At 36.1% G+C, this 72,089-nt stretch overlaps 1 protein-coding gene across 3 annotated transcripts; it reads right to left on the bottom strand.

Moving 5' to 3' along the window:
- Positions 1-14,501: 14,501 nt before the first annotated feature.
- Positions 14,502-48,027, bottom strand: LOC131048527 (glycosyltransferase BC10). Of its 3 annotated transcripts, none has more exons than XM_057982499.2 (11): positions 47,590-48,019; positions 46,726-47,187; positions 44,511-44,618; positions 41,801-41,901; positions 41,586-41,657; positions 41,208-41,298; positions 40,433-40,513; positions 32,970-33,029; positions 32,726-32,848; positions 32,497-32,535; positions 14,502-15,081 (listed from the first exon to the last, which is right to left on the bottom strand). In XM_057982499.2, the coding sequence occupies exons 2-11, from the start codon at positions 47,152-47,154 to the stop codon at positions 14,953-14,955; spliced, it is 1,233 nt and encodes a 410-aa protein (XP_057838482.2). In that variant the 5' UTR covers positions 47,155-47,187; positions 47,590-48,019; the 3' UTR covers positions 14,502-14,952. The 3 variants fall into 3 exon arrangements, with proteins under 3 accessions (XP_057838482.2, XP_057838481.2, XP_057838483.2); XM_057982498.2 differs by having other exon boundaries at positions 46,726-47,157; positions 47,590-48,015; XM_057982500.2 differs by lacking the exon at positions 32,497-32,535 and having other exon boundaries at positions 46,726-47,157; positions 47,590-48,027.
- Between the last annotated feature and the right edge of the window lie 24,062 nt (positions 48,028-72,089).

Here is a 72,089-nt window from a genome sequence, read left to right as displayed (position 1 = left end):
TGGTATGGTGGCTCTCAGATATCGCGCTGGCAACCTACAAATGACACAAAGATTCAAAGTTCGTGATTGTTCAAAATAGAGATTAAATGCTCAATTTAGATAATTGGATGAGAATTGAATGAAAGGTTGAACAGATTGATCAAGAGGTGGAACTCGGGTGAGCTCACGTGTTGATTGATAGTTGAACTGTTGATTTGGAGGTGGAACATAATAGATTGAATATATTAAATGAGTTAACTGATTGAGAAAAAGTTGATTGAAAGATGAAAAAGAATGATTGGAGGAAATAAAGAGGAGGAGATAGTTAACTGATTGAAAGCTTATTGAGGGCTATATTTAGAAAAAGCTAACTAAAAGATAGAAATAGGAATTGAAAAGATAATTGAATTAATTAATTAATTGATTGAATTAATTAATTTAGCATGTGCTTGAACTTTGACTTAGATTTTCAATTTAATCTTTGTATGAGATTTAATTCAAATATTGAATTTATTTAAAATTCAATTTGGTATTTGAATATATTTAGAACTTGACTTTGATTTTCAATTTGATTTTTGAAATCATGCACATGTATTAGAAATTAGAAGAATATGAATTTGAATGAAATTAGAAGAAATGTGATATTAAAATTTGGGGAATTGGAATTAGAAATTAGAAGAATTAATTAGTTAATTAAATAATTTAAAGAAACTATTAAATTGTTTAGAAATCAAATTTAATTAAATAATAAAGATTATTTAAATTAAAAGATTAAAATCATAATTAATTAAATAATAATATTTAATTAATATTTAGAAAATGGTTAATGATTAAATGATTAGAGATAGAAATTGAAAATGGAATTTATTTAAATAATTAAGATTGTTTAAATTGAGGATTAAAAATCACAATTAATCGGAATTAATTAAATAATAAATATCTAATTAACATTAGAAAATGGTTTAAATGATTAAATGATGATACAATCGAAAATAGAATAATTAGTAAGATGGTGAGGAAATATGAAATTAGAAGAATAAGATTAATTAACTTAATTAAAGAATTAAAGAATTATTTAATCAATTAGAAGAATAATTAGTACATGATCAATGAGACATTTTTAGGTGTCTACACATACTATTTGGGAAGAGGAGCATCTAGAATCAACCCACGAGAAGGAGCCCATCCCACACCAACGATTAAAGAAAAAGAAGTTGGAAGAGAGACCTCAAGGTCCTCCACCTCAACAAGTAGCACCAATTTATGATGTGACTAGACAGCCGCAAAGTTGGATTCTCAAAAGGAAGCCTTCAGCTTTGCAGCAAGCTCAAGGCTGTTTGGGTTCCATAGGTGAAGGTTTCTCCTTGAGTGTTGCTCAACAACTAGAAAAGAAGAGAAGAATGCAGAGGTTGAAAAACCTACACGAGGAAGAAGAAGAATAGGTAACCATTGTCACGTAGCCTTCAATGGTCACCATGACACTAGTATGTTTTACTCCCTCCCTTCTTTCATCTCGATCTTTAGTTCTTCCTACTAGTTCTCTGCTCGTCGCATCTTAATCAACAATTTCCGTCATGACTGTTGTCACACAAGCAATTCCTCTTGCCTCGTAATCTGTGACTACCACTATCATTTCCACTACTACACAACCTCTTATTTTGAATATTGTGCTTGCATCAGCATCTAGGCCTACTATTACATTAGCCTTATCAAGAGTGTAGTCCTTCACACCTACATCCTCTACCATGATCACTTCATCAACTGCACAAGTTTCCTCACCACCGCATTAAATGATTCTTTTATTTTCATCTACCCCATTGGTTTCCAAGATCACTATGCACCCAACACAAGCTCTAACAAGAGTTTGGATGGGAATTTCCACAATCCCCATCCCTTTTGGCCTCCATGTCAACGTTCATTTTGCCAAGCAGTACATTCAATCACCAACAAAATATCACTTGAAGCCAGCCACCCCGAGGCTGGAATCTATTTATGATGGCGTACGTCAAACATTGATGGTTGTGTCCATAGTGTCCAATGTTGATAAGTTGCAAGGCCAAATGAAACTAGAGGATTACATAGTTCATGTTGTTGGTCTTAACCTAAGCCAAGTTCATCTGCAATATAAAGTGGGGCTCATGGGGGAGACTCGGAAAGACTAATTTCTTAAAGGTAAAACATCAAGGTCTTGTTGAGAGACAAAAGGTCAAGCTAAAGGGAAAAGATAGGAAAATTGTTCATTTAAACAAAGAGTTGCAAGACGAAGCTCCGATGACAGATCTTCAAGCGAAGCAAGCAACAAAAAAAATTAAGCTACAAATCAAGTTGCAAGATGCTCAAGCGAAAATTGACTTGAAGAAGAAAGAAAAGGAAAGCTTAGAATCTAAAATACAATCTAAGGACCAAAAATTGGCGCAAGCGCAAAAGAGGCTCTCTGACATCACAAACCTACAACAACAATTGTAACTAGACATTCAAATTGAAAAGAAAAAAGTGCAGAAAGAGTTGACTGAACCCCAAGCCCAAAGAAGCACCAAGAAGAAGGAAAAAGAAGTAACTGAAAGTCAATTGCATGAAAAGATATAAGAGTTGGCTAAATTGCAGCAAGACCTCTCTGATTCACTAGGCATGCAACTACAAATCCAATAGGAGATGCAAAAAAAAATTGTTGCACTTGTATCTCCCACAGCATAAAACTCCTAGACTCAGTTGTTCCTTAATTCCACGATTTTCAATCAAGAAGGCTGAGAGAAATTGAGGAAATCAACTTCTCTTATGGGACTGCCTTCGTGAACATATTTGCAAGATTGTCTCTTGTGTCAATCTTCTCAAGTCGTAACTAGTCATCCTCCAAAACAGCCCATATAAAGTAGTACCTGAACTGAATGTGTTTTGTCCTTGAACGAAAAGCAGAATTCTTTGCAAGATGAATGGCACTCTGGCTATTAGTATATAATGGGCTATCCTCCTACATCTGGGCCAATTTCTCCAGAAAATGTTGTAACCAAATCATCTCCTTGCTAGCTTCAGTAGCAACCACATACAGTCTTTTGCAGTCTAGAAATTCAACTAACTACAATTCCCCCTACAGTAAAAACATACCATGTAGTACTCCTCCTTGTATCAATATTACATGTCAAATCAAAGTCAACATATACTCGTAGAGCATCATTTGATCCTTTGAAACATAATGCCTTGCTATTAGTACATCTCAAATACCTGAGAATCCATTTAATAGCATTCCAATAATCCATTCTTGGATTGCTCGTATATTTGCTCACAACTCCCACTGCATGTGCAATATCTGGTCATGTGCATACCATCGCATACATCATACTGCCAACAGTTGTTGAATATGGGATAGACATTTTATTTACCTATTCTCCTCTCTTTGGACACATCTCCTTAGTCAATTTGAAATGACTAGCCAAAGGTATACCAACTGTTTTTGCATTATGCATGTTAAATCTTTTCAAAACCTTTATATACTCACTTTGGGACAAAGTTAATGTTCTATTTTTCCTGTCCCGTGAAATCCTCATACCAAGGATTTTCTTAGCTGCACCCAAATCCTTCATAGAAAATGACTTTGCAAATTTTTGTTTAAGTTCATTTATATGCTGCATGTTAGACCCAGCAACAAGCATGTCATTAACATAAAGTAATGGGATAATATAACTGCCATTATCCAATCTCTTAAAATAAACCAATGATCAGAATGACATCTGTGGTAACCTTATTCAACCATAAAACTATCAAATTTCAAATACCATTGTCGGGGTACTTTCTTTAAGCCATACAAACTCTTCTTCAACCTACACACTAATTCCTCCTTACCTTTGACCTCATATCCATGTGGTTGTTGCATGTAGATTTCCTCCTCCAAATCTCCATGGAGAAAAGTTGTTTTATCATCTAGTTGTTCAAGATGCAAGTCTTCTACAGCCACAAGACTTAGAATAGTTCTAACTGAAGTCATTTTTACAATTGAAAAAAATATTTCATCAAAATCTATACCCTTTTTCTATGCAAAACTTTTTACCACGAGTTTGGCCGTATATCTTCTATGTCCTCCTTCAGCCTATAAACCCATTTATTTGGCAAGGCTTTTTTTCCTCAACTCGTATATCTTCTATGTCCTCCTTCAGCCTATAAACCCATTTATTTGGCAAGGCTTTTTTTCCTCCAGGTAATGGGGCTAAGTCCCAAGTCTAATTCTTCATCAAGGAATCCATTTCCTCTTTCATGCCTAACTCCTACTGTTGTTTGGCATCCACCTGCCTTGCTTCGTCATATCCTTCTGGTTCACCAGAACCAGTTAATAAAATAGAATACAAAGAAGGAGAAAATCTTTTAGGAGGTCTACTTATTCTCGTAGAACGTCTAACACTTGCAGGAGTTTGTGGGATATTTTGTGGTTGTTGAGCATCAAGTACCAATGGCATTTTATTTTCAGGAATCTCATCCAACACCACATATTCCTTTTTGACTTATTCATGCTTCTTTTCTTGCATTTGTTCTTTATACATGACCTCATTGAATATAACATCTCTATTTCTAATTATTCTCTGAATTTCAAAATCTCATAACTGATAACCAAAGTCATCCATTCCATATCCAATGAAGGTACATTTTTTAGATTTAGCATCAAGCTTGGTTTTGTTTTCTTTATCAACATGGACAAAAGTTTCACAACCAAAGGTTTTCAAAAAATAATAATTTACCTTTTTACCAGTCCATGCCTCCTCTGGAATGCCACAATCCAAAGGATTTGAAGATCCTCTATTTATAAAATAAAGATCAGTATGTACAACGTCTGCACAAAAATGTAGGGGCAATCCAGCATGTAGTCTCATGCTCATTGCACGCTCCATGATGGTCCTATTCATTCTCTCAAACACACCATTTTCTTGTGGGGTTCCTGGAACCATCTTCTGCCTTTGAATTCCATTGAAAGAACAGTAATCTTCAAATGCTTTCCTGCAATACTCACCTCCATTGTCAGATTTGAGACACTTCAACTTTTTTCTTGTCTCATTCTCAACCAAAGCTTTCCATTTCTTAAAAGTTTCAAAAATATCTAATTCTGTTTTAGGAAATATACCCATGTTTTCCTGGTTGCATCATCTATAAAAATAACATATGTAATAACAAGAGCCACCAAGAGGTGATACTTGAGCCAGTCCCCATACACCTGAATGCACAAGCTCTAATTTCTCACTCTTCTTCTCTTTCCCAACCTTCAAAAATCTGACTCTTTTCGTTTACCATTAACACAATTTTCACATAGCTCTAAATCAATCTACTTCAATCCTGGTAACAAATTTTTAGAGTGAAGGATTTTCATCCCTTTCTCACTCAGGTGCCCAAGTCTATGGTGCCACAATTTTGAATCTGTCCTTGCAACATCTATTTTAGATGTCCCTGTAGCAACTTTTTTTGTAGCAGCTAACGTAGAATAAGTATTACCAGTATACAAATACAATGTGCCTACCTTTGCATATTTAGCTAGTACTAATGCACCTTTAGTGATCTTTCAAACATTGTCTGTAAAGGTAACTATGCAGCCTTCATTGCCCAGTTGTCCTCCAAAAATTAAATTTCTTCTTAAATTAGGAACATGTCTTACCTCCTGCAACAACCAATCATTTTCATTCTGCAACTTGATTTTATCTCGTCTTTTCCAACAATCTAACAGGGCTCATCATCACCCAAATATACATGTCCAAAATCACCTTGAACATAATCTAGAAAATATTTTCTATGGAAAGCATGAAGTGAAACCCCTTAATCTATTACCCAAGAATCATTAACATTATCTAAACACATAATCAAGGCATCTTGTAAAGCATTACTTGCAATATTAGCTTCCTTACTGTCATCTTCATTTTCGTCTCCTTGTTTGTTTTTCCGAGACTAGCAATCTTTCTTTAAATATCCTAGTTTTTTGCAGTACCAGCAATCATTCTTTAAATATCCTGGTTTTTTGCAGTACCAGCAATCATTTATTCATCTGGATTGAGGGTGTCATTTCTTTGACTTCCCTCGTGACTTCTCACGCCCAAGGCCTTTTCCTCGTTCCTTTGATCTTCCCCTGTTCTCTACATTCAAAATAGTACCCGATGATGTTGAAGTCTAACCTATTCTTTTTTGTCGCATTTTCTTGCTTAGGATAACACCAACAACATCATCAAATTTCAAAGTGTTTGTACCAGAGAGAGACTGAATGATTTCCAGTGCCTTTCTGTCCAGAATATCCCAATCCTCATTTGATATCGCGATCGGTTTCTTTGTCTTTCCTTCCAATGGCCGCCATAGATCCTTTTAATACAGGTAATCCTCCATATGCATTTTCCATAATTGATAATTTTGGTCATTGAACTTCTTGACCTTGATTATGGTTTCTTCCATTGCTCCCACTCAAATCTGAAAGTCCATGCCAATTTATGAAAATACATAGCTCTAATACCAATTGTTAGGATTTAGACAAATCCAGAGCAAGTACAAATTAACAATTATATGCAGATACAAAAACAAAAAATGAAAAAAAATACATAACACAGATAACACAAAGATTTAATGTGGCTCGCCCAAGATGGGCTACATCCACATAACATAGTCGTCAAATCTATTCTTATTATCCAGTAAATCAATACAACACCATTACAATGCCTTTTTTACATTCCAGCAACTTATAACATGCAATTTTTAGGGCAACATACAAAGTCGGCTATTTTTATGGTTCTTTTCAATGCTTTTTCTCAACAAAAGAAAGAAAAAAAAAATTCCTCAGGGGTTGTGCTCCCTAACCCCAACGAGGATACATAACGAGTGTACAATACTTGCATGATCAGTCACCATATATCAACAAAGATGATTGAGCTTGACCAAGCATTTGTGAAATTGCAACAAAACACAACCCTCGGACACTAATTGGGTCTCTCTATAGTTGGCATTGTCAAAATTGTAAATTTTACACTTATTCTTTCATTTTCCAATTTTGTTGAAATGAACTAAAAAATTTTAAGTTCACACCTTCACAAGCGAAGGTCCTCAAGGAGTCTCTAAAGCTATAGATTTTATCTACTCTAGCCTTTAGCCAGAGCTTGGGTTACCCGTTTTGAGGAGGCCTCATTTATTTTCTTTAAGCCTTATAGCCTTCATTCTTTATTTTGGCTCCATTTCAACAAGTATGTGGGCCTTATTTCCTCAAATGCAAAGATACTAGTAGAGTGTGCCACATGTCAAAGCTGCACAAGTTATACATAACTTGTGAGCTCTTTTTCACTACACGTTGCACGAAAGCACCACATGGCAGCTTCGTGTGCCATCACTATAAAGTGTTTGGTAGTTTATTTTTTTGAGTTTTTTTTTTAGTGCCATGTATTGATGTGGCACACTTTTCTTAAGACTGGAGAGCTAATGTATCAAGTGGTTTGTGTCGTGAAGCTACATGCTCGAGGCATAGACCATCGAAAGGAAAAAGCAAAGGGAATTCAAACTAGCCTCTAAGAGTGCCACAAGATGCAAGCCTAAGAGTATTTAGAGATCAGAAGAAACTAAACGATGCACTATTAGTTTGTTTCAAGGCAGAGTAGCCATGGGCAATAGCTAAAGATGCTACACGTTAAATTCAAAGATACAAAAGCATACTCAATTTTAAAGCTCCTTCCACTCAAGAAGTTGTAACAAAAGTAGTGAGATGGCCAAATGGTGGAGCCACCACACATGAAGGAAGCAAACATCATTAGTCAGTCTGGTTGTTGCAATGGTTGCCATGATGAGGATCTGAGTGTAGGGAATGTAGGAATCTTGGTAGTTACAACCACCTTCGCTAGAGGGGAAGATTTTCTATATAGATAGTTTTTGGCTTTGTAAAGAGAGTTCACCGTTCTTATAAAAACTGACACTTTGAAAGAATCGATAGTTACCATATTTTGAGACCTTAGCATGTTATGTTCTTATGATTAATAGAAATCAAACATATTAGATTGCGCCATGTTTGCCTTTGTTGTGTGTTTTGTTTCTAGTTAAGTGTTAGATGAAATGATCTTTGTCACTCCGAAAATGGATGTAGTTATCAACTGTTATGAGTTTCATCTTTTGTAATTTTTAGCATAAGCTTGCAAGATATTAAATACTATTGGCTACTCTTTCATTTTTTTCAATAACTTATGATTTGGAATTAGATTATGCTTCTTGGTGAATGAAATTCTCAAAACTCGGTGTATCACCTTACTTAGATATGCTTGTGTTTTGTTGTCTCTTTCCCTTTTGTTTCCCCCAAACCAAAATGAAGAGTCGTCTTCTTAAATCCTAGAGGTTGTTTTGCAAAGTGCATTTTGTCCCCCATTTGTAGAGCTTCCCATAAAGTTGTTCTTCTTAGTGTCAACTTTGCATATCAACACTTATAATATAGCTTTCACTTCCATATATTCTAAAATATTTGACTAATTTCGGTCTCCTTTCCACATTTCATATGTTGTTTTATTGTCATACACTCTTATTTATCCTTTGTTAAGAATGCAGATTGTGGTATGAGCAGCTCCTCTCCAATACAGATCAAGCAACTTAACTTGATTTAACATATTCCTTCCTATGTCCTGAACTATTTTATTCTTCCTTTCAACTACTCCATTTTGTTAAGGAGTCCTTGCAATAGAGTATTGTCTTCTAATTCATTGTTTCTCGTAGAATTATTCAAACTCAACAATGGTAAAATCGCTACCTCCAAACATACGACACTTGATTATGTGGTCAATCTCATTTTCTACCATAGCTTTATATATTATGAACTTTTAAAAGCTTTGGATTTTTATCTTAAGAAAGTAACGCATGACATTCTATAAAAATTATCAATGAGCATCATAAAGCATCTTTCACCTTGCAAGCTCTTTGTCCTCATTGGTCTACATAGGTCTATATGAACTAACTCTAATGGATTCTTAGTATAATAATCCTTTGTCAAAAGTATTTCTCTAGTAATTTTTCACTCCTAGCATTCCTTCCATAGAGTGCATGGAGGCTTCACAATTTTAGTCATACTCTTACTATGTACTTAGAGTTGATCTCCACAAGATCATCAAAATTTATGTGGTCCAACCTTTTGTGCCATAACCAACTTTCATCTTTTTGTCCCAAGGGGTTATACACATCATTCCTTGTCCTACATCCTTCCAAGATAAGCTTCTCAATGTTTGATTCTTTGATTTCGCATCCTTCTGCATTAAATGAGAGATTGTAACCTTTGTCACACATCTACCTTACACTTACTAAGTTATAACTAAGTTATATTTTAGACCTTCAACATACAATACATCATATGCCTTAGCTTTCCCACCAACAAGACTCAACGTGCCCTTTCTAGATATCTTAGCAATAGAGTTGTCACCATGTCTTATTTATATACCACTCCATTGTTACAAATAGATAGATTTTCTTCCATCTACGTTCATGTAGCTAGAACATTAACTATTAATGATACGTGAATTTTTCTCTCTGTGTATGAATTGTGGTCTATGCAATCAATATTTTTTTAGATCCCTATTCTTTTTATTTCCCTCCTAAAAGGAGTACAACTTTTGAGATCCATCACTTTTGATTGGGCACTCGATTGGGTCTTTTTTTTAATAAAGAGATCAAATAGCTTTGCAATGTCAAAAATATATAAATAGATTTATTCCAACTTTTGAGGCCTCAAAATTCAATTTGAAGAAACTTTATAAGACTTTTGGAAGTGTAAATATTTTATATTTGTGGAGGAAAATTAACTTTTAAAATTAAATATAAGATATTTTAGATTAAATGATAATAATTAGATTTTAACAGTTATATCTTAGGGAAGTTATTGTCATGGAAAATGTCATTTAATATTATAGTTTAAGAATGATAAAAAAAAATGGAGTGAGATTGTTATCTATTTGAAAAATATGAATAAGAGCTGTTATGTTGCACTGAGACATGTTCTCTTAGGTCAATCTTTATAAATATGTAAAAACTTAAAAGACGGTTAAGATCATAGAATGGTTTGTGTGTGTTTCTTATTTATGTTAGTGCTTGAATTCAAATATTTCATTATGGATTACTCATTTAATGTCTTGGGATGGGAGAAGATGCTTGAGAAATGAAAGATGTGAAATGAATGCAATTAAATGTCTTAAATTACTAGCACATAGCAACAAATTTTACAAAGAATGCACTTAATTAGCTTACTGCAGAAAAATGAAGTAAGCCACTTAATCAAGTTTGAATTTTGAAAAGAAGATAAATTAAGTGTTATAAAGTATGATAAATACATAATATGCACGATTGAATATAAATTAAGAGCTAAGTGTGTGAGAATATATGTATATAGAGATGGGTAAGCGCTAGGACAATGAGTCCAACTTCCCTCAAGATTGTGCCATTTGTTAATACGTTCACATCAAAACTTATGATAATATTGATCACTTTAGTGGTATAAAATCACATTTATTTCAAAAAAAAAATGTTTGCTTTACAAAGTAATGTATGTTCATATGCTTGAGGACATTGACGGTTAACATGTAGCTACTTAATGCATTTCTCTCTTTCTTCTTTCATTCAAGTAAAATGAGAATTTATGCCATCAATTGTGTAATGGTGAACTTTACACACCCTTGCCATTTCCCATTTGGGCTTATTTTGATAGAATGTCTTCATATAATTATATAGTAATGTGGTATACCTTTGCATTGAGTTTAGCTCTTTTCGATCCCTATTCATCCTCATTTACCCAAGAGGAACATGTACCAATCATGCAAAACACCCCCAACTATATGCTATTACCAAAGAAAAAGCAAGCACTTTCAATAGTTTCAAACAACAGTAATAATGTCTCAAACAAACCATTATACATGATCATTCAAGGAATAGCAAGTACATGGAAAGCATACCCAATCAATTGCATAAGGAAAATTCTTTAAGATAGAGCATCACAACAAAAGAACCAAATACTCAACAGCTCTCCCACTCCCAATGACTCTTTGACCCCCGCTAATTTAACTTTTCCCTTCCCTCCTCGCCCGAGCTTCCACCTCCTGTCTCGGCTACTATAGTGGGTGCTTCCCTCCCGTTTGGGGACCCCACTTTGGTAGCCTCTCGTGGTGCTACTACGGAACTTGTGAACCCCATGGGCTCGATGGGCTCGCCTCTAGCTCGTAGCGCAGCACTTCTAGTAAACACACTTCGAATACTGCTCCTCCTGCAGGGAAACGTAGCTTCGCTCATGTGGCTCGTTCTGTGGTTCCTTTCTCCACTAGAGTTTGTCCTCTCCCCTGTGCCAAGACATCTCTCGTGATTGTCTATGGGCAAGATGTGGTGGATAACATTGGATTTTATCAGCACTGCGCCCTGGTGTGCAGATTTTCTGGGTTTTGGCCATCCCTACCGGACCTTCACCGTTGGGTAAGTGACTCTTGGAAATCCTTGCTTGCTTATAACATTGAACTATTTTCTTGTGCCAAGGGATTCTTCATTGCCTCCTTTACTTCCTCGGAGGATAGGGACTTGATCCTAAGTAAGGAGTGGGCCTGGGGCGCTCACTCTCTCTCAATCAAACCCTGGACTACTGCTTTCAATCCTCTTACTGAACCACTTAATGTGCATCCAATTTGGGTCTGCCTTCTAAACCTCCTACTTCATTTTTGGGAGCAGTCGTGCTATGAGGCTATTGGTAACTCCATTGCTCGCTTCATGTTGGTGGACGAGGACGCCTCCTCTATAGGCCACTCCACTTTTGCCTGGATTTTAGTTGACATTGATGTTGCTTCACCACTCCCTGGTGATGTGGTTCTCATGGTTGGGGACCATCCATGGACACAACCGTTTGTTTTCAAGGGCCTCCCCTTGCACTGCCAAAAATGAATTGTCACTGCTCACCTGGCCTCAGACTGCTCGTTTTCTCGTCGACGAGGGCTTCCCACCTGGTGGAAGGATGCTACTCTGGACCATTTAACAGTCTATGCTTCGAATGGCTGACAACTTCGATGCTACTTAGCCTGATTTGCAATCCAACTTCCTGGACGCTACTGTTGTTACTGCTCTGGTCCAATCTTCTATGGCTCCCTTGCAGTCTACGAAGACCCCTTCTAATCCGCCTTCTATCAACCCCCTACTGAATGATCTACAATTTGTGGACCCTAATAATTTTATTGCTTGGACGACGGTTCATCGTCGGCGAAAGGGGAGATCCTCTCTCCCCCCCACCTCCTCTTCCCCCTTATTGGGGTTGGATGTCTCTGTTCCCCCTTGATTGGGGTTGAGTCTATTTTGTTTCTACAGGCTTTCTCTGCCTGCCTGGTTTGTTTGAAATTTTGTTTCTTTGATAATCTTTGGTTATGTAAAAGGTTGACACCCTAGTTAACGTCGTTTTTTAATCAAAAATAAAAGAACCAAATACTCACACTAGCTCCTTTTGGAATTGTTGCTTTTAACATTCACGCATCAACTATTCATTCGAAATTGTGAATCCCCATCAAAGAAATGTAATTACTACATGGCCAAACATAACAATGTTACAAGAAGAGATGAAGCGCATAAGATACATACTCATTGATGAAATGAGTTTTATAGGACCTAAACTACTATTGAAAATAGACAATCGACAACGTGAAGCTTTTCCCCACTGTTAACATGTATATTTTGGTGGCATATCCATAATTCTAATTGGTTATTTGACCAAGTTACCACCTGTAATGGACAAACCAATCTACACATCACACTCAAATACCATAACACTTTGGAACCAATTTACAACAATTATCACATTGCAAATGATGTTTCATCAACAAGGTGAATCTCCAACACAAGCACGATTCCGTCAAGCGTTACTGAACATACGAAATGTAGAACCAACACAAGAAGATTTGGCAAATGTTAATGAGACGAAGAAAGAAACAATTAACACCAAGTGAAAATGAGCAATTTGACAACTCAATCCACTCGTTTGCTACTAATGACATGGTAAGCTTACACAATAAGAGAATGTTAAAACAATTAAATCGTCTAATTGCATGGAGTATGGCAACAACCACTAGAAGCAAAACAAACATTGACGTTGATGATAAACAACTTGAAAAACAAGCGATACTATCTACGGGCCAACAAATCATGCTCTCAACCAACATATGGACACAAACGGGACTTGTCAATGGGGCTCTTGGTAAAATTATTGAAATAATTTATGGTCCTGGCTGCAAACCGCCTAACATTCCAATGTACATCATAGCAAGAATTGATAACTGTAGTGGGCCACCATGGAACCCACATGGCCCAAAAGTTGTACCAATATCACTAAGCAACCTTAAGCAAATGCCAATACCAATGGCATGGGCTATTACCATACACAAATCCCAAGGCTTAACACTTCAAAAGGCAACTATTAATATCGATGCAATAGAAAGACGGGCTGACATTCACATTGAACCAGCATTCTCATACGAGAGGTACCCTAAAATGCAGTTAATTCCATAAACTACTCTCTTTATAGTAAAAAGATTATTTCCAAACCTGTTCACTTACACCATTGCAATAAATTCCCTCACTATTAACTCTTTATGGATTTCTATATTGCAGGCAAGGCTCACCAAGATCAGTACCCCAACTTATTTTCGAAGGAACAACACCACACAAAGAAGAAATCTCCACACCACCTTCATATCAGAAGAGAACACAAAGACTCCTTGAATCAATTTATTACAACTCTGACAAAAAATGTTGACATATTTTGTATTTGTATAATATTTTCTCACATTTATAATTATATAAATTATTATCATCATTATCTATTGCACCTCACCTAGATGCAAGCACTAGTAATTACACTATGGATGGGTGCAAATAATCTCCCATAGGCAACGCCTGAACAATCCTACACTTCGCATATTGCTGACATCATTATTACATCATCTTGTGGAAGTTTGGCATCCATTCGAGCAAGATAGTTATAAATCGTTTAATAGTCCGGTCACTTGAAAATCATTGACAACATCATTATGTTATCTTGCGAAGGTTTCTTTGCTTACTAAATGGCACCTTTGGCCAACACACCTTCGGTTCAATTGCATTTGTCTATAACTACTATTCTTTCAATAACTGTCTTTATAACATTTTGTCAGAGGTTCCTAAATGTTTATTGAGCATCACTGGTCCAACTAATGTTTTCTTAACATACGTAATTTACCATCACTAATGTTTAGTATATGTTTTCCCTTGAATTTCCATAACCTGTGTAATGTCTATCATATGCCATACTGTGAGCTGGAATTGCTCTAGTTATGTATTCAACCATTCTGGGAGCTGGAATTGCTGTAGTTATGGATATAGAAATTGGACAAAGTTGGTTCTCTTGGCAAAGTACGTGCTTCTCTAATTACTTATTTATATTTTTCATATTTATGTTCACCTTGTCTCTCATAAATATATTTGATGATCCTTGAATACAAGGACATAATCACCATTTATTATATATCCAACGAACCACGATCAAAAAGTATGGCTAGAGAGATAAAAGCTATTTTCCACTATTCAAATGAACTTATAAATAGTTGGATTACTTTTTGCTTTCCGAAATATATATTAAGTTGGCAAAAAACAGGAGCGAAAAAGAATTGCTTAGGAGATGCCCACACTAGGAAATCAGTTGGATGTACACTGTTAACACTACCATATGGGACTGAACTACTAATTCCCTAGGAGCTGCCGGTCTTAGAAATCAGCGAATGTTCATTATCAATTTTGCTATTTGTTGTAGCTACAATACTACAAGATGCCGAACAGAGGAAGCCTATACAAAGAAACGCTTGCATAAAAAACAAAGAGAATTTACAATAAATCAAAAGCTCAAAAGAAAAGGCTTTATAGAAGGTGGGAGATTGATTCTCCCACCCATGCTTCAAAGACTGAGAATTCCTTCATATAAATATGAGGGGCACATTTTGGTACACACGAAGCATGTCAAGTATTTGTGATGTTAGGGAAAATTCCTAACAAGATATCCAGAGTATCTGGCATAAATTTTCTTGCAAATAAATAGCACGGTCTCAGCTCCCCATTCACCATGCAAGGACGCCTGCTGATTTGTTTCTGCAAAGGCAAAATAAAAGATCACATATAGATAAACTACAGAGAATGAGAACATCAGAAATCAAATTGAACCAAAAAATTGATATAAAAAAAGCTAATTTGGGCACAGGAATTGGATCAAAGTTGTAGTCAATAACATTTTGAGATGTCATAAAAAAACCCCATGGGGGTGAACAAAACAGACCTTTAAGAAATATTACTCCACTATGACTTCACATTAACCATAGACACGCATGGAAGCTTTCATGATATTCTCCACTGATCTAATTAAGCTATACCATGAGCAACAATCATTACTTGAGAGTCTTGAAGTACAATAGAAGCAAATGACAATAAAAACCTCAGAAGACAATTCCTCCAATTTCCAAGCTATTACGAATGGCAATCCAAGGGAATACCAAGAAGACAAAAACAATAGCTGGTAGTATATATTCACCGGATGATACACATGGTGCATGTTGCTTATTCAGCCACTATCAGTTTTGTGGTCTTCTATTATAGACAGAAAAGTCAATCCACTTAAGAAGCACATTAATTACAATGCTGACAGTTGCTATTGGTTTGCACCTAGTTTAAACTTAAGCTAAACTGCTCCAGAGTTCATTGAATCACGCAAGAGCTAATTTCTTTTAACAATACATGATGCATTGGCACGGATTACAGTATTCTACATTTATTTTCTACAATTAATCTGGAGGGCTAATCCTCGAGGTTTTAAAGAAATTTTACAAAGGTGCATTAATTGAAAAGAGACGACCAAACATACTTGTATGCTTTTTCATATGTAACAAAAAAAAAATTTACATTAAGGAAAAGGTCAAAAGTAAATTCCTAACGGAAGGTAAGAGATGCAAACTCTTACGCATGCTTCAAAGAATCAAAAATAAATCAACACAATGCATTCTCAAGTACAAGCATCGATCATTCATTAAATTGAGAAAGAAATAGTTATCAAAACAAATTAACACAAAACATCTGGCATAATGACAACCACATTCATTAAGTGTGGTGACCATTAAAGGATGATTCCCTCAGGTATTACCATCATTCGTCAAAAAGCTGTAGAAAAGTGATCCAAGTGGTATTCAGAACTATCTTTTGACAGAAAACCAGTAAACAAGTTGGTCTCATGTTAGGAACAGAAATTTGTGACCCTAAAACAGAGTGTTAGAAAGCTTAGGATGTGTAACACATGATGAAAGGAAGCAAAACTCCAACAAATTTGCCAACAATTGAAGGGACCTTCAAAAAACAATATCCAAGATTTCTGGGAGAAGCATTAAGTCTATTTATCCCTCAAAATACTATTTAAAAGGGGATCAAATCAGCAAAGGACAGTTTATCCTAAACAAGGTAGTGGAGTATATCTTATTCCTTTCTCTTGTGCCCAGTCCTTGATGCAGGAGTATCACAGGAAAGTCACCTGATACTGCATTTTGAAAAGCAGTTTTGAGAGCCTCTTGGACTCAAGCAGACAATTGAATTGTGGAAGTCGAATTGTGTGGTCTAGCATGCACTAGCTTTTGCAAAAATTGTATGTTGCTCATTTGGACTCTAATTAAGCATACCTTTTTATATTTCATAATAAGGCCCAAGTGCTGTGCCTTTATTCTTTGTTGCACAAATTTCCATTGGCTAAAGTATTTTATGTTTTGAGCTATTTTGATGATCACAGTGAATCTCAACATGAACATATGACTATTTGAGACATATGAGATCATTGTGTGATTAAGTTATGTAGAACTCTTCAGTTCATTGTTTCTATCATTACCATGTGATGTTATTTACTTTCTTTTAATGATTCAGCATTGCTAGTTGATGGTGTTTACGTGCGATTTGATCATATTGCCTATGTATAGTTTTGATTATGCTTAGGAATAATGAATTAGTATTGTAATATGATTATTATGTTGGTGCTTGTTGTCTTTATACTATCTATGTTAGATAGACTTAATGTGCTCCTAAGCGTGCAAGATTACAAGTGTAAACCAATTGTGGTCAATTTTGAAGACGTTTGCATGGATTTGTTTGAGCGTATCTGTTGTGCTCTATGATGGGAAATGACACATGACATGTTATACACCTGTAAAACCCATCTATCCCAATACTATGCAATTTAAGACCCATTTCTGATGAAACCAATAAAGAGGGTCTATTCTATATGCTTTACTAAATTACCCTGTATATGTAAAAGGTTTGCTATGTGTATAGGTTTATTTTAGTGTTTTTAGAAATGCTAAATCCTCTTGATAAATAAAAGGATCTGATGGATTTGGAATAGTAAATTTATAAATGTTAAAAAGTTTCCTTATGTTATTCCAAAATATATAGACATATCTATATATAGATAAAGTGTGTTTGACTTGTTAGAAAGGTATTTTAATGACTTGAAGAGCAAGCAAGGAGGTCATAATATTTGATTGGAAAGAAAATATATCTTATCTCATAAGATTGTTGAGTATGAAAAGAAAAATGAGGTTTGCTTGTATGTTGAAAAGGAATTCATTAATTTACTTATGCATATCTTGATTTGGAAAGCTTGAAAGGGTATTTTTTCTTGACACCCTTGAATGAATTCTTGAGCTTTGGAAAAGATTTGTGTGGATCTTCCTATTTGCAAAACATTTTGCATTGATTCCAACAAAATTGCTAAATGGAAATTAGGTAAACAATTACTTGTCCTATATTTCTTGATACATTGACAATTTAATCATATAAGACTTAAAACCTTCCTCTCAGATTTATGTTGAAATAAATAAATATATACAATAATACTTGCATGCAAATTATTTTCCTTGATATTATAGACTGCTGTTCTTAATTTCTAACTCAGATTTATTGCTGAATTCTTCTTCAATTCAAACTTGATTGATATTTATTCTTAATTTATCCTGAATTCATTCATTCCTTCATGCCTCCTCCTCAACTGAATTGATCTCCCTTTATACCTTCAACAGTGGAGGGGAAGGTTGCATCTTTTCCTAAAGTTCAAGAACCTTGCAAGAGATGCACCTCTTCCAAACTAAGCGCTGCCTTAATCACTGCCCTCAGTGCTTTTAAATGATTATTAGTCAGCCCTATTAAATAATTGTGCATCCCTTAAAATGGTCAGCCCTCTTCATTGAGTCTAGCCGACCTTCCATATGCCATCTTCCAAGTTTAATATGAATATGGGCTGCAGGCAGATTTACTACAGGCTGTGAAATGTTTGTAAGGGCAGAGTTCTTGTGGAGCATGACAGGATGTAGTCAAATTAGTTGATAAATAATAAAGTTATAGATAGGATATTGCTAGAGGCTTGTGTGTAGTCCCTAAATCCCCCTAAGAGACACTTTGAGAATCGAGCTATTTAGTCTGTGCTGGATGGATAATGAGTAGAAAGCTTGGATTGTTTAGCTTTTTTCACCTTGAATATTAGAGGTCAAGGTGTAGTGAATCTTCTTGCTCACTTCGACTATTAGAGGTCAAAGTGTAATGTATCCTCTTGCTCATTTTGAATATAAGAGGTCAAAGTGCAGCGTATCATTTTGGGTAACCACCCAATGCAAGCCTTAGACTACTGTTGTCCTCCTCCTTGGAATTGTATGTGATTCTTCATGTGTTAAAGAAAAACCATGACCAATGTATATTGCCACTTGGGTGCTTGTATTTTGTGTATGCTAGCCATGAGCTCATCTTTGTAGTCAAATGGGATGAACATCTGGATCCATTTGGTTGGGCGGTAGACTTACCATCATTGGCTTACAGAATGAAGCCATGATGATCCATTTGAGAGCTTGAGGCTCCCATTGGACCTATGGAGATCTCACAAGGAAATTGGAAGAGTCAAGAGCTTACATTTGTATATTTTGTTGCTGAGCAAAAGTGTAAGATGGTATTTATTGTTTTACTGGATTCAGATTATGTATTGGGAATTGATGTTCTGTGTTAGCAATCTCCATTGTTATAATTAGTTGAGCAGAATTGAATTGCAATTTGGATGTTTCGATTTTGCTTGAAAGGACATTATTGTTTAAAATTTGAAAGTTGTCATTTTACAATTCTAAGAATTGAATCTTAATGGTCATTCGAGGTGTGATGCAACAAGCTATAGTACAGACCAGTGGGACATCTTGTCATTTTTAAATCTTTGTTGCAGGTTTTGGGGCATTATTTAGTGAATTGAAGCCTTGTGAAACGTAGATGCATTAGTAGGTCCTAGCATTAAAGTGTTACTATTTTACCATAGATGACTCCTTTTTGCTATTTGCCAATTTAGGAAAGCTAGGTGATCATGTTACATACCGTATAACATTTTACCTTTTGAAATCTTTTTTTTCCAGCATTTTCAGCAGAATTGCAGAGACACACAGTCAGTTGTGAAAGTGTCCACACTACTTCAAGAGTGTCCTGTGTATTGACTTTTTCTGTTCAAACTCTCTATGTTTGTTTCCTGCAAAATTGGCTTCCCATTTCCATGGTTAATTTGCAAAATAGGTTTTCAGTGCACTTGGTAGTCAAAGTTTTGTGTAAAACTTCAATATGCAATTGCCTCCTCAATATGAGTATTGTAACAATTTTCTCTGCATCTTTGAAAGGTTCTGTGATGCCTTAACTCTCTATTAGGTGCTGGGAAGATTTTTGAGAATCTTTTTGTGCTGTTTAAAATGACTTTCCATTTGGCAATTTCTCCCTTTATATTTTATAAGCATTAAGCGTGTCGATAACGAAATGAATTGGATTAGTTAACATATTGAATAAAGGTATATTCATAATTCTACAATAAGATGTTCCAAAATGATGAAAATTGCTCCCATTTATTTACATCTACACTACTGGAATCAGAATTGAAGTGAATTAATGGATGTATCTTAATTCGTTTGCTTTTACTTCTATGTTTGAAGTAAGTTTTCAGATGCTTCCCTTTTTGTGATCAAACTAAGTAACTGAAGAACGAGGAGTGCAATCATAAATGTCTTGGTGGTAATTACGCATACCCAATCACTAGTATAGGCTAAATACTATCTCCCCTATTATGATGTTGTTGGTCCAGCATAACATATGCCACCATTCCTTTGTGAGCCTTGTGAGCTGTCTTGTAATGGATTATCTTCCGCTAGTGTATTGAGTTAGTTGGTCCGCTAGTGTATGGATTATCTCCCCTAATATGATGATGTTGGTCCAGCATAACATATGCCACCATCCAAGCAAGGGGAACCGCCCAAGGCAGCTGTCAGCATATGGAAGCAAATGAATATACAGAATTGCAAGTTATTGAAGATCGTCAAGAGCCAGAAATAAAGGACTTGGTTCAAAGTAGAGATGGTGTGAGAGATTTCCAAAGTTCATTCCTCCAAGGAGAAAAACATGAAGAAGAAAGTGGTTCCAGTGCCCTTCAAGAAGGAAAAGTCCTTGAGGAAGAAGTTCGTTCATGCACGCTCAAGATGGAAGAAATGATAAGTGGCTTGAGACAAGATGAAATGTTTGATGATCAATGGGCTAACAAGATGGAAGCAGAATATGAAATACATTTTGCATTGGCGCTTGATCCAATGTTCACATTCATGGAGGAATTGCTAGATGAAATCAAAACAAATGGAACGCTACCTGATGAACAAGTAATTGTGATTGAGACAGAAAATGAAGAACAATTCAGGTTGGGGCTTTATCCATTATTAGGGATTCAAAAGGGGCCAACACATGAAATGTTCCAAATTTCCTTTTGAATCCTATTCCCACCACACTCCACCCAGTTTGGCACATGACGTTGATCTGTATATTTCAGATGCAAGTGGTATGGTTCACCATCAACTTCAACCCCCTGATGAAGCAATGGATGACAAGCAAGAATTTCTGTCTGAAAATGAAGACCACCAGGTTGTCTCTTTCCCTACTATTGAGTACAAGGAATATCATTTTGATTGTGGAGATTCAGGAAAGACAACTTGTTTATGGATTAATCATGGTCCAGGTGAGTAGCCCCAGTTACTAATCTTTCCCAAAGTTTTGCTTGAGTTTCAAATTTGTACTTTGAAAGAATATTTTTCCAAGTTTAAAGATAAGTTTGCAAAACTTTGGACTGTGACTGCTGCTTTGTTGTTCCTACACATCCTGAGAAATCATGTTAGGAGTTGTATATACTTAGGTCTTTTGAGTGTTGTTCGCTTAAATTTTTTGCTTTTAGTTAAGAGTAGGTTTCTTTCGTAGTAGTCTTGCTTTGTTAGTTTAGGTGTTGTTCCTGCTTTCTTAGATTAGTTTGCTTTTGTTAGTTTAGTTGTCTCTACTTTCGCGTGCTTTAGGTTAGAAATAAAAGAGGATTCCCACTAGCGAAAGGGTGATGTTGCTTAACATGCACACATTGGTTTGACCTTGCCAAGTTATGTTTGGGGTATTCCTTTGGTAAATATTTGTGGAGAGCTTTTGAATTTTAGATTAATTGTTCCTTAAGTATCTTAAAGTTAGGATTAGTACTTGACTAGAAAGGGAATCATCTATTGTATCTTGACACTGAGTCTTTTAGTCATTATATCTTATACGCTTAAAGAGTCGTTTTGGTCTCCCAAAGTGAAGTCATGGCAAAGAGAAAACATAAAGAAATTCATCAAAAGTCTTACTTCAGCGCCACTATAATGCTCAAACCCATTGTGAGCTTCATTGCTTACAAGCCAAAGTGTGGAAATATGTGAAAAGAAAAGAATATCAAGAAAAAATAAAAGAAAAAGAAGAAAATCAAAATACTTGGCTTTTGGGTGTGCGAAAATCTCTATAGGTTTACCCCTCAAATTAAAACACAAATCGTCAGAAGTAGAGCAATCTCCGTGAGATTATAGAGATAACCTTGTCGGGGCTATAGATGTTCGCTAACAGCGAGGCTCTATTCAAGGATGCTTTGGAGTTAAGACAAAAGAACACTTAAACTATACAACTTGCCACGATGGAACCGAAGAGTCATCTTGTTCTCGTGAGACAGGAATGAATGCATTTGCACACACTTGTAATTGAAGGATGAAAGATCTTGATACAATCTAGGATTCCTCTTCCTTTTTGAGTACCCTTCTTAGCCGGTGGGTAAGTTAGATATAATTAATTTTTGATTCTTGGTTTGAAACAGGTTTTATTTTAGGAATGTTCACGAACATTTTTTCAGGTTGGCGTTAGATGTTGTGAACTTTTTCACACATCGCCCCATTGCAAATGGGGACCCTCCTTTTTTGCAGCTTTCTAGGGTTTTTGTTAGAGCCTTGCGACCTTCAAGCATCAGTATTGTCAAGTTTGTCAGTTTTGAGCGACCTAAGTTTTGAACATTATGAGTCAATGTGTGCAAGCCATGGTTAGAATAGAATCTAGACGTCACCATTGTGTCTAGAAAGCCCAAAGGATGAAGATCGCAATTGATTTGAGCTAATTTGGACAACTTTCTATTTTTGGAAAGTTTTTCTTTTTACTTTTTCCTATTTTTTAGGAAGTTTCGTTTTTGGCATTTTGAGCATGATCCCCGGATTGGCTATTTTTAGAAAGTTTTTCCTATTTTTTAGGGAACCTTGCTTTTTATTCTTTAGAAAGTGGATCTAGGGTTTGCACTGTTCACACTTAGATGATCGACAAATTTCTCCCAAAATCCAAGTTTTAACCGAAAAAGCTAATCACCTAAATTTTAGGAATCCCGAGGAATTCAGTGAGTGATTAAGGCATGGTTTTCAAATTTCAAGGCAATCCGGTAAAAATTGCACAAGTTATGGAGATTTCAAGTTTTGGTCATGTGGTTCCTGATCTTCATGAAGCCCGCCTTGATGTTGGTGCACAAGTTTGTTCAAGTCCGCCTTGGGAAAGGTGAGGTAGGTCATGATCTTCAAAAAGTCCGCCCTATCATGAGTTGAAGTGCAAGCAAGGGTTGAATTCTGCCTTGCCTTGAATGAAGTGAAGTCCGCCTTGATGTTGGTGCCATAAAGATGACAAAGTCCGCCCTTACCTTGGTCACATGAAGAGCAAAGTCCGCCCTAGAAATAGGGTATGATATGCATAAGTTTGGTGAACCCCGCTCATGAAGAAGGTGCATGAAGTTAAGGAAGTCCGCCAAGTATAAGGTAAAGAGGTACATGAAACAAGCCAAGTCCACCCTACCTTGCAGCTTGAAGTTACTAAGTGCTACCAAGTCCGCCCTGCTGCAGAAGAAAGGTTCTCAAAGATGACAAACTACGCCCTCAAGCAATGAGCCATAAAGATGAAGTCCGCCCCAGAGAATAATCAAGGTGCATATCCCTCACCAAGTCCGCCTAGAACACATTGAATGGTGCATCAAATCAGTAAAGTCCGCCCAATCTGCAAGGTAATGTGGTGCATGAAATCTGTAAAGTCCGCCCTGCTGCAAGTAAAGCTCACAGTGATCAACAAAGTCTGCCCTATGGTTAAGACCTCAAGCATAAGAAGATCGTGCCTAACTCTCAAAAAGTCTGCCCTGCATCAACATTTGATGGGTTCCCAACTCTCAAAAAGTCTGCCCTACATCAACATTTGATGGGTTTCCAACTCTCAAAAAGTCCGCCCTCCAAAGGATCATACATCAAACAAAGTCCGCCCTAGCAGCAATGTGGAGTGGTGCATGAAATAAACAAGTCCGCCCAATCTGCAAGGTGACGGTGCATGAATCTCAAGAAACTTTGCCCAAGGTGAAGTTAAGTGTCAAAGGTTGTTCCAAGAGATCCAATAACTCCACCCTACTACATGAAGTCCTTCCAACACCTGTTCCAAGTGTTAATAAATCTCCGCCCTGCTGGTTAGACCTCAAGACACCCCTCCACGATGGCAAGATGAGAATGATAAAATTTGAAGGTGAAATAATTAATTTGGAGGTGAGGTGGGTTATGACCTTCAAAAAGTCTGCCCTATCATGAAGAAGGAAGTGAGAAAGTCCACCCTACCTTTGGTTGAAGAGGAACAAGTCAAGGAAAGTCCGCCCTCCTACAAAGACCAAATACATAAGATGAAGCAAGTCAAAGAAAGTCTGCCCTGTCTTTGATAAAGGTTGAAGCAAATCTAACCAAGTCCGCTCTTATATGGAAAAGATTGACAAAATCTACCTTGCTGTCAAGAAAATCTGCTAAAGGAAAGAAGAAAGTTTTTAGAAAGTTTCGAATTTGGAAGGAGAAAGAAAGATAGAGTTCGATTCATTAACTCAAACTGAAAGTAGAAACTTTCTCAAGGAACTAAACTCAGACTTGATTCAAAATCAGAACTTTCCCATGTGACTGAGTTCAACTGAGAACGAAATTATAAACCTTCTTAAGAGACTGAACTCAACAAAGAAACAAGACACGTCCAAGTTCGATGAATGAAGAGTGAATTAGAAACAAATCCGTTGTGTTTCTAATTATGAAATTTGAACTTCATACAAATGCCTTTCATTCTCTCATTTCAAGAACAAGTTGAGAGGCATTTTGGGAGAAGTTTTGTGCAGGTTGATAGTATTTTGAAGAATTTTCCGCAGATTGAAGTAATTCTGAGATATCCAACATTTTTCACAAGTTCACACTCAGATTGAAGGAGATTTTTTACTGTTTTGAAGAGAAAATCCACATATTTTCTGAAAATTTGAAGGTGATAGGAGTAATCAAAGACAAATTCACTCCCGAACCTTCAAATCGGATTTTGTTTTCAAGGGTTTCTAAAATTTCTAAGTGTTCGCAGCTTGTTAAAAGCTAAAAGTGTTGAGGAAGTGGAGAATCAGAGCACACAAATGAGGATTCTAATTTATTTTCTTTTGGTTTTGCAAGTTTTGGATGATGGCTGAACGCGATGAATGTCTGGAAAGCTGAACTTTAATACTCACGAGGAGTTATCCAGAGCTTTTTACCCTCCTCCCGCACAGCATAAATTGACAGCTGAAGGCGGGATCATCACAAAAAACACAAATGGAGTTTCAAGCCAAATTCAGAATTGAAGACAAGTCCACAAGCAAGGTTCGTCCAAGCATAGAGATGGCCAAAATTTGGCTAAGTATGGGAAGAGCTATTATGACGAAGGCCTAGAGGAATTATTCTCCAAATTCAAGGCACTTGAAAGAATTTAAAGATATCAAGAAAGAAAAGTTCTCAGACTTGGTGAAGATATGGAAAAGTTAAATAAATTTCCAACTTCTTGAAGGATTTCATCTCCTAAAGAGATTAAAAAGACAAGCTCCCAATCAGAATCAAATGGTGACAAGAAGAATCGAATTTCCATACTTAGACAATTTCTTCACACAAATTGGAGAATTCAGAGAAGACATCCAACACACTGAGGTGGCACCTCGTCATCTTCCAACCAATCAGATAGTTCCAAATCAGCATGTCCAGGTTCAATGAACCTGACTTATCCAAAAGCTTCTAGAAGGGCACACTTCACAATGCAACGACATTCTATTTTCATTGATGATTCATATTTAGCAAGAAGGACAAGTGTCCCCAAATGAAATTAAGGGGTAGTTAGTTTTCCGAAACCCTAATTAGGGTTTCAATCTTTCAATCTGAGCCCTTGATCATTGTTCGATCTCGGACGTTCATAATTTTTGGACTCCTATATAAGGCTACCTCCTCTCATTTGGAGAGTGGTGAGGTTTTTGATATATTGTTGCGTGAAGGTCATTTTCAAATAATACATTGCATGTGCGCTTTCTCTTAAGGCTTTGTAATCTCTATTATTTGAGAGATTAGCATGGTTTCAATTTCCTCAACACATTAGTTAGAAGTTAATTTAGATTTGCTTTCAAAGTTGTTAGAGTTGAATGAAGGATTTGATAAGTATTAATTAACGGTGTATCTCCGCTCATACTTTTGGTGAATGGATGATTTCCATTTCATTATGCAAAGTTAGTCTGAGCCTATCCCATGTGTATGCCAAAACTTCGATCATAAGCACAACCCATTGAAGATTGCACCCGCTTTGTGTAGTTGTCCTTAGTGTGGCGAAGCAAAGTGTGGTTTCCCGAGAACACCTAGTTAAGACCGTCTTTGGAATTCTTTGGAATAGATTAGAACTTCTAAACCCTTGTCTCCTTTTTAGTTTTTCCATGATCTAAGTTCCAAATGATAGAGCTTCATTGTCTAAACCTTCATTGCGAATTCAACAATCCAAGCGTAAGTCCCTTTGTGTATTACCAGCAAATCACAATGCCCATTGAGCCTATCCACACGTCAAGACCTGACTAAAGAAAACTTGGAATCACCATATGATCTTCTAGCAATCTTAGCATACACGGTGGTTTTTCAAGAGAGGATAAATTATCTTTTGGATACTTTATTCTAATGTTTGGTAGATGATAAAACAGACACCAACAGGAATATTTTCTCAAAAACAAACAATGATGAAAGCAAAATTAGAAGATTTTACAGTGAACTAGCCAGTTGACCATGTAAGCCAAATTGTGTGGTCTAATACATGCTAGACCTTGATGAAGTTGATCTTACCAAGGTATTTTTGGAGCACGTACAAGTAATGTAAAATGTTATATCAAAAAATATGGCATGCATCATGGTCTATTAAGCAGCATCTGCATCACTATTAACTAATCCAAAGATGTAGAATCTTGTAAAATTCTGAAGATGAATTATCTCCCAATTCCATCATGAAATATTCTCTTCTTATAATGGATGATAGAAGACAAAGCATTTCATCTTCCCCCACTAGTTACTCTACCCTCTAAGAATGGGCAAGGGCAAAAATATTTAATATTTATATTAAAAAAATGTTGACATTTTGCCCTAGTGAGACACAACGACTTGACACATCACCTTTGCAAGGTGAGGTGGGACCCAAGTTAAATGACACTAGAGGTAGGGCATGGAGTATACATGCCAAGGTGGGATAATGGAGGAAGCATCTATGACAACATAAGATGTGTAAGAAGCATCCATGACGCAAGGATGAAAAATATGTCGTATGTTACAAAGAGGATGTAAATTTTGCTAAGGTGGGACCCAAGTAAACATCACGCTCAAGGTAGGGTACGGAATTTATATGGCAAGGTGGGACATTGGAGTAAGCATCTATGACAACATCAGATGTGTAAAAAGCATCCAAAACAAGAGAGACATGTAAGAAGCATCTATGACACACAGTTATAGTGTAGTGGAATCTATGACACAAGAGTTACATTGTAAGTCATATTTTAAGAGTATCTATGGCATGGAAGTTATAGTGTAACAGTATCATTATCCAAGAATTACATTGTAAGAGATCAACGATAAGAAAATTACTAAGGCATCTTTGACTAGCTAATTCTAGCTAGTGTAAGGAATCTTGTAAGGTGCATAGGCATGCAGTAAATAAGGTGAATTATTTGTGTAGTGGCCTCTTTAATGGAGAATTGGAATATCCATGGGTTTTTTTCACCCATGCTTTTGTGACCATGGTTTGTAAATACTAAAAAGCACTTGCTAGGTTTGTGTTTATATAACTAACACTTAGGTGTTGTATTGGTGTATGAAACAAGTTGATGAACTAGGTTAGCCAGTTGGAGCATTAATTTGAAGAAGCGAGATCAGCACAAGATAATTCTGATTATTTTGCAAACATTATATTTTTAATATACTGTTTTTCTGGGGTTTTGAGTACTTACTGAAAGGGTTTCCTAGGATAAATCTCACGTTCATTTTAGTGCGTCAGTTTTTATTTGTGTTGCATTTCAGATTTTGTTAGCATAACTCTATTATGATAATAGATAGTTTCTATTTATTGTTAATGGTTATCTACTGTAATATTCTGTAAATACTTAGTTAGTTGTTAGCTAGAATAGAATGTTTCTATTCTTCACGATTGTTTCCTAAGGAAATGGCATCTTTCTTCTTGTATATAAAGATCTATTGATCTCTGTTAATATTAAGCAAATATTTACCAATTACTTTGTAATATGGTATCAGACCCTGAATAAAGAATTTGTGAATTCTTTTCTGAGATTTTTCAGGCCTCTTGGTTTTGCTGCAGATTTCCGAAAACTTTTTGTTTTCAAAAGTTTTTCAAACAAAAATTCACGAAGAATTTTTTCCCTTTTTTTTTTTAAATCTTCTTTTTTTCGAGGTTGTTAAGGACTGTGTTCATCCCGTGTAACAGGATTCTTCTTGTTTGCATCTGTCTGGCGAGGGTTTTCGGCACAATACAAACCCAACATTTTTTTTGCAACCTGCAACTTGGTCAAACCCGCATTTTCTGACTCTCGGCTAGGGTTTTGACCCTCCAGATTCAGTCGAAAAAAATTTCTGAGCACAGATTCGTGGTGGGTTTTTCAAGAGATCAACTAGGCTATCATCCGTTTTTTCTGGGTGCCTCGATTTTCAAGCCAGCGGATCTAGATTCCGACAACATATTCTTTCTGGTTTTTTCAAGCTCTCTTCTGGAAGCCTCTTCATTTTTTTGGGTCCTCCAACATTTTGCCTCGAAGTACGTGCCTTCTCAGTTTTTCACATTTTTCACAAAAATTTGTGCCATGGCATCTCTCTCGAATATTTTGCTCGAGGGAAATCAAAAGTTCAATGGTCGGAAATATAGCACGTGGAAGCAACGGATGCTAACCATCTTCGAATATCGCGGCAGCGATCAAGTGGTTTTGGGTACTACTCAGCGTCCGACTACAGCTGGTCCTAATCAGGTTGCATATGACCAGCACAATCGGGAGGCAATGATGCTTCTCAAATTATCCGTAGCTAATGATCAGCTCCCTCAAATTCCATCCGACAAAACAACTATTGAGATATGGGCGCATCTCAAAACCCTACATGAGACTTCTGATAAAAGCAGGGCCTTCTTTCTCAAGAACTGTCTGTTCTCTATTGTCATGGATGAGTGGAAATCGCTCCAGGATCACCTAAATAGGATTCAGGAAATCCGTGATTAGTTGCTTACCATTGGACGCAAGATGGAGGAAGAGGACATTGTGGTAATCACCCTTAAAAGTTTACCCAAGTCCTACACGCATTTTATCGAAACTCTCAACATCACTTCTACTGGTGTTGATCTGAAGTTTACAAATCTTTGCACACTTTTGCTTCAGCAAGATCGGTGGACACAGCAATTCAATAGCAGTTCCAGCTCCACCTCCACAAAACAAGCCTTTGCTGCTAACTCTTTTCACAAGGATAAGGGCAAGTCTCATTCTCAGCAGAAACCCTCTGCTCCTGCATCAGAAGGCTCCAAGAAAAAGAACATTCAATGCAATTACTGCCACAAGTATGGTCACACGAAGGTTGAATGTCGGAAGCGCTTAGCTGCCCAAGCTAAGCAATCTAGTTCGCAGCCCAAAGCGAACAGTACAGAACACACTGAGCAGACAAAATCTGCCTTTTACACCTTCATGGCTAAAAGACCCGCAGATCATGTCAAATCGTCTGCCTGGTATATTGATTCAGGTGCCTCTCGTCATTTCACCCACCGTCAAGACTGATTCACTGACTACCAGCCTTATTCAGATTCTATTATATTTGGTGGCGGGGAAGAATATACGGTTGTCAGCAAAGGCAACATTCAAATTCAGTCTACTAGGAGGAATCTCATTTTCCTCGATGTCTTCCAAGCAAAATTGATCAAGCAATCGAAGAGGTTCTACGGGCAGTAGCTTCCCAGCCGGAATCCATGAATGACCCTTTCACTCTAGAGGACAAGAGGATTCAAAAGTTATGGCCAAATATCAAAATAAGACATGGGGCCTGGAATAATTACAGCAGAGTAATAAGAGGGATTAATCCATTTGAGTGGGATCATTGTGGCAATTTGGTGAAATTAAGGGCCCAGCGTATTAGGAAGGGAACTAATAATGAAGCTGAAGCATATGCAGCTTTGTTTGCAATCCGGTGTGCTCGGGAATTGGGTGTTAGAAAATTACATCTGGAAGGGGATTTGTTGATCATAATCCAAGCTATCAAAAATCGAGAAATTAAGGCCTGGCATTTGCAGAGCTTTTTATCACTAGTATTAGAGGATTTGAATTCTTTTGAAGATGTTGTGGTCAGTCATGTTAGGAGGGAGGGTAATAAGGTGGCTGAAAAATTATCTAAATGGGCCTTGTCTTTTAACCAAGTGGAGGATTCAAGATTTGAAGTTTTTGATGGTGATTTAAATTTAGATGAATCACTTTAAATATTGATGAGCCAATGTTTATGTTTGTAAGCCGAGAGGTCAAATTCTTTTCATGAGGATTGGAAATCTGACGACAATTAAGGGGTATTGGGGACACGTGAGTATCTTCTTCAATAGAAGATTTCTTTTTTAATGTGTTTTTTGAAAATTTGGTAGGGGAAGTTATAACATGTCCTTCGTAAGTAGTATGCATTAATGATGGTAGTGGCGGCGGTGAAGCGAGTCGAGGATAGTGGATTATATTCAAGCAAGCATATTTAATGATTCTATTCACACTCTGCATGAAGGTGGTGATTTGATGGTTAAAGCAAAGCACATTTATAATTTGGTGTCTCGGTATTTATGTGAATGACAGTTCACACAAGCTGGCTTTCTTTTTAAGGAAGCTAAGATTGAAGATTTTCTTCAAATCTCTTTTTCGCTTTGTCTATGTGAGGTGCAGATTGGTTGAAAGATGGAGGCCACCTTCACTTTCAAGATGCATTGAAAGATGGAGGCCACTTTCACTTTCAGGATGCAGAAGCAGCAAAAGGCTCTATACGGGCTGGTAGAGAATGGCAGGCTTAATCTCCTCCTCAAATGCCCATAGAAAATACTATTTTTCTATGTTATCGATTAATCCCCTACCAAGCTCAAATCTAGGTTTGATTCTTTCCTAATCCAAGTTTGTGACCAATTCACGAAGGGACTATGCCAAGGCACATGCAAACAATTGTGGATTTCTCCCAAATGAACCCATGAAGAACCCAACATACAACTTATATTTTTTTAAACACATTAAAATCTTGTATTATAATGGTGTCCCACTACAAATGCAAATATCATGCCCTTCTCAAAAAAATTGCCAACATCATCAAACAAATTGGTAGCACCATTGGTATCCCTCTTTTTGTAAACATGGTGATGCAACATGAATGGAGGCAGCTTTCACATGTAGATTAAAGATGCTTTACAAAGATGGAATGAGCGTGATTTATATAACTAGATTCTCTCATATCCTCACAAACATTGGATAGGAGCTCAAGCCCTTTGAATTTGGCAAGTGGACTTAGGAGGTTAAGATAGATTTTGAAGGTAATATTTCTTATGAGGAATTTATTGACAGGATGATGGTCAAGTGATTTGAGGTTTTCTCGTTCTATGTAATGAGTAATCTTGCCTATATCTTTTTGGAGATTTAGGGCAGTTACTATTTAAAATGAAAGGTTTGAAGAAATTCTATCATATTTCAACCCATATTGATATCATATCAATTTAACGGTTATATGTAACCATTTTAATGGCTTTAAAGAGTGCGTATGTCCATATGTCATAATATATGTAATCTTTTCTTCTATTTTTCCTTTGATTGGTTTTAGCTTTCATCAATTGATAATTGGCTTTTCTAAGGAATGTGAGTGTAAATCTATATGTATATAATGGCTTTGAAATGTATATAATCTTTTCTTCCATTTTTTCTTTAATTAGATTTAGCTTTTGCCTATTCATAATGAATTTTGCAAGAAATGTGTGGGTATAATTAGTTTCAGCTTTCCTCCATTGATAATGAACTTTTGTGAAGAATGTGTAGATATAAATTCAATGGTTTCCAAGTGTGTGTGTGTGTAGATATAAATTTAATGGTTTCCAAGTGCGTTTATTATATAATATTTCCTTCTATTTTTCTTTAATTAGTTTAAGTTTTCCTTAATTAATGATGGGCTTTTTTGAGGAATAAATGTTATTTATATATTGATTGCTTAAGAAAAAGATCTCTTACGATTTAAAAAAATTAGAAATTTAAGGATATAATGGGGACATAAAGGGAATTTGGAGACAATGAAGGTTATATATATAGGTTTTTTGTACACAAACCAGGTAACTTATATATTTCTAAATTATATATAGTACAGCTGTACCAAACTCAGGTTTAAAAATAGCAAACTGCAATACACCAACCGGCACCTTAGTTGTCAATTAATGTTGAAAAGATGTATCAAATGCCTATACAAAGTACAAGCATAATTCTGAATGAGATTTTTAAAATGTCCTCAGCTAACCTGTATACGATGCTACAAGATAATATCACCAATGCAATAAAATCGAATGACCACTTCCACTACAGTTAATAAGAAAGTCTTCCAACTAAAGGGAAAAGTCCCACATCTAACAGCACTTGGTTACAACAAGTTCGAAAACTCACATAACAAAAACAAATTTCCAACATTTCGAAAACTCAGATAATAAAATAATAATAGCCAGCATTTCTCTTTTTCTTATAGCATCTTTCACTTATGCTAACATGCTTAAACAAAAAGCAACAGTGGTAAGAGTTTCTAAGGATTCAAGCTCTACCTTTGCATCACTAGAGGTGTGAATGTTCTCATCGAGTTCCTGCAAATTCACGTTATGTAACTCTGTTCATTTAATTGGGAAAAATTGAGTCCAAAACCAACCATTTCATGCTGTTTATAAAGACATCACCAAAATGCAAATAAAAGTTATCTAGTTATATACTTTCAAACATAATGTTTTTGGCCCATAAAAACTTTAAGTTCGAAAAAAATATTTCCTGCAAGATTACCTGAATATTCTTCAGCAACTTAATGTTGATCTCATCTCTAGAGTACTTTTTAGGATGCCATTTTCCTTCCGACCAATCCACATGTGTAACGGACCAATTTGAGATTCCAGATGGATCCATCATCTGAGAAAGAAATATCTTGTAAGGCCCATCTACCAAGTAAGAGATATTTTCTTCAAGCAATAAAATCCCAAGAAAACAATTAGTGAAAGGTTAGGAGCAAAACTAAATTTTATGAGCTTACATGGAGAAAGGTCTGAACATAATGCTCATCAGGATAGCAATTATGTGTCTCTGCACCTGGCTGCAATCAAGACATATGTGTCAGCCAGTTACCATTACTCTTTTATACAATTTCTACTGTGATTATAGACATCATCGCCACTAAAATTTTATAATAAAATAAGAAATCAAGTAAAGTGACAGAAACTTTTAGTCAAGAATTAATAGCAGCAAAAATCTTTTGGGGGAAAATCAGCAAACTAAAAGTAAAATATTTTTTTTTTAAATCAGGATCTAAACAGGGAAAATCAGGAAAAAATGAATTTAAAAAAACAGTCAAAACTGTTAAAAAGAGACAAAAACTACTTGCTTTTAAATTTATAAGCATTTCTATAGTATAGAGATATAGAGAGCAAAAAAATAAAAAATTTAGCCCATTAATTGTCCAAAGGAAAAGTTTTTCTAAAATAGCAGACTGCAATGTAGCATGTAAGCTTTCTAGTAAATGATTATTTGGTAACTTCTCTATGAAGTTGATAAAGTTATTGCTGAGTTAACAATAAAACATTTCACTTAATGATATGTGAGTAATCCTCTAGTCTTGTTGATGATGTGAGTGGATGGTAAAATGCTACTAACAACACTGCAATCCAAATTATTATTGATATCAAAAGAATGTTTAACCGTAGAGACTGCACTATAATAACAAACTCTGAAACCTTTGAAAACTTAGTAAGACCTCAAAACAACTACTGTAAACATGTTTGGATCCTAGAAGGATAAAAATTCATTTTATCACTGAGAAATTTTCAAGTAGGAAAGTTCAATGAATATATTATCATCCAAATAAAAATCTAATCAATCGATAAAAGATAAACCATTTCTCATAACAGGTAGAGTCAAATGGGCATGAATTGTGTGTTTTCATGGATTCAAGATACAAAACCAAGTCACATTCAAAAGCATTGCTATCTAACCCAACCTTCAAATTCTTTGCTATTAAACCAAACCTTTAAATTTAGTCAAAGTACTGACCCATATGTAGTAGAAGTAGAAGTAGAAGATAGACACAAAACAAATTTTAGGGTAGATATGCATAATATCAAAATAAGCATACAAAATCACAATGACCAAGATATTGATGTCACATAGATTGGACCTCTTTGTGCAATATGGTTACATATAAACATCAGGCTGATGTTTTTATGCAGCCAAGGGTTTTTGTACAACAACTTGAGATAAAGATAAAATGTTATGAAAACAAAAATGACCTACACATAGCATTATCTCTTCACTTCTAATAATGAGACTGTGTAAAAAAATGAAACTATAGCATTTTATTTCATCAAGCAAAGCATTGATATGACAAAGAGCCTAATTTAGCATTAAATTTAAGCCATTTAGCCAAGAATATGGCTTATTCCTTTCTAGAGAACTAATTTACAAGGCTACCACTGCAGAAAAAAGATAAGACCATCAAATGTAGTTTGGACCAAATAACCAACCAATCTTTCACAACTAAGTTGTGCAGAAAATCAAGATAAGTGGACACAAAATTAAGCCATAAAATATGAAGAAGACACAACAAGCAAATATATAACCTTAAAATATAGACCATTCACCTGCCATAACAATAAAATACTCTCTTTGGACAGAAGCCCTACCAATATAAAACAAATTTAACATTTTTTATCTTGTTAATTGAAATTGAAAGATCCTTGTGATGTGCAATTTGAAAATTAGAATTTACATTCGATGTAAATTAAATAATAGATGCAAAATTAAACTATGTGTCACAGCATATTGATGGTACCAAAAATAATCCCAGCACCTAAATATAGATAAAATTAAACCATGATATAGCTATCTCTTTGCACAGAAGCCCTACCAATATAAAACAGATTTAATAATTTTTTTCTTGTTAGTTTAAATTGCAACATCCTTCTGATGTGCACTTTGAAAATTTAATTTAACATTCGATGTAAATTAAATGGTAGACACAAAATTAAACCATGTGTTACAGCGTATTGATGGTACTGACAATAATCCCAGCATCTAAATATAGATAAAATTAAACCATGATAAAGTCGACACAAAATATGAAGTGAGAATCACGAGCTAAAATATAACCTCGAAATATAGAGCATCCACATGTCATAGTAGTTAAATACTATCTCTTTAGATGGAAGCTCCACCAAAATAAAATAGACTTAACAGTCTTTATCTTGTTGATTTAAATTGAAAGATCCTTGTGATGTGCACATTGAAAATACTATTTGAAGGTTTTACTGGTTGGTGAGAGATTGATTAAGCATTTAGAAGTTATTTAAACGAGAATTTTTCGCAATTTAAATGCAAAAACATTGTTAAAAATAGCAGTCAACGGTCTTTTAAGAGGAGAAGACTTTTTGGCTTTTTGAGGGAAAAAATCATCCATAGGACCAATTCACGAAAAATTGGGTACAATCAAGATTTTTTGGAGATTTTTGCTTCTATGATCAAGATCATTCACCAATCGTAAAGAACACATCTTTGAGATCAAGCTTTTATTTGTACCTTAGCATATCCAGAGAAATCAAAATAAATTGATGTTCATAAAGGAGAACTTTAAGTCTTATCTATCAGTTGGCAATTATACAAATCTCATTCAAGGTCTTCTGACTCTTCTTCCTAATTCTGATGTTAAAAAAAAGCAATGATGGAATGAGTTACTCAAATGATGATTACATGCCAAACATGTCTGTTGGCTGTTTCTTGTCAGATTGAGTCAAAGAAAATTATGTAAAGATGTTCTCTAGAAGAAAAAAAAGGAAAAAAATAGTTAAACAAAATGGAAACCATGAACGCAATTTGTACAAATCCCATATAGGGTCTTCTAACTCCCAATCCTACTTAGGACAAAGAGAGAATGCAAACAAGGAACGAATTACTAGAAAGAATATTGCATGTAAAGCATATCCTTTGGCAGTTTCTATCAGATTTCGTGGAAGGGATCTTGTAAAGGTATTTCCTAAAAAAATATTTATTGAACAAAACATAAACCATCGATGCAATTCCAAGCCTGGGATGCAAGTCAAATGTTGCTATAATACCAAGTGTTGTTTAAAGAAGAAAGAATGATAAGCTTTTTTAAGCGTACACTTTCATTCAATGTGACATCCAATCAAATCCAAAAAGCCAGCTAATGTACCAGTTGGCTGCATGAACTAATTATCAGTAAATAAGGCATGCTTCAACCTGTTACAAAAACGTCATACATGTTACTAAAGCTTCACAATAACCCCTGTATATCCACCCACAATTAAATCCAGAAGCAACATATTTCAAAAAGGTGATAAAACATGAGAACTGCAATTAAAATGCAAGGGTACAGATTAGTTGAGCAAAATCATGTTTTTGTAGTGCTTCTCCAAGTTTTTATTGGAAGCACACAGGAATGTAGAAACATGGTTTCAAGGACTGCAAAAGCTTTTCCAATTTTTAGGGACAGCAATTTCAGAAGGGGGATGTCAGTTTAAATAACTTAAACAAACTAAAAGCAGCTGAAATTTTAAAAAGTAAATACAAAGTGCTGAATTTGCAATGACAATCCATCCCCTTGTAGCTTTTTCAAGTTTTCTAGCATGTTTACCTTAAAAGGTTACCTATTTTATTTATATGCACAAAATAGAGCATGCTGTCCAGTCCTGGAAAGAGGGATATCCCCTCCAATTCCCTATGATGTCACCCATATCCCCAAGGATTAGTCCCCATGGAACAAACTTCTTTTTGCCAAATCCATCATCAAACATAAGTAGATATGTATTATTTGGTTTTTAGCTATGTTCCATAGTGTTTTCATGGCAAGGACAGCAAGATGTGTTTCAGGAATAGCTGTCCAAGAGGCCACTTTTGGAACAGGGAAAGCCAGCAACGTGTGTGTGTGTACACACACACATATATGATGTGTTTGTGTGTGATTGGGTATGGGAGGGAAGGAGGGGGATGGGCAAGGGGAGGTGGCAGAGTGCAGATAGAATTGAAATTTCAACAAGTTTAGCTATACATGATGTCAACATTTTAAACTCACAGCTTAGCAGACCCATTTTTGAACTGGAGTCAGTGACTCATCAAAAACTCTAACAAATTAAAAAAAATTCAACTCATTATTGCCAAAAACTTCGCAAAACTCAGCGTAGACGAACAAATGGGCAAGTTCTCGGCCTTCTTTCTGACTCATTAGTGCTCAAAATTTCTTCAAGTTTTGAGTGAGTTTTAAAACTATGCATGACATCAACATTCAAATTTTAGACATTCATATAATGCATCAAATTCGGCATTCAATGTTCATCGATTCAAGTATAGCAGCAGTAAAAATTTAAATTCCATTGGTTTCATAAAGATATTCAGCTATCCTTTCTCTTCAAGCTCACAGCTGCAAATGCAAAGATTATTGTGGTAATTAAGAAAGCAATGTAAACATGTGAGTGGGTCAAATACAAGTGTGTGTTTAGGGTTTCATAAGGGTTGTGGGAGGGGCTTGTGGTCCAGCCCATGCTGCTTCTTTTCTTTTTGAAAAGGGTGATTTTTTAAAATTAAAGGGGCCACCCAGCCCTTCCCTGGACAATCAGAGGACAGATGTCCCTTGCTGTCCCAAGGATAGCCAAACATTCTTAGGACACCAAACCTCATCACCTAGAATTCTCACAACATATCCCTGATTTCCCCAAGAACAAAGCATGGCCAACAGACATCCCCTGTCTTTGCCATGTGGTATGGAGGGTGCAGATGCATCCTCGTGTATTCTTGACTTCTAGTACTTTACATCAGGACACAAAAGATAATGTGTGCCTAGCCTCATAAATTTTGGACCTTCGATTGGTTTGTAATGCTCCTATGCATTCACATCGATGCCTACAAATGTAGAGGGTGATATTCACAATATAATAATATATCCAATCTTATAAAGAGTCATAAAAAAACAGATGCACTTCTTATTTGATGTATTGAGGGGTACACTTTTGATCAAGAATATGAAAAAAGCAGACTTCTTGTTGTGAAGGTAATGTAACACCATAAAAGGTAAATTTGATTGGAGATGACACAATGGCATTGTTCATGAAGACTGTCAAAATCATAAAAGTTCAAGAGACTGAACTAGAAAAGTATCACCAGCAAGAAGCAAATGTGCATTTGAGAGGTCAATTTTGACTTTTGTGGGAAAATTTGCTGTTCCAGCTTTGTATATGCTACACTCAAAAAAGATTAGCACATGGTGGGCTAATAACTGGTATACGTGTGTATACAGTATAGCTATCTAGAATTACAACAGGTAAAGCTACAAGAAATTGTACTTGTTTAAACTCTAATTAAATATCAGTTGAACATTTAGCTTCTTAAATTGTCTCTTTTATCCATATTTAAGTGGTTGTGATCAGAGTAATGAAATTGTCATGTTGACCAGTCTTAGATGGAGTATGAAAAGATGTGGTTAATTATGCTAGAGATGTGCAGATGTTTATCTAAAACAGCCATACTTATCATGCACTCTTTAGGACCTTTTCTAAAAGGAGTTTTTGAGACCTGGAGACTAGATATATATCATACTTCGATCTCTTGGAGAGGGTTCTTGAGTTGCAAGAGGCTTCGCACCTAATGGTCAGAGCAAGAATGGAGGGTGAAGGAGGTGGTGAAGAGTGATATATTTTTAGCTGATGAAAAATATATTGTTGCCATCATTACTCCAGTTATTAAAGTTATTTGATATGAAGATGTAAATGAACCTAACCTTGGAGAACATATGAGGGCATTGACAATATGCTTGACCAAATGAAGGCCATTGTAGAAGATAAGGAGCTCACATTAGTGTTCTACAATGAGCACATTCAACCAATCATTCATCGCCGATGGGAGAAGCTCAACACTCCCTTGCACATGGCTACCTCTGCATTGAACCCGAAGTGGTATATGCAAAGACCAAGCAAGATTACTCCTATGAAAGACGCTAATATGAAGGCAAGGTTCATGAAGGTCATTCCAAATGTGTATGATTCTACACAAGCCAACAGCATTGATACTGAGCGAATAGAATTTGCTACTCTTAGGGAATATTCAGAAGTGGCCCAGATGAATAGAGAGATTAAGGCACAAAAGGATCCAATTCTATGGTGGACTGTGCATGGGCCTTGGGCCTAATTCATTGACTGACACATCAACCATTCATCTATTGTCCTAGGCTTCTAGTTCTTATGTTGCTGAGAGGAATTGATCTACCTATATTTCATCCACTCTGTTGCAAAGAATCAACTTACCTCTAGGAGGGCAGAGAAACTTGTAGCTATACATAGTGCCTTGTGTCTCATTGACCACAACATGCTTGTGTACAAGAAGAGTTCAGAAGCACAGTCAGATGTAGAGCCAGCAGAGCCAACACAGGTTGATGAAGATGTAGCATATACTGCTTGGTATTGCTTTGGAAGATCTTGAGCTTGAGGACTATAGCAGTTCGAATGATAAGAAATTTGTGCAAAATTTGGGGTTGAGTGTTGATTTGAGGCATTGGGCCATTGGCCAATTGTATTTTTGTATGTAATCATCATTGTGAATATAATATAACTAAATGGACATTCAGTATTTTTATTGTTCATTCAATGCAATGTCAAATATGTTTGTATTTCAGAGTTTTATTTGTTATTCCTTGTACATACTTCTATTATTATTTTTGCACTGTCATCCCCAAATCTATGCCCTTGTTTGTACAGTATACATTTGCACTGTCATCCCCAAATCTATGCCCTTGGTCCCCGATCCTCAAAACCCATCCCCACTGTCCCCCCATCTCGAGACACTGTCGAACCATGCTTACAACATACAAATCATTATATGGAAACAAAGACAGAACATATAAATTTTGTTTCGATGCACATACTTCTATATATCATTTTTTCCGTTGCTAGTTACTAATAATGAAGCATAAATTAGAAAATGTCCACAATTACTTTCTCAATTATATTCTAAATGTTCGTTTAAATTTGAAATCCATAAATTTACCATAATGAATTTGACAACTATGTTCTTATCTTCCCCTTACCAAATACACATATAGCATATTTCTCCTGTTGCCCATATTGCCCTTATTCAATATGTTTCGCTGTATCTAAAAAAAGATATTCTGTTAGTTTTGGATCCTCCCCTCTTGCTCAAGTTCATAAATAATGATTTGGTCTCAGCTATTGTGTTTAGATGTACTGCAATTTTTCAATCTTTAGCAACATAATTATAGTAAATTACTCTGGGTTATTAGGCACTGATTATGTTTCTCAATTTCCAATGTCTCAGTGCATTTTCCGATTGCTCATAAAATATTAGTGCATATTACTATATTCTGCATACTGCCTGTATCTTGTCCACAGTAATTGTGGATATAAGGATTTAGAAAACTACAAGTGAGCTTCATTTATTATTCCTCGAGTATTAGAAATAGAACAATGCATTATAGAAGTGTACCTTGCAAAATTGCTTAAATTTTGAGTAGTAGACAAAATCTGCCACTATAAGAAGTGCATGCTGTCTTTTAACCGTGAACCACTGCAACAAGACACAAATGCAGCAATTAGCCACAATTAAACATTACACAGCCACAAGTTCTGTGCTAGTATATTTATGATAAGAAAAAAATGCATCTTAGTCAGAACTTGCACATTTATTTTGTTTTTCTGGTCCAAATTTTCAATATTCTTATTTCCATGGTTACCAAGAAACTCCACTATACAAACAAGGTCCCCAGCCCTCCAATTTTCAGTGACTACATTTATATAACATACAGCCTTGCTGCTATTCATTACTCACGTATTCTAATTTTAATAGTGAACCCCTACTGTATAAATGCCCGTACACCCACATCCCAATTAACTATACTTCTTATAGTGTTATGGATAACACAAAAGAAAGTTTGACCAGAACACATGTAAAATTCCACTGTTTACGTAGTCATAAGGGCTGGCATAGATTCCTTAAACAACCACGGTATGTAATTGTTCCAAATGGATGGATTAAGCACATCTAAAAAGTATTTCCCTAAGGTATTGAATCAAGTGGAATCTACCGAGAATAATAATTAACTTTAGAAATATTAATTTCATAATGATAAATCATTTCTCTCTATTTATTTCTTGATGTAAGCACTACCACAAAACAAATGACAATAAGTAGCATAAAAAACCTAATTTCCCTTAAACAGGGTCACTTCAAATAGAATTAATTAATTATAGGACATATGCACCTGAGCCCCCTTTCTCCATTCATTGATATATATTTCCGGCAAAAATGGTACTGTATACCTGCCCCTTCCATGGGGACCCGGATCATCAAAGCTGGAAAAGAGAACAAAATAATCGGTAATAATCATTCCAAAGAAAAAGATTATGCAAGTAGGACATTCAAAAGTCTGATTCCAACTGAGAAGTCCCTTCATATTTCCCTCTACATATTTAATTAGAAAAGTAGGGGTGGATGACAAAAAGAATGAGTGCAATTTCATAACTTGTCAGGGTGCTAAAACCTTGCCAGTCAGCCACGCACAGCATTTTCTAGCACAACTTTACAGATTACAATTATTGGTAGGCATGTTCCTTAGTTTTAAGGACCGGAAGTATCTTACCAGTCAACAAAGCTGACATTGTGTCTTATCAAATAATCGTACACAAAGTCAAAACTACGCAAGGGCACACAGCTGCAAGACAGAAACCAAAATATCAAACATACATTGTGACTGCAAGTGCACAATAGTTTCATGATTGACAAATTTCTAAGAAGCAAAACTAAGATTTTCCCTACATAACATCGATACTTGTAAATATTCTGACTCACTAACACCTTTCCGAGAGGAGGACAAAATGTTGATTGTTCTCATCTTGTAGTGCATTCATAAGAAGCCTCCTCTCAGCATCAACCATGGTAATTTTTCCCCAATCAACCTGCATAAAAAATAAAGCTAATTTTCAATTTTTATTTACTTGAGCCAAATAAACCTAACCTGCCTGACAAATGGAGATTCCCAAAAAGAAATTAAGCAAAATATTTATAAAATCTTTACATAACCCAAATATTCCTCCATGTTATTTTTCCCAAATATTTCATAAGTTTCAGGAGCAAATTTATTGAACAATGAGAAGAAATCACGGCATCAATCCAAAGGCATTCCAAGCAACTAAAAAGCCAACTCCCTCCAATAGACATTGTTGGATATTGTGAGGAATAAATATGATAGAATAATCGGTCAGACTTATCACATACACAAGGATGACCATTTCGAACAGATTAAATAAATAGCAAAACGTGAAACTGAAACCTCACATTTATTGCAAGTAATATGGCAAGGATTGTCTTACCTTCCTTGGATGGAAAGGAGCAAGAAGAAAGCGAGGTGTGCTCAATAGACAACAAGTAAAATATTCATGTACTGTCAATTGTTGGTTCAGCAGGATGAAGGAAGCTAGGTATGCTGAAAGTTAGATCTTTCTATGATAAGAAGATGTAATGTCCCCATTTTAAAATAGGATTTAATAATAAATAATAATAGACATAAAATAATTAAAATATAATATAATTAAAATGTAATTAAGTTAATGAATGGTCAAAAGGCATGGAATGAAGAGTTGTGACTCTCTCAAACATGAGATATAAGGAGATCATTTAAAAAGGGATAAGGACGAAGGAAGAAATGAATTAAGCGTGGGAATCAAGGAAGGATTAATGGAGGAAGAAAGGGATGGCAAGTAGGTAAGGTTGTCTCTTTTATTGGGCAGAAATGATGAAGGGTTGTAACTCTTCCAAAGGGTGATAATTATTAAAGGTTGTGACCCTTGCAAAGGACAGATATGATGAAGAGGTCTGACTCTCCCTCACATGGGAAGATATAAAGGGGAGAAGGTTCAATTGAGGAAGAGATGGAAGGGAGATCAATTTGGAGAATAATATATTATAATAATATATTATTCTCAAAAGCAGCAATGAAAAGTGGTGGCTTAATTGTTATTAAAAGTGGTGCCTCAATTCCTATGAAAAGTGGTGACTTAATGGTTATGGAAGGTGAAGACAATCAGTCTCAGACATCCACAGCCCGATTCAGCATAGAAGGATATCAATACCTGCGATATGATAAGGATAATAATGCATAATGTTTGTATATTGCGGATAAGGATAGTAATGCATAATGTTTGTATATTGTGGATAAAGATAGTAATGTATAACCTTTATATGTTTGATTGATGTTTTCCAATCATGGTTGAGGGATAAGGGATTTCAAGGAGGGGAATGGCGATGGGGTACTCTTCTAGGTACACAACCTTATGGTGGTGACCGAATGGTCCCATGAGGCCAAGGGGTGCTACCGCCATTGGGCTTTAGAAGGGACGGACTTCCAGGCACCCTATTGAGAATACACTTCAACCCTCTATCATGAAGAATTAATTACCAAGAAGTCCAATCAAAGGAAGCGGTAAATAGATGGCAAGATGAAGGGGAATGGTTATAGGACACCTCACTAGGCACCCCACCTCATATGGATGGCACAGGCCACATGAGGCCAAGAGGGATGGTATATCCACTCTTGGGCCTAGGGTAAAGGATCTCTAAGGCACCTTACCTTATCAAGTCACCTTATCTTAGCTTCCCTATGTTTGAATTTCCTCGATAAATTAGAGATATCTTATGATTAAGTTTATGTTCCTAACCCTAGTAGGAAAGTTACTTGGAATTGTGATTAGGGGCAAAAACTAGGGCATTTACAAAAATGGACATTACAGAAAAGATAGAGAAAACTACTCAAGTTGGTATCCAGCTAATAATCATCAGAAATTACAAATTTGTATAGCCTATAATTGACATACCATAAATTGAGCAGCTATCAGATTGTGAAACACAGCAGACAGAAAACTGTTATGAACTGTTGAAACTTGAGATTGTTGTATCTCACTCTTTCTAGCGTGCACGTTCATAGTAAGGTTGGTTAAATAAACTGTAAATTAATAAGTAAATGCTGTGGTTAGGAATTTGTCAATAGGCCCACCAATTCAACAATCCAGTCATTGGAGAGGTAATTAAAAAGGAATGAGCATTTATGGCCATTTTAAAATTAACCTGACAATAGAAAGTTACGTAAAAGGTAATCAAGTAAGCCACACCTGAAAGCAGGATTAAAGTTAAATTACATTAATGCATGACAGAAGTGTTTACCCATTTTCCAAAAACAGAAGATTTTGACTCTCGGCGAGTGGAATGATACCAGAATCTTTTGTTTTAAATCGAACATCTCAGAAGCATTATCTCATTGTCTCTGCTTGCAGGGGTAGGGATAATCAGGACCTCAATATATCATGTATGGTAGTTGCAGGAATATAAGTGTTTCGTGACCAAAAGAATGAAAAGTTTAAATCCAGCAATAATTATTCTCGGATGAAGTATACATGATGTCAACTCACAAAAAATGAACATAAAAATACTCCTGAGCAAGCACACACTAAAAGCAGCATTTGAATTGTTACATAGATAAATTAAAAAAGAAAGCAAGGAAATTTCAAATTACCTTCTGGCTGGTGATATCGCGATTAAGAAAAACCGGGCTCTTCCACGCTGTCTTCAGTGTATTCCGCTTAGAGGCGTGGACATAAACTGAGTACTTGCCCTCGTGCCCCTGGCAATTGAAGGTGCAAATGTGTATGTTGTGTCAATTTCTATAATCAATTGCACCAGACCGCGAAGTAACACCCATTAGCTCTGGCCATGCCTTGAACAACTGCACATTATCCCGAAAATCCAAATCTCAGGCAGAGCCTGCAAAGCACAGACTGCAGGTCGTCTACCTAACTCAAGTTCCCCTCTTCCCAGGAAGAGGAGAACCGATCACTTGTGATATACAAGTGGACTTAGTTAAGCTGTCATTCGTGAGAATGGGCTTACACACATTGTTCTTCCAAGGCATGCATTCTTTTTATTTACTATAACCAAGAACCTGTGCAACCTAGTAGAAGACAGAAACTGGGCGAAGAAAAAGCAAATTTAAAATGCATGATTACAATTAGACCATATATAGAATTTCCATCCCAAGTTCAAGAGGCCTGTTACACCAACATGAATCAAACCAAAAAAATAACTAGACAGACTTATTTCTTCTTTGTTTCTATGCATCCAAGTTTAAAAAAATAATATTTTAAGGATTTACAAGTGCAAGTGGGAAGCACCTTGAAATATAACAGACTAAATAAGATAGTAAAAGGTAAAATGATTATTACAAGATATGAAGTTCAAACTGAATTTGTAATATTTGAAAATATCCATTAAAAAAGGAAACAAATAAGAAAACTGACAAGTAATTTAGGAAGAGTTTTATTAGCTTTAAAATTCTTGGTAAGTTTTGGCTTTGGAGCAGTCGCGACGGTGATTAAAGTTTTTAAATACAATTACAAGTAAAATGACTGAATCAACTGCCACCTCAAGTTTAGATAATTTCTTGGCAAAATTACTGAAAAGTTAAAAAGATTCAAGTCATTTCTGCCATTTAGAATGTATTTTTTGAAATTGATTTCTAGATTTGCTGTTCAGATATTTTGTAACAGAGGCATTCGGAAAGACTCGCCTAGCAAATATTCAGCAAATTAAGCCAATAATTTTGAAGGATACAGAAGCATACTTCACACTATTAAGAAGATGCTAAAAAAATTCTGTTCATAGCTATAATTTTGCAGTTTTTTAAGTTCTATCCCTTCTTCGTATCTTTGTAACACACAAAATGGTGGATGACACAACCTTCCTTTTATCCTTGGCAGCAACCTACTTTGAACTAAAGCTTCAAATGTTTAGTAGAAATAGATTATCATTAAAATGGAAAAACATAAAATCGGTTAAAAGTATTAATGTTAAAATTTAATCATGTAGTCTCTTCTACTGTTCTACAAGATCCGCTTGCCAGCTTAAGCAGCATAAATAATTTGCTGTGGCTCTGACCTGATCGATAAAATTTAAAAGTTCAGTTGAAATTTCATTTTATTTAATTAATATATACTGTATAATTATTCTCTATAAAGTTCAAAGCAAAGCTTTTTATTAAAAAGCCAAGAACCTTATCCAAAATAAAATAGTTTACGAACTCCAGAAAGTATAAAAAATAGCAATTTTAAACAGAATATATTATGTTTTTATTGTTCATTTAAAGCACTTAAAGTTATTCATATTCATTGTAAATAATATTTTAGAGCAAACATTCATAAAACATATTGTTAAAAAAATTACAGCAAATTGCATTAAGCAATAAATTACAGAAAAAAAATTCTATAATTTTGAAAATTTAAATTTCCTTTAAACGTCATAATGTATGACTACGTCCCAACCAAAACATTTTGGAAAAAAAAGAGCCAATTCAGTAAAATATCCAAAATCAGAAATCAAAAGAATTTAAAGGAAGTAAAAAAAAAAAGCCGCTACATCCGTTGCAAATAACACAAACATTCAAAAGCCATAAAGCTGGAAAAAGAAGGAAAAATCCAATTTAAAAGCAAATACCCCATAAAATCTCCTTTCGTCCCAAATAGGAATAAAAGATTTATGTTAAAATACCAAATTTTGGTAATCATATCACCGAGACATTTTCGGTAAATTTTCTGTTTTCAAATGTCATACTGCCCGATTACATTGTAATTAAAAGATAGGACCCTCTCAAGCATAAGATTTGTACACCAGAGGACCTTAAAAGTAAATGAGAGCATCACCAGAAAAAGGAACAGAGAAGAGAAGCATAAACGTACCCTGAAGAATTCTTCCCAGAGCCTTTCGAAAGGCAGGGGACCCGGGGTGAGGAACATAAATGCAATTTTTGGCACATTGATGGAATTCGAAGGCATCTTCAGTATATCTGCCGCCACAGTACGAGCTGCTATTTCGTGGTCGCTGAAGATTCTGGGAGGAGGAGGAGGAGAGGGCGGAGTGCGCGACAGGCCCTCAAAGCGGCCGCCACCGCAGAAGGCAGGACACACTTTCACCTTAAGCAATGTGGGAGGATAAATGTAGGCCCCCAGAATGGAGAGGCACACCAGGATTATCAGCGCTACAACCCATAGCGGCCGCCTCGATGCCAACCTGTTCCGCGGTGTTCCCACCATGCCTTTCCTCTGCTGTTCGTGCGCCTTCTTCACACCGTACACAACACAGTCCGCCGATGGATACTCCACCTTCATCTCCTACATATCAGAGACAAACGAAACAATCTCCTGAAGCACGCATACACAAATATTTGAGGTCATAACCTACTACATTTGATCAGGTTCGCTAAATCATCGCTTGCTGCTGCATCAACTCCTCATTTTAAAAGTTACGAACTACAGTATAACCTAACGGGCTTGTTGATATAACCTAAGACATGTAGGCAAAAAGATATTGACAGCATACCAAATCAATCAAAGAAAGCTGAAAGCTGCGATCATAACCTAACTTATTTACGCCATATCCTACGGCATTTATGGATTTCTAAAATCCACCATTTCATATCACAATAATTAACTTAAATCTAAAATTCACAGTCATAGCCTACTACATTTACGGCCAGCCACGAAGTCCTAAACCAAAAATCAAAAGAATCAGATAAAGCTTGAAGTTTCTGGTTCAGAATTTACCCTCTTAAACTCTTAAATCAATCCAGCCTGTAGATTCCCATAGATCGCGCAGGCCAAATTTCGCTCTTACGGACCGTAAAAGTCACTATCACACATCTCATCGCATTAAACGTTTGCACTCCTGTGAAATCCAACTCTACTTTCCGCTCAAGAGAGACGAGGAACCCGTGACACTAGCGACTGAGAGAAAAGCGTGAGGCGAGAGGGGGATTCGAAGTTGCGACCTCGGATCGGCTAAATTCTGCTGTTTCCTTTAGCTGTATTCTTGGTGTGCCTTTTCAGCTGTGTGTGTCGGCACATACAACAAATCCTCACTCCGCCAGTCCGCCTCTTCCTCGACCCGATTCTCGCGATCTCTCGGACGTTTCACGACTACCAGTAACTCCGGTTGATAAGGGCCCGGTCAAATGGTTAAATTCCGTATGGGAGGACTCCTGGCCGTCCGATGGCGCTGTGCTCCGACGGTGGAGATTGTGTGCGAGAGACAAGCTCTGCTGGCCGAGGACGATATTGGTTAACAAATGGAGGAGTCCGTGTTGACCGGGCCATGTCCGAATTTGGATTATCGGCGTTGGCGGGGCATACGGCCAGGTATACTTCATTAAAAGATAAAAACAACCTACGTATTTAAGGAGAATATTCGTAAAGCTCGTGTGTAAAGCGCCGGTTTGCCATCAAAAGACCGAGAAAATAGCGTGTGAAACCTCCACTCTCATCGCTACACCTACAAAAAGAATACATATACGAGAAGTTGCAATTAATAGACAATTTCAAATGATTAGTTTTATATTAGATGTATTACCTTCACCACAAGGTTTTTAAATTCAGACATCGCCTTCAGCATGGGCTTTTAGAATTTATGCATCACCTTCCCCACGAGCTTTTAGAATTTTTATATAAAATAATTAAATAGATATATTTGTTTTTTATAGAAGGTTTTATGTCGTTTATAATATTGTTTTTGTTATTTAATGTGAGAGTATAGATTGTATGTTGAAAGCTCATTAATTGCATGGAAAGTTCTTCACATTAGACCGTCTATTGGGGATCATCTTTCTTTCATCACTCTCCCTACTTCATGTCCCTTTTGTAATAAAAGAGACTATTAAGCACTATGCATCACCTTCTCCATAAGCTTTTAGAATTTTTTTATAAAATAATTAAATAGATATATTTGTTTTTAATAGAAGGTTTTATGTCATTTATAATATTGTTTTTGTTATTTAATGTGAGAGTATAGGTTGTATGTTGAAATCTCATTAATTGCATGGAAAGTTCTTCGCATTAGACCGTCTACTACTGGGGATCATCTTTCTTTCATCACTCTCCCTCCTTCATGTCCCTTTTGTAATAAAAGAGACTATTAAGCACGCTTTCTGGCTCTGTCTTCACACTCATACCCTTTGGTGCCATTTGTCCTCCATTTTCTCTGTTATTTTTCCTCAAAAATGGACTTGGCAATCAACACTTCTTGGACTTTCCCAACACCCTAACATCATTTCTCAGTACCCCTCGGACAAACTATCCTCAATTTCAATTGGAGAGTTTGTTGCTTAGCTTCCTTCTCTCACACCTTTTTCCCCTTACAAGTTGAGGTCTTGATGCTTGTTAAGAATATCTCACTCCAAGTCACTATCCTCAAGAATTATCTCCAAGCCAGCTCTGATCTCCAAAATAATTTGGTCGATTTGCAAGTGCAAATCCAGGCATTTGAAGCCACTTTGTAGGTTACTATGATGGACATTGCTTTGGAGCGGATTGTACACAATGGTGGAACCTTTATTGCAGCCATGATTGTATTTGTTGAAGATGGCAACAGCCATGATTTTATTTGTTGAAGACGATAGCAGCCATGACTTTTATTTTTGTTGATGATATCATGTGATTGTATCCATGGGACATTTACTTTGCTAATGATATCATGTAACTATTATTTCTAATGTTTTGGTAGCAATTAATTGTTGCTTGGCATCATGTTGGTGTGTGTATTTTTGTAACAGTTGTTTGCTTACAACTAGTTTTCATCTTTGTAATTTGAAATTGCTTACTCCAATAGAAAAAGAGTTGAGGATTGAGGGGTATCTATTCTGTCAATCACCAAACCTCACCTCTTGTGATTTGAAGACTAGTAAATGGTGTGTAAAGTTTTTTACATATGGAAACGTAGCATACTTATATTTAGAAAATAATTACATATTGATTGTAAATGGTGTGTAAAGTTTTTACATATGGAAACATAGCATACTTATTATATTTAGAAAATAATTATATATAAAATGTCTTTTTCTTTCCATCAATCTCTTCTCGGTATTTCCGACTCATTTTCAACTTTGATGCTTATCCTTACTTTTTATTTGGGATTGTTGTAAACATTTATGAGGTAAATTGCCTTCTCCAAATAAATGAGCTATCAATATGTATTCTATTATCTATTATAGATGTGCATTTGACAATATTTATTAAAAAAATTATAATATAACATTATTTTAAATTTTAACTAATAAATAAATATAATCAAATATCCATTAATATTGTCAAATATATATCACTTTCATTCTCCGAACTTTTGATGAAGGTGGTATATAAAGTCTTATATGAGTAATATAAATGTTATAGATATTTATGAAAAGATATGCATACATTCAAAATATATACATCATTTTTTAATATATATGTTTAGTGTTGTGCATATATAAGTAGGACATGTATGTTTATTATATATTAGACAAAGACATTTTTATTATTTTTTATATCACATCAGTGTCTAATCTTTTTTAAATCAAATCAATTTATAATTTTTATTTACAAGTATAAGTATCTTAAAAATTAAATAAAAATTATTATCTTAAAAAATATTGAGAGATATTAAAAAATATATTTAAGAATAGATTTTAATCTTGATGTGTTTATAATTGAGATATTCTATTTACTTTATTTTAGTGAAAAATACTTTATGTTGTGTCTATTTTATTTTACTTGGCATGTATTTTTGTATTGTTTTCAACTTAAAACTTTTTTTATTGAATAAAGAAAAAGGAATTAAAATATTAAAAAATCTATGTTGTTCAACATATGAACAAAAAACAGCAATAGGTAGTAATGCAAATATTTTCCTGCAGACATGTAACATAAACAACATGCAAGCAACAAGATGTTGCAAAGCAGCTACAAGGCAGTAGGATGTTGCAAAGTAACCAGATAAATTCAACTACAGGAAACCTCACAGCAACTAAAATAAGCAAAAAAGAATAGCATCATCTTCTTGCCAACAGGAACGGGGATATAGTACCTCTATAGAACCAATCAACCTCAATAAGCATGCACACTATTGTCGCCAGGCCCAATAATTGACACTTTCAGAACTGGATTGTTGCAATTCTCCTGATATAATTTGAGCTTGAATGTTATGTAAAGATCCAATATAATCTGGGTTTAACTGAGGAGCCTTTTGTAAAACATTAATATGGAGGGTCAAGCTCGAACAAATCAACTTGAAGGGGAAAAAAGGACTGAGAAAAAACAGTCAGACATCTAAACCTCCAGATGAAGTTAATAATGACTTGCCTCAAACTTTGGGTGATTACATTGTGGCAAGAGGAAAGTCCAAGATGTGCAATTTTCCAAGACCATGGTTGAGTGAAAAGAGTAGGGAGCGTGACAAACAAGAAGCACCATAGTCAGTGAGCATATCCATAAAACCAAAAAGCATATATCAGGTTCTTCAATAAAAAAATCCAGGGAAACTTGGATCCCTTTTCCTTTTCTCCTCTTCCAATTTTATTAAGATATTCCATTCTCTTCTTCTTTGAAAGATATTATCAAAATTTACACACTTTCTAATTACATCTTCATCCAAGAACACCTCATGAGAAACCCCTAAACTAGTCAATATTTTCCTTTTGACAAAATTAATGTGACCTTCAAGGTCACATAATCTCTCCTGGCCCAGTTTCAAAGAATAATTTATTTTTAAATATCTTTGCAATTCCCAAGGACATCTAATCCAATAAAGAATCTAGCATATCTAGTAATGTGGGGTAGGAAAGTCCCCCTTTTCTGCCTCTCCATTATCTCCTTTCCCATCCACATCATTTGTCACATAAACTCTAGGAATGCAATTCTATCAGATACAAACAATGGTAATTGATGAGGAGCATGTGGGCATCCATAAACCCTGATCAAGGTGTACTCGGCCATGTAGAACCAATCGCCAAAAATTGTGACTATGCCCTACTTCAAGTTTCATAGCTAAGGGCCTTATCAATTCCATAGTCTTAAGTGACAATATATTAACAAGGTGGTTTAAAGAAAGCATCACTGAAACAACACATCGCGGAATGTCTTGTAATCATTGTTTTTATATTTTTTATCCCAAACATAACACCACATCTAGACATGCATTTGGTTTCCCATATTGTCCACCATTCCCAACTTCAACTTGTTTTCCACGGGTTGCCCATTTTGATGTAGAATAAAATGACATATCAATGAGTAGTGTCGGAAGTCACATGACCCCTTCTTCTCTTTCATTGCAACAAACTGTTTGTGAATTCTCCCCTCAATCTCTAGGGCAAAATCAAATTCAAGATTCAATTTGGAATTATGTATTCTCATAGCCATGTGCATCAAATCAACTGGCATTCTATCTTTTTCATCTTCCCCCAATATCTGGCATAGGGCAAAATATGTTCTTTGAAAATTAACTTGAAACTTATCCATAGCAAATGGCTCATTTCCTAGAATTTTCATAGTCCTACTATTGAAACCCCTTATTTGGTATTGTGGGAGCTCATCCTTCTTGTAGGTTTTTCTTAACCTGACATAATCTTCTTCAAACCTTCCTAGCTCAACTTTTGTTATGGCATGCTTGTTCAACATAAAACAATCCATAATGGTTGACCTAGTTACCACTAGCAAAGGACTTCCACTAGGCATTCTAACAGTCCTGGTAACAAGATGATAATGTTTTTCTAACACTTGAATCAACTCAACATCCACATATACATTTGGCACAATTACATTGGATAGATCCAAGTTCCATGGGTTTGACACTAGAACCTTTCCATTTCTTGTACAATAGAAGTACCAAAATAAATCCCACCTGACCATGGGAATTAGGGCATCCCTACAACCTTGTAAACTATCTCTAAAAACTTTTCTAGGCCCTATGTCTTATGACTGTGGCAACATATCCAACATAGACTTTTGTAGTGGCCTTTTCTTTTCCTTAGGGTTTGAGGATTCACCCTTTTTCTTAGAGTGTTATGCCTTTCGAGGCATTGTCGCTTATTCTATTTTAGCTTGAACTCAACCGGGCTACTCTTCAAATTCACTAACAACTTACAAAGCCTTGGGGGAATGCAGTACTTACTTGTTAAGGAGAACTTGTAAGTGTTCTGGACCTTTTGTTGTTGTCGCAAAGCTTCAACTATCAATTCCTTGGGTGTAGAATGAGTTTCACAATCAAGAATTCTAAATTTATTGAGTGTCTGCAACTGTCATTTCAACATTTACTCCATTTGTGTCGACGGATCACCTTATACATCTTGAAATTTTGCCACCCATATTTAACATTGTAGATCTTCATGAGTACCATGAACCAAAATTCAGTGAGGACAGTGTTGTAGACCTTGAGAAACAATTGCCCCGGAAGGAACCGGATCAGATTGAAAATATTTTGGATAGTAGGATTGGGCGTAATACCCGGAATAGTCAATACAAATAATATCTTGTGAAGTGGAAGAGCAGATCGGTTGAAGATTCATCTTGGATTTCTCAGGCAGAGGTAGACCGCCTTGGTTTCCCTCTGACCCCAGCAAAGTGAGAGGCTCACTTTGTCATTAACCCCAGATGTCTGATGCAGGAGCATCCTCGATTCACAGCAATCTTGCATCAACCAAAAACATTTTCCTTTTTGTTTTGTTTTATGTTTGCAGTTTCAGTTTTCCTTTATGTGTGTCTCGGTTTTGGCTCACCGGATCTTGTGGAGTTGGATTCTACTTGAAGACTTGATCATCTTTCTTGCTTTCAGACCGCATCATATTTGGATAACTTACCAGCAAGATATCGCTACTAGTTTTCATGACAGTTTCTTGTTACCGGTTGTTCCTTTGTTATCGGTTGCCTAAGACCTATAATGGTGATCTATTGGAACCCATTTTGAAGCTTGCGGAGCCTTGAGCGTTGATTTCAATGTCTCTTGGTGTGTGGTCGATCTTATATGTTTCATCCTTTGGATTTTTTGGAGGAATCTCTTAGTGAAGGCCGACCTTGTTCATTTTGCACATTAGGTCTGGTTCTTTGGGTTTTGATCCCTTTTGGGCCGATTGGATCCTTTGGATCGATATATATATTTGTAATCATGCTTTAGAATGTAATCAAGTTAGAATCAATCAAAGTATTAGATAGATAAACTGTGCCTAGAAGATAGATCGTGCGATTCAAGGTCCCGGTAGTGACCTATTCTACCAGGCATGTGTGTCGGTATGTTGTACCCCAGTTGTTACCAGTTCGATGTAATCAAATTTCATGCAATAAAACTATATGTTCTGCATTGCCTCCATCATATTTGTGTGTTTCTGTTGTGTTTACTCTTGCTGACCAGTTCAAACTGATCTCCTTGAGGTGCCTCCTCACCGGTGATTGTTTCAAGTGGTATTTGTCACCGGTGAGGAGGGATGAAGCAGTCACTGGTGAGGAGGGACCTCAAGGAGATCAATCTGGATCGATCAGCAAGAGTAAACACAACGGAAACACACAGATAAGATGGAGGCAATGCAGAATAGATAGTTTTATTGCATGAAAATTGATTATATCTAACAGGTAACCACTGAGTTACAACATACCGACACACAACCCTGGTAGAATAGGTCACTACCGGGACCTTGAATCGAAAGATCTATCTTATAATCTTATAGGCACAGTCTATCTATCTGATACTCTGATTGATTCTAACTTGATTACATTCTAAAGCATGATTACAAATATATATATATAAAGGATCCAGTTGGCCCAAAAGGGATCAAAACCCCGATGAACAAGACCTAACGTGCAAAATGAACAAGGTCGGCCTCCGCCAGGAGATTCCTTCGAAAAATCCAAAGGATGAAATGTAGAAGGTCGGCCACACGCCAAGGAACATCGAAATCAACACTCAAGGTTCTGCAAGCTTCAGAATGGGTTCTGGTAGATCACCAGAATAGATCTCAGGCAACCGATAACAAAGGAACAACCGGTAACAAGAAACTGTCATGAAATCCGGTAGCGATATCTTGTTGGTAAGTGATCCAAATGTGATGTGGTTTGAAAGTAAGAAAGATGATCAAGTAGAATCCAACTCCAAAGGGTCCGGTGAGCCAAAACCGGGACACACAGAAAGGAAAACTGAAACTGCAAACAGAAAACAAAACAGAAAGGAAAATGTTTTTGGTTGATGCAAGATTGTTGTGAACCAGGGATGCTCCTGCATCAGTTGTTTCTTTCTTACCGCCAACTCACCAAATGTTGACCAAATAATGTTAAGACTTGCAGGATTGCAGGGACTGGTGATGAGACGACAATAAGTAAGTGTGACAAGTTTGGCATGGTCGAAAGGGAATGCAACACCATAAAATTCATGGAACAAAAATATGAAAAACTTAAGGCATTGAAAATTTACAAGGGTGACTAAATGTCTGAAAAGGCATATGGGCAAAGATGTCGACTTAAAACTCATGACTTCACAAATATTTTTGGGGGTTCCTAACATGTGGGACTTCATGCATGTGAGGTTGAATCTCCAAAGAAGGTTGGCTTCCTTTCCCATCAGGGTGCAGTGTTGGACCAACCCAACACTTGTAGAACTTACTCCTCAACCTATTCTAACCACTTGCAGAGGAAGAGGAAGAAATAATGTTGAAACATGAAAGAGGTGATGCACCAAGACCAGAATTGGTCTTTCCCTACCTATGACTACACAAAACATCACTAAGAACCCTCCAAAAATATATAGATTTCTACCTTTATCAGTTCCCAAAGACACACGTGGAGATTAGGATTTATAAGATGTTGAAAGAAAATATATATTCACAAAGCAACATCTATGAGATATTAATACAATCATGTGATCTTGAAATAGAGAAAGAACGCATTCAAACACAAGGCAATATAATTTGCACAAAGAATTTGAATCAAAACAGGAGGTATAACAAAAGATTTTATTGATGCCAAGGCTAGGCTAAATTACAGATTGATGCAAAGGTTAGCAGCAGTAAGGTGACAAACCCACACACACACACTCTTAGGTCTTATAATACATATGCCTCTTCTCAAGGTCTCAACCCACTCCAATGTGGAATTGGATTCTTACCCCTGTCTAGGGATGGTACAACACTTCCATACTCTTTTTAAGACTCACTAAGACCTTCCACAACAGTGTTTTGGAATACAAGTTTGAGTATTGATCCCTGGCTTAATTAGGCCTATCGGCTAGTAGCCCTATTTTATGGATTTTTTGGTTTTTAATCCAAATTGTGTCAAACAACATACTAAGAAAATTTGGGTTTCAGATACCCTTTTGGGACTACTATCAAACTCCAAAAGTTTAGGCTTCCAACCTATTCTTGCACTCTCCAACAACTACTTGGTTCACAGGCCTAATTGATCAAGTTAGGTCTGTTTTACAAAGGAAGTATATGAGAATGGGGTCACAGGAAGGTTCTAACTCTCCATGAGGCTTCTTCTACTTCCCAATGTTCCCAATCTGGCAATTAACTCAACAATTGATCATTCTTCATTGTGTGCACAATGAATCCCATTCTAGGCTAATCTAAACCCTCAAACAGTTTAGACTAGGGCTTGGTGGTAAGATTACCAAGCCAACTCCTTTGACCTCGCCCCTTTAGAATCTCATAATACATGCTTCTAACTTTCATTCTGCCAATCTCCATTGGATTCCAATTGGTAGATTGCAAGTTAGGGCTCCATTTGCATTGTAACCCTTGAAAATGGAGGGTTTCAGACCTGCAGAGAGTAAACCGCTTATAACTTCCTCCAAACTTCACTTCAAGAGGTCAAACTGAGTGCATTAGAGATGTGATTCAGGGTACTTTCCAATCAACTTATATTTTCATCACGAGATTTCACACCCTGTACAAATAGTACGAAAAACTATATTGTTATGGCAAAATCAGACTTGTTCTATTCACTTTCTCCACCAAACTTTACAAAATCGCTTCAACCCCCTTCCCCATGGTTGTTCAAGCATATCTAAACCCTCCTCAATGTCCATAACCAACTTTTGAATAGTTATGAATGTCGGAGAGGTAGTTGTCATCCTACCGACAACTTTGAAAAGTTGCTTGACAACAAAGTGCAACATTTTAGCAACTTGGACAATATTGGGAATTAAGTACTTAGACCTTATGAAAACATATCCAAGGTCATTGTTTGACTCCAAACACCTAATAAAACATCTTAGACCTAACAACACTGAAAATCCAAATTCCAAGCCTTCATGGCCTAATAGACCTCTAGGTTTATATGCTCACCTAAGAGATTATTGACCATACAAATAGGCATCTATTACATCAAGGGTGATCCAACCCATTATTACAACACAAATGAACATGTAAACAACCTTTCTTGAAAAGTGGAAGGTTCTTTACACCACAGATACAGAAAAATAACATGAATTCTATATGAGAATCAAAGGGAGAAGACCCTTAATAAAATCATACAAAATTGCCTTTATAGGTCAGGCATAACTCAAAAAGAACATTGGGTTTGGAAACCCAAAACTGACTAGGGCTAGGTTACAAATAGAGAAAATCATATTGGATCTAATTGTTGCATGTCTGAAAGTATCATATAGAGTTGGGGAGGAGTCCTAAGACGTGACTGCAAATGGGAAATAACAAATATCTCCTAAAAACAGGGGAGCTCTGCATTTTGATGGCGTTAGGTGTCCTTTATCAGGCCAAAAGGTCTTCTATGTGTCATAAATGTGCATAGGTGACCTTGGGAAACAACTACAAATCCTATAAGGAGTAATGGAACTTGTTTTGCATCAATTGGGGGTGGTTGAAATACATTTGATAAAAAAATGGCACATTGACGAGACTTGCATTCAATTTTGACCTGATAGGTCAGCAACCACCACGACAACTGTTTAAATCTTAGCATTCACCCCCAAGTTTGAATCTTGGTTGTTGGATCTTCCCTTCCCACATGGATGAAGGGATGAGATGCGCCTAGAAACCCTTAGAAGGATTCTCAATGATCAAATAAAACACACCGTTGATCTTTCCCTTAAGGGAAATCAAACAGCTATCCCTTACATATGAAGCTCTGTGGGTCTCACCATCTAGGATTTGTAGATGGATAAAATTTGATCTGAGATCTTAAGAGGGAAGATTTTAGATAGATAAATCACCCAACAATGAAGTACCTGCAAAGAACACACATGTAAACCAAATATTCAAACTAAAACACACATGCATGCTACAAAATCTACTCCATTGCCCTCCTATTTCCCAAGATTTCATGTTTAAAGTTATGCTCTCAAACACACTTCTATGAAAAGCTATGAGAAAATGAATATTTGAAATGAATGCAAAATGCAAGAGCAAGCAAAGTGCAAGATGGAATTAAAAGTAAACTCAAGTGCTAGATTGTGAGATTTGTTAGATTGGTAGATAGCCTCAAATGAGAGAGGGCGTTGGGGTTTTATAGATATCCTCTGGGTGAATCCATGTTGTAGGATGAATGTGGGACAAAAGATGGTTTTGAAATTTGTAAGTGTTTATTCCATATGCATTAGATGCGTGAGATTGCTAAGAGTTGGAGATGATAAATAGAAGATGAAGTTTATTTGTAGGAGATTTGGAAAATGGATTAATAATAGAATATATTTTAATGGATTAAATGAATAATAATATAATATTATGATATAATGAAGAATAATGAGGTGATATATATTATGATATGAATATTATAATATAATAAAAAATGGAATAATGAGAAATAAAAAATAAGAATATTATATAATGAGGATCCACCCGTCAATGGGAAAAATTGAGGTCAATTGTTAGGACAATTGTAATGAAAAAAAATTATGTGTCTACATTTTGCCCCTCTTTGAGACAATGCAACGTGTCGCGTAGTTTCAAAGAAAATGATCAGCTGATACATGCCACAGAGATATCCAGGTAAGTGTGATGATTGATTGGTTATGCCCCCTCGAGATATTGATCAAACAGATTGATGGAGATTAGCCTCTCGATAGATTATTAAAAGGAGATTGGATGATTGATATTATGCAAGTGATTGAGATGTACATTTAATGGAAATGCACATTTGATGAGTTGTAACTGAACAATTGATAGAAATGAACAGTATAGCCAGGTTGATAAGATAATTAAGTTAATTGAGTTGATTAAGCTTATAAGGATTGATGATAACACAAGATAAGGTGATCCAATGATTGATTGATTGGTTGATCTAGGGGATTGCAAGAAACAAGTTGGTTGATTTGATAAAGTAGTTGAAGATTCGGAGACATGCATCAATTGGATAAAACATTTGATTGATTGATCTTGCTGCAATGAAAAGCATGAAGAAGATGAAGAAAGAAATGATGAAAAAGAGATATGAAAGGGGGTGATGAAAGGAGAAAAGTGATGAGAAATAAGATATGAAAGGTGATGAGAATTCTTGTGCTTTTTTATGGGTTGAAGTCATCATCGAGCCTATTATGGCAAATGGAATAACTCATCTGGATATAGATTAGACCCAAATGATTCAATACCAAGTGCGTGAAAGAAAACACATTAGACAAGAAGGATTGCCTCAGTTTGCATCAAACTATTATGTCGTCAACGATCTAATATGATCATGTCCTAAGACGAGTCATCATATTACTAAGGAACAATCCACAAGCAGCAAACAGGTGAACATGCCCCATCCTTTCCTTTCTAGTCAAAGACATCCTGGAGATAAAATCTCTAGCCAGAGACATCCCAGAAAAGCTAATAGACATGTCACCAAAAAAGAAAATCAGAAACAATCAAAAGAAAATAAGCAAACAAGCAAACAATATGTTTCATGTCGAATGATTTTTGTTCAAAGTTAATGTGTTTGGTTTTAATAATGTTGGCTGAAAATTTTGTACACTTGGGGAAATATACAAAATTGTGGTTTCAACCACAACACACGAGTAAAAACTCTCCTAATTAAGGGAAGGCTCCCCCTATCTAACTACAACTTGGAAAATAAAATAGGATGGGACATCAATCTTTCTTCTTTTTTCAAGAAAGACAATATCCTTTTCTCTCCACAAAAAAGGATAGCGATTGAATATGAACAACAATAACCACTTTCAAGTGAAATAGGAGAAAGGAAATGAAGTTTCTTGAAAGCGCAAAGACTTCCGTCACTTCCTTCGAGACGGGACAACAATATCAAGCTCAAAGACTTGGCTATTGGAAGTCCTATCTACCCTTTGTTATACTAAATTTTACAATGAATAAAAGACAACAACTCAAAGACTGGAATAATCTATTCTTTCAACACGAAGACAAGAACTAATGCAAGCTCAAAGACTTGCTGTTATTTCTTATCAAACGGTAATTTTTCCTCAAGAATAGACGCAAGCTCAAAGACTTGCTGCTCCTTTTAGAGATTTTCCTATTTTAATTAATCTTCTCTACTTGCAGCTCAAAGACTTCAAATCAGATTGGACTAAGCTCCTTTAGAAACACTTTGCATAGAAGAAATAAAAAGATTCAAACTCAAACATGTAGCTCAAAGACTCAAAATTCGAGTAATCCTTCTTTATTATTCATCAAAACCTTCAATTCACATACATAAGCTCAAAGACTTCTTCCTGTAAATTTGGCAGAGTTTTTGCTTGCTTTCCAAAAGATAAATATTACAATAGACCCCTCAAGTATTTATAGAAGAGGAGCCTTGAGAAAAAGGTGGGAGGATCCTAACTAACTTGAGAGATTCTCTCAACCACCAAGACTCGTTCAATAACTAACTGAGACTTCATTAACTAACTAAGAGTTACTCCAACTAACTAAGACTTATTCCAACTACAGTCCTAATCAGACACAACTTGTAGTTGCCTTACATGTAATTACAAAAGTGCAAGTAATGTGTAACTTGCTTTTTACAAAAAAAATACTTTTACATGTAACTTGTCAAAACTAAATTACAACTAAAGATTACAAAAGAGGGAAAATTCAACTAAGTGTTGAAAAACACTTAAGTTGCATTTTGTGAAGACACAAATCCTTGAAATTTATGGATGCTCACTTGTAGTTCATTGGGATTCGGTTCATGGGTGTTCTTGGCAACAACCATAGTCTTCACAATAGTGTCGTGACAGTAGAGGAGCGCAAAATTGTTTTTATCCAAGATAGACTGGATTTCATGCAGAAAGACTTGGTGTTTCATCAATGCTTGAATCGAAGTTGCTGAGAATTGTTCGCTCCTCCATTCATTATGAAACCTCATCTGTAAATCAGCAAGAACTTCTTCTTCTGGAATTAGCTCTCCATCCTGACGTACTATGTTGCAAGAGGCCCTTTCACAATGTGAGACAATATCTCGGTAAACTTCGCCTCGAAATCTCTTTGCATCACCGATCTCCTCAATGAGGGATTTAAGAACAAGGGTCTTGTTTTCCAGGAGTTCTTCAAATTCCAAGTACATGACCCTGGAAGAGATGATGTCATACTCCTGTAGAACACTCAGATGTTGTTGGGGCATGGTACGCCAAATTGTCAAACTTTCTTCAACACTTTCCAGATTCTTTTTGAAAGTATTAGAAGTCTGATCCAGTTTCTCCTCAATGGTCTCTAACTTAGACATTATTTGAAAAATGTCTTTCATTACCTGTACACATTGATCATGAAGTTGATCAACCCAGGAATCCAGGTCTTGTACTTTCTGAGCAGCCCTTTCCACTCTATGAATTGATTCTTGGGAACCAGAAGAACCTATGGAGTTACTCCCTTCAGCAGCAGGTTTTGTAATTTTATGAACGACTGCCATAAGTTGTCGATTTTCCTCTTCTAGCTTGTCTTTCTTTGCTAGAAGATCATCACACCTTTGTACTAACGAAGCAACATAAAACTGAGCATCATGTTTAATGACCTCATGTGTTTGCTTGCCCGACTCTATCCTTGTAACCTTATAATCAGCAGCTGACATTTCATCAAATGGTTTATCTACAATAGGTTCCACAATTTCAGCTACCTTCATCTTATTGCTATCAACAATTACCCTGGAGATAGTCTTGGCCTTCTTAGCAACTTTGGATCTGGACTGTTTCAGTTGCTAATAGTCAAAGGCGTCAGGTGATATTTCTTGCTTCTTCCTTTTCGAGGTGAAAGAACTAAGCCATGGAGGCAAAGTCATCAATTCCCCTCCAGTCACAGCCATAGGCAAAGGAGAAGCAGTTTCTGTTTGAATCACCGTGGTCATCCTGGGAGGAATATCTATTTGGACAATGACCACGGTTTGCTCAGTTACCAATGGGCATGAAGATTGCCTCATGAATTCTTCAAAACCAAAAGTGGAAGTATCAATTTCTAATAACTGGATGCAAGTAGGAATATTCTCAAGAACTTTCGACACACTCTCTTGTTGATGATTAGGAGATGGCTCATATGCTGAAATAGGAATAACATTCTAAGGAGACTCATCCACAAATAAATCAGGAGGAGAAAGAGGCGTCTCAAAGGAAACTGGTGGAATGATCTCATGAGGTGAGTCTGAAACTGGAGATTTGGGAGCATCATCAGATTGTTGCCCCTCTTCTGGATTATCCGGATCAATTACCTGAACATGGAAACATGATTTTTCGTTCCCACGAATAGTCGTTTCCTTAGGAGGAAGCACTACTGCATGACTGACTCGTAACTTGATCCTTGTGCCTGAAGATGAAGCACCCTCCTTGTTGTCAATCTGAATCTCAAACTTACATCCAAGAGGCCTCGTAGAATACCTGGATATGACAGAAGCAAGAATACCTGTCAAAGGTGTTGTGCAGGAGTTTTTCTTGAAAGAGAAACCAAGTACACGGTTGTCAAGTCCAATGACCCTCATGCTCAGATTCTTTTTGAATCTTCAGGTTTTGGGAATTATTACCTCCATATAGATGAAATTTCAGAATTTGCTGAAGATTATCCTTCTAGCAGCTCTGATATTTCATTACTTTCAGCAAATGAAAAGTTTGTTGATGCTGATTAAGACCAAGCATCAGAAGATGGGTCATCCAGTTCATATGTTATGGTTGAAGAAGTCACATCTTCACTTGTTGATGAAATTATTCCATCACCTCCTCGACAAGATGAGCTTCATTCTTCGTCTATTCAAGAGGAAAGTTCATCCTCTCCTATGAAAGAAGATGACAACTTTTCTTTTCACAATGCGCTCATCTCGGATGAAGGCGGCTCTAATCATTCCAATGAAAACAACAGTTCAAATGATGTATGGACTCTTGAACTTGATGGCAGCTGCACTACGAATGGATCCAGAGCTGGTGTAGTTCTTATATCTCCCAAGGGAGAGATCTTCCCTTACTCTTTCAAGTTGCAATTTGCTAATACCAACAATACGACTGAATATGAGTCGCTTTTGTCAGGGATGAGTGTTGCATTGAAAAGAGGAATCAGAAACCTTCATGCCCAAGGCGATGCAGAGTTAATTGTTTGTCAAGTGAGAAACATATATCAAACTGAGAATGATAGACTCAAGCATTACTGCAATTTGGTATGGGAGAATATTGAAGATTTTGATTCTTTCAATATCTCAGTTGTTCCTCGTGAATACAATGGTAGAGTTGATTCTCTTGTTGTTTCAGCTACTTCATTAATTCCTCATCTTGACTTTGGTCAAGATAAATATATTATTGAGATAATCTGCAGACCTAGTGTGCCTGACAATTGGGATCATTGGCAGATCTTTGATGATGATAAGCAGATCAATAATTTCTTGCAAGCTGAGGATGGTTTCAACAATCTGTATTTTGAAGGAAGTAATTCTCCTACTTCTTTTTCATCGGATTCGATGTCTGATACATCATTTGAATCAGATGAAAATATCCTTCAGCTGAAAGGAAACAAAATTCCCAAGGGGTTGGTTTCTCTTGAAAAACTTTTCGATCAACATGATCGCTATATCAAGAGACGACAACAAGAAAGTACTGACTCTCCTATGGGATATGAGAAATATAATATTGGATCTGACGGAGACCCAAAGTTTGTCAATATTGACAATAACTGCACTTCAGATGAGAGAGATCAGTTTATTCAGCTTTTGCGCCAATACCATGATGTCTTGGCATACTCATATGATGATCTAAAGTCCTTCCAACCCAACGAAGTGCAGTATGACATTCCTCTCAAGCTTGGCGCAAAACCTTTCAGACAGAAGCAACACTAGTATAATCCAAAGATTTGAGGTACCATTCTTTCTGAAGTTCAAAAGATGCTTGATGCTCGGATTATCTTTCCCATCCACCATTCAACATGGTTGGCAAATATAGTACCAGTGCATAAGAAGAATGGAGAAATACGTATCTGTGTTGATTTCAGAAATCTTAATCAACTATCACTCAAGGACAATTATCCATTGCCAATCATGGATCAAGTCTTACAAACGGTGACAGGCTCCGAGATGCTATCTATGCTAGATGGATTTTTGAGATACAATCATATTGAGGTTAGTGAACCTGATCAACACAAGACTGCATTCACCACTCCATGGGGTACATTTGCATACCGCAGAATGCCTTTCGGGTTGATCAATGCAGGGGCTACTTTCCAGCGAGCTATGGACTTGGCTTTTCGTGGTATTGTGGGAAGGTATATTGTAGTATATCTTAATGATCTTACTGTTTTTTCTAAAGATCGTGAGAATCATCTTTTTCATCTACAAGATGTACTTGAAAGATGTTGCGAGTATGGCATCTCTCTTAATCCCAAGAAGTCAGTTTTCGGGGTGACGGAGGGAAAAATTCTTGGTCACATTGTTTCCAAGGAGGGTATAAAAGTTGATCCTAAGAGGGTTAAATCTATTCAGAATCTCCCTTGCCATCCAACAAGACTGCTATTCATTCCTTTTTTGGTAAGGTTAATTTTTTGCGAAGATTCACTCTTGACTTTGCGGAGAAGACTCGTCATATTGTGGACATGATGAAAGGAAAGTCTTCTTTCCATTGGAATTCTAAAGGAAGAGCAACATTCAATGAAATCAAAGATGCAATTGCTCATGCACCCGTGTTGGTTTTTCCCAATTACACAAAGGAGTTCATTATGTATAGCTATTGTTCCGAGCATACTCTGTCAGCTATTCTGATGCAGAAAAATTCAGAAGGAATTGAATCTCCTATTGCTTTCATGAGTTGTCCTTTGAAGTCTCATGAACTCAAGTATTCCTCTATTGAGAAGAATGCCTATGCAGTGGTTAAAGCAATTAAGAACTTCCATTTTTACATCTTGAATTCTCATACCGTTGTGTTAGTTCCTGATACATCAGTCAAATCTATCTTAACACAACAGGAGTTTGGCACAAAGAGAGGAAATTGGATTGCAAAAATCCAAGAGTATGACTTGGAGATCAAGCCTACAAAGCTTGTTCGAGGAAGAGGACTCTGTCAGCTGATGGCAGAAGGTATTCTAGAGGAGCAAGAATTGGATGATTTAGAAGATCTTCCCAAGGTGTTGTTTGTTAGTACTACTGATGAATGGTACTCTAATATAGCATTTTTCTTGACCTATGGCGAATGTCCACAACATTTGACATTTAAGGAAAAAAGAAGTATCAAGTTGAAAGCTGCAAACTTTGTATTATGGAATACTGGTTTGTACAAAAAAACCATTGATGGTACTTTCCTCCATTGTGTTGACAAAGCGCAACAAACCAAATTGCTGGAATCTTTCCATGACAAGGCTTGTGGTGGACATTTTTCTGCGCCAGTGACCACTCATAAAATTTTGAGAGCAAAATATTATTGGCCTACACTCTTTCAAGATGCTTTCTGGTGGGTACGTAAGTGTGTACATTGTCAGCAGTTTGTAGGCAAACCAAAGCTTGCAGCATTACCATTGAAGTCGGTTATTGTTGAAGAACCTTTCCGGCAATGGGCCATTGATTTCATTGGTATGATCAATCCCTCCTCAAGTGCAAGTCATTCCTATGTCCTTACAGCTACTGGTTATTTCACCAAGTGGGTGGAAGCCATACCAATAAAGAACGCTACTTCTGAGGTAGTATGTAGATTCCTCAAGGAGAATATTATTTCCAGGTTTGGTGTTCCATTCAAAATCATGACTGATAATGCAACCACTTTCTCTTCCTCAGAAATTTCACAATTTTGCTTTGAGTATAATATCTTGTTAACTCATTCATCTGATTATTATCCCTAAGGTAACGGTCAGGCGGAATCTAGTAACAAGAATTTGATTACTATTATTCGCAAACTTGTGGAGGAAAATCAAAGGTCCTGGCATAAGGCTCTTTTTGATGCTTTATGGGCGGAGAGGATTACACCTAAAAGGGCTATTGGTATGTCACCATTTCAGCTTCTTTATGGGATCAATGCAGAAATACCCATCACTTTGGAACTTCCTGCTCTCAAGTTATCTAAAGCAATTGAGGATCAAACCTATGAGAATGCTTTAGATAAAAGGATCATGTGTCTTTCCCAGCTGGAAGAACAAAAAACACAAGTGGTAGACCGAATTGCTCAGCATCAGCAACAGGTCAAAATTCTTTTTGATAAAAAAGCAAAGCAAAAAGGATTCCAAGTTGGTGATCGTGTTTTGCTTTGGGATAAGCGAAGGGAACCGAAAGGTTTACATGGCAAATTTGATTCTCTTTGGCGAGGACCCTTCACTATTCACCGTATTGCTGGAGAAGATAGTTTTATCTTGGCTTATCATGATGGAACACCATTTGCACTGCCGTATAATGGTCAGCATTTGAAGCATTACTTTGAATGAAGATTCGAGGTAACTTCTTGTAAATAATGTCTTTCTCTTGTTTGTTTTTCACCTTTTGTTTGTTTGTTTTTGCTTTGTTTGACTCTATGACCCAATGGATAAGAGGAAGACACTTAGAGTTCTAGATTCTTTTCTCTCATAATCTTGAAGGATAAATGAAAGAATTCCCCAGTTAGAGCCAGTTTTTGTCCTCATTTTTGTTTCCAAAAATGAAGGACCACTACGGTGAAATTTTTATGAAAAAATGAAAATTTTTACTCTATGGCATGCTTCCCGAGGTAGAATTTCGACTAATCCTTGGACTAGCTTAATCCTCAGTCCATTCGCGAATTATGTTTCAAATTTCGTCCAATTCTGGGTTCGTTTGCTATGCCTTTCCTTCAATTTCGGGTTTTAAAACCCAGACTGCAGGTTGAGAATTTTCTTCAAACTGCAAGTTTTAATGATATTCATTGTTATGGTCTTTGTAGGGGAATTTTTGATCAATTACATGTGCACTTTTATTTTAAATATGTCACTTGTAATTTATTTTAAGTTTCCCCTTTGATGTTTTTATCTTTTTATTGTTTTTTGGTCATTTTTAGTTAAAATAGGGATTTTTTGGCTCAACTGCAAGTAAACTTGCAGTTTGGTCAAAAAACCCCTACTTTAATGGTTTTTACATGTAATAGGGATTTTAAATCCCCATTACATATGTGCAAGTGTTTCTAACTTCTTGTAGGGATTTTATTTCCCTTTTACAAGTATTTTAAAACTTGCAGTTTGTCTTAAAAAACCCGATTTTGGCTTGCAAATGCATTTTTGACAATTTTTAAACTTGCAGTTTGCTCCAAAAAACCCGATTTTGGCTTGGTAAGTGAAAAAGTGAATTTTTAAACTTGCCATTTGTCTTAAAAAACCCAATTTTGGCATGTAAGTGGAAAAAGTGAAAATAAAACTTGTTATTTCCTCTCTAAAACCCGATTTGCTTCATTTTGGGCAATTCGAACTTGTCATGTGTCTCCCAAAACCCGATTTGCATGAAAAATCGATTTGTTGAAGATTTCAAAGCAATTTTTTGTGGAGATTTTTTAGGGAGGAAAGGCGTTTTTGCTTCTACCCTATTTTCATGCAATCATGAACATCTTTCACGCCAAATGGAGGTTATATTAACTGGTTTTTTGCCCTAGATCAACAAACGCATGGTTCTTCTAATCCACTTTTTAGGCGTTTTTAATCCACTCTCCTAAATCGTTTTCCTTTTTCTACCTAGGCGTGGAGGGTGAGAGGATTTTTGCATCATTTAATGATGTCGTTGGAGTTTATAATGGTAGCCACGTGATTCCCTTTGGCAACATTTTCAAACATTTGGCATAATTGCTTCTTCTTCCTCCTTAGGCGTTTTGCTCTAATAAACTTGGATGCACACTCTCATTGGCATTTTGGTCCTCCAAGTTTGAGATTGCTGCTATATTTATCAATTTGGGACATTTTTACAAAAAACGTGATAAGGGTTTGACATCCCGGATTGCTCCTTTTCACCGGTTTTGCTTCTTCATTCCAAGAATTGTTGCATTATTGGAAAAGCATTTTGCATTTTTAAGAAAGGTATGTTCTCTTTCCTTTCTTCCCTTCATTTTATTATTTTCATGTTTTCTTTATTTTTCGTTATTAGTTGCATTTTTGGCATGTGATGTTCTTCCCCTATAAATTGGTTTTTTGTGAAAGAAATCTTCCCCTTAATATGCAATTGTTGAATTGCATTGTTCTTCCCAAAATTCCCTCTTAACTTGTATTCGGGATTTTTAATCTCAATTACAAGTTCGCTGAAAATTCTTGTTCTTCCCCTACGGTTAAGGAACTTAATCATTTTTGGTTAAAATTCCAAGCTTGAAAAGTGTGAAATACCCCTCCCTTGCAAATTCGGGTTTTAAAAACCGGATTACATGTTGAAAAGTTCTTCCCATTTTCATGAAAATGACTTTCCCAGATATTCCCATTTCTATCCATTCATGTTCCCCATATTTGTACTTTCCATTTTCATCATTTCTCGCAAGTCAAAATCTCATTTTTCGTCCATTTCTCCATTTTCAAATTTACAAGTGTACTTGTATTCGGGTTTTAAAACCCCGATTGCATGTATGTCCTTTCCAACTTGTATACTTGCGAAAATTCTCCCAAGATCCGAAATTGATCAAAGTCAAGATTTTCCCATTTCTACATATCTCCCCTCTTCCTCTCACAAAACTGTGAAATTCAGAGATCAAAGTTTTACCCATTTGAAGAAGGAAGAATGATATTTGCAGCTGACTATGATGTTGCCTTAACTCTTTTAAGTCTTCATCACAGCATTCCAGGTTCACAATCAATGTCAGATTTGCCGACATCTCCAACTCCAAAGAAAATGAAATACAAATATGACAAATACCAGAATGAGGTTGCACCTTCCCAGGTTTCTTCTCCTTTGGATCGCATCAGGGACACGGAAATAGGGCACGTTGATATGGCATAATTCATCAACAGGGTAGAAGATCCACAGGATAACAACTTGCAGTGGCTGTTGGACAACCATATCCATCATGCGTCTTCTTTCCCAGTGGCTGCCCTAGAACTTGAGTTCGTTCTTGCATGCGCCCATCATTTTGATAAGGAATTAAGAGTCATAAAAAATGATGATGGTGAAGCTATAATTCGCCTTGATGTGGATACAATCGAGAAGGTTTTCAGAATACCTCCTGCACCTGTTTATATGGAAATCACCAAAGAAAGTGTAGCAGAGTATTATGTGAAAAGGGAAAAAGATTGCAAGCGACACATCAATAGGTGGATCCAAGAGCCATGTCCTTCCTTCTCAAGATGGGCAAAGTTGTATCGTTGTGATTTCAAGTGGGAGATAGGAGACACCATCACTCTTCTCAACAGGATGATGGGCCTTGAGCACTCCAATGTCTTTGAGCCATGGATGTATATGTAGACGTATAAAAATGACCATATTCCTAAATGAATATTTTATGTTTATTTCTCTATTTAATTAAATCCAATTTAATTAAATTATCCACATTCCACTATTTAATTAAGTAAATTACTCGATTTATTTAAATTAAATTCACTAGACTTATTTTTCCCATTTAATGAATAAATCATTTTATTCAATTAAATTCCCCCTATCCACTTTTAATTAAATTCAAATTTAATTAAATAGTTATCCTAAATTGAATAAATCTAATTTATTTAATTTCCCCAAATTGCAACCAAATTAACTTTATTTCAATTAAATCCTATTATCCCTCCATCCACTTGCAAAATCCTACATCTCCCACTTGCCTTCCTAAACCCCTTCCTAATTTCTTCTAGACTCTTCTAATCGTTTCTAATTAGCCTAACCCCTCTTCTAAACTTTGTCACATCCCTAAGCAAAGGGAAGTCACTTCTCAAATCCTCAAAGTCTTTGATAACCATTAAAGGCTTCAAGTCTTCAACCACTTAATTCCCCAAAGTCTTCATAACCATTAATAGTTAACTCAAACCCTCTTACATAGTTAAAGAATTTCTTTTAACTCAACCTTCATCCAACCCAAGGGTCTCATCAAGCCTTTAATGCTTTGACCATGATTATCTCTTAATCATTTGCACAAGGGTTTATCCTTGGATTAACTCTTAATCCAATGGGTAATCTTAACTTAAGCTTGACCCTTACCCTCTAGATAACCATAAGGTCTTCTCAGGCATTTAATGTCTCCAACCCTTCTCTCAACCTAACCCTATGTTGACACTTGTCACCATTTCATTGGTGCAAATTGCAAACATGGATCCCCAACTTTCAAACTTAGCCCTTGATTAACTCTTTCAATCTTGACCATCCATTGCCCTATTTTTGCTATAAATAGAGCTCTCATTCCTCCATTTTGAGAAATCAATCTAAGTTTGTAGTATCATACTTATGCTCAAATACATTCAAACTTTCATATCATTTTTATGCTCATCATTTTAGCCTCTCTTTAACTAGGAATTAGTCTAAATATGCATGTTTAGAATACTTTCTTTATCATTTAGCTCAATCATAGACTAATATATCATGTTAGGATAGTATTTATACTAACCTTGTCATCTTATAATCTAGTTTTATTGCATTTCTAGAATCATGCATAGCTTAGGATGCATCTCATATTAAAACCAACAAAAGCATTCCTCGTTCTTGCATTTGCCATCCCTAAACCATTTTGCTCAGTGATCTGAGAGCAAAAACATTGGTTTGAGGGACATTGTAAGATAGGGAACCATGGGACCCATCTTGGGAAGCTGAGTGATACTTCATTACTCCATAGCTTGCACCAAGAAGTCCTCTGTGTGTGTGTGGACAAGTCTTTTAGAATATTTTCACATATTGAGTTCTATCTACCTGCTTTTCCCGCATACATTTCTGGCGCCCACCGTGGGGCATTACCCCATATATCTAATCGGTTTTGAAATATATCCACTTTTGCAGGTCCGCGGAAAATGAAAATCAGTGCGTGGGAAACATTCCCTGGCGCATCCGGTTAACAACCTAGCGCATCCAGTTCACTGTTTAGCGCATGTAGTCCATCATCTAGCGCATGAAGTTTATATATTAGCGCATCAAATCACTAATTTTCGTGTAGGTCTCAGCGCGGGAGAAAAACATAGCAGCGCTTTCGGCGCACAGAGTAGCGCATCCAGAAAACAGTGTAGCACATTGAGACATTATTTTAGCGCATCTATGTTATATTGTAGTGCATACAGTCTGTTTTGTAGCGCATCGCAGACAAAATATAATTTGTAACCGAAAGATAAAAATTAGGCTTGTGAAGCCCACCATGATGATTTGATTTTTTTTCTGCTAACTGACTGTGTGCAGGTTCTAACATTTTATGCAGGAACAAAGGAGATTACTCTAGTTTTCTTTGCTTTCTTTCAAAGTTAGTAAAAAGAATTCATCTTTCTTTATTGCATGTTAAAAAGAACAACAAAGCAAACCTTTCATTCCTGCAAGTTAGGAAAAACACTTCTTTTGAAAGCTCTAAAAAGAACAAGCAAATTTACTTTCTGCAAAGCTTAAAACGAACCTCACCTTCCTTTGGTGTCTAAAAGGATCCATTTTATTTTGCAAAGGAAAAATAATCTCATCTTTATTTTATGCAAAGCAAAGAGGGAAAACTTTCCCCTATCGACTTTAAATTTGTTGACCAAATCACGATTTACTTTGTTGACCAAGCTTATTTTTCAAAAGTTTTGGAAATACACACTTTGCTATGAAAGGTTAAAAGGAACACCATGCTTGTTGGAGCAACATCTCCAAGTAGAGATTAGCAAATCACTGAATTGAAGGTTAAAAAGAACAACTTGATCGCCATGTCTCGAAAGTGGAAGGAATATGCTCTCCCCTTAACTGGGTGATAAAAAGTCCAAACCACTCTTAAAGATTTCTTTACTTCAAGCAATAAATCCTTTAGCAGGTCTGCCTTCCCGAGGAGTTGAAATCAACTCTTAAAGCCGTTTATGGCCGGTGTG

Source organism: Cryptomeria japonica, chromosome 2 (genome assembly GCF_030272615.1).
Source record: "Cryptomeria japonica chromosome 2, Sugi_1.0, whole genome shotgun sequence".
Taxonomy (NCBI): Eukaryota; Viridiplantae; Streptophyta; class Pinopsida; order Cupressales; family Cupressaceae; genus Cryptomeria; species Cryptomeria japonica.
Note: the sequence above shows the minus strand (reverse complement) of the source record. Positions and strands in the feature narration are given on the sequence as shown.

Bases quoted from the DNA above. Each gene is read 5' to 3' on its own strand.
- LOC131048527 (XM_057982499.2), bottom strand. From the start codon at position 47,154: ATGAAGGTGGAGTATCCATCGGCGGACTGTGTTGTGTACGGTGTGAAG. The intron at 40,514-41,207 runs GTGCATATGTCC...GTCTTGTTGCAG, and splicing joins AATGGAGAAAGGGGGCTCAG to TGGTTCACGGTTAAAAGACA. The intron at 32,849-32,969 runs GTAAGCTCATAA...TTTCTTTCTCAG, and splicing joins ATGTTCAGACCTTTCTCCAT to ATGATGGATCCATCTGGAAT.